General features: G+C 32.5%; 3 protein-coding genes across 6 annotated transcripts in view; 1 reads left to right on the forward strand and 2 right to left on the reverse strand.

Annotated features, from left to right (window-relative positions):
* Nucleotides 1–10,112: 10,112 nt before the first annotated feature.
* LOC133195745 (rab GDP dissociation inhibitor beta-like) lies at nucleotides 10,113–23,716 on the reverse strand. The gene is made up of 11 exons (XM_061331669.1): nucleotides 23,574–23,716; nucleotides 21,891–21,998; nucleotides 20,230–20,326; nucleotides 18,587–18,721; nucleotides 17,512–17,710; nucleotides 16,944–17,075; nucleotides 16,199–16,367; nucleotides 15,698–15,800; nucleotides 15,125–15,269; nucleotides 12,608–12,662; nucleotides 10,113–11,407 (listed from the first exon to the last, which is right to left on the reverse strand). Exons 1-11 carry the CDS (start codon nucleotides 23,616–23,618, stop codon nucleotides 11,267–11,269), a joined length of 1,329 nt encoding a protein of 442 aa, XP_061187653.1. The 5' UTR covers nucleotides 23,619–23,716; the 3' UTR covers nucleotides 10,113–11,266.
* A 172-nt stretch (nucleotides 23,717–23,888) lies between these two features.
* Nucleotides 23,889–48,452, forward strand: LOC133195746 (E3 ubiquitin-protein ligase RNF123-like). 3 transcript variants are annotated; one of them, XM_061331670.1, is made up of 33 exons: nucleotides 23,889–24,222; nucleotides 25,435–25,510; nucleotides 26,087–26,178; nucleotides 26,416–26,522; nucleotides 26,842–26,896; nucleotides 27,682–27,854; nucleotides 29,496–29,563; nucleotides 29,990–30,233; nucleotides 30,782–30,916; nucleotides 31,295–31,423; nucleotides 31,710–31,805; nucleotides 35,031–35,099; nucleotides 35,458–35,565; nucleotides 36,523–36,619; nucleotides 36,834–36,895; nucleotides 37,215–37,286; nucleotides 37,757–37,871; nucleotides 38,122–38,223; nucleotides 38,782–38,856; nucleotides 39,280–39,380; nucleotides 39,777–39,968; nucleotides 40,320–40,497; nucleotides 40,688–40,762; nucleotides 41,202–41,289; nucleotides 41,619–41,706; nucleotides 43,174–43,264; nucleotides 43,544–43,683; nucleotides 44,041–44,229; nucleotides 44,497–44,657; nucleotides 45,007–45,158; nucleotides 45,531–45,622; nucleotides 46,091–46,176; nucleotides 46,432–48,452. In XM_061331670.1, the coding sequence occupies exons 1-33, from the start codon at nucleotides 24,156–24,158 to the stop codon at nucleotides 46,556–46,558; spliced, it is 3,702 nt and encodes a 1,233-aa protein (XP_061187654.1). In that variant the 5' UTR covers nucleotides 23,889–24,155; the 3' UTR covers nucleotides 46,559–48,452. The 3 variants fall into 3 exon arrangements, with proteins under 3 accessions (XP_061187654.1, XP_061187655.1, XP_061187656.1); XM_061331671.1 differs by lacking the exon at nucleotides 40,688–40,762; XM_061331672.1 differs by lacking the exons at nucleotides 35,031–35,099; nucleotides 35,458–35,565.
* Nucleotides 48,453–71,925: 23,473 nt separating this feature from the next.
* The window catches only part of LOC133195747 (dynein axonemal heavy chain 3-like), a 60,205-nt gene continuing 60,041 nt past the window's right edge, over nucleotides 71,926–72,089 (reverse strand). For both annotated transcript variants that reach the window (XM_061331674.1, XM_061331673.1), the window contains one exon: nucleotides 71,926–72,089. This exon is cut by the window's right edge and continues 1,934 nt beyond it. The gene's annotated coding sequence lies outside the window, so the exon portion shown is untranslated.

Raw genomic sequence — 72,089 nt, forward strand, 5'->3', positions numbered from 1 at the left:
ACCGGAGAAGTTATATTTTCCAAATCCCTTGACGGTGCCACCCAGTGTAACATCAACGCGAAGAAATATCCATTCGACGTACAAAAATGCTCTATTGACATAGGAAGCGCATTTCGCAGATCAAATGTGATATTCTTCAACCTTACATCTTCATATTTTGGGCTAGACTTGTACACAGGGAGCGAGGAATGGAATGTACTGGATACATCCATATCAAAGTATTTTATTCAAGAAAATCGTGCTATGGTTTTTGAAGGGCTACAATTTGAGATTCTCTTTGAAAGACGGCCGATGAATGTTATTGTTTCTTATATTTTGCCTGTGTTGCTATTATCCACCGTAAATCTATGCTCTTTCGTATTACCGATCGAATGTGGTGAAAAGATGGGAACTTCGGTAGCTGTTTTTCTTACATTTGCAGTTTTCTTGACACTGCTTAGTGAATCCATGCCAGTATCGGAGGATACTCCTCTATTTGCTGTATATCTCACATTTCAACTTGCTCTCAGTGGGTTTGTTATCATCATGGAAACTATAGTGTTGAGATATCACATCGAAAGAATGACACATGTTGAGGCCAATGTGCTAGTGGACGGAACAATTGAAATTGAAAAATCAAAGAAAAAGACGGATAAAAAAATGAAAATCAAACGTCTCGATAACTTCATGATGTTAGTTTACGTACTCTTGAATTTGATTTCGTTCATAACATTTCTTGTGGGTACGCAAAAATAGTCCACCCCCACCCCACCACACCTCCGAAATCCAGAAATACATACTTCAAAGAGAGGGAGACATTCCTCGTTCAGATCTGATTTCATTGGATAAGAATATTTGGAATACCTTGTAGATGCCTCTAAGCTGACATCCTTTATAGCGTTAGTTATGAAATAATACCCAAACCTGATTCATTACTTTTTGTCAACAATCTGACTTTCACATGCTGTAGCAGGGAAAATTATATCCATTACGGTAGTATTGTTTTGAGGAAAAGAAAATGATGTTTTAAAACATGTTGAAATAAGTATAATTATGATCATTGTTTTGGGGGTAAAAAGCATTTAAAGGTTCATTGACCCTCTGCAAAGAGAGGTAACTCACACCTGGATAAATGACTTTTATTCTTCTGGAAAATTATAAGTAGAAAGTCATTTCTATCATTTTGCTCTATGAGGTATGCTGAAGTTTGCTTTTTTTAATTGTATATTAGATTTCGTTCAGAAAATCATTAGCGTTACAGCTAAGATTTGAATGATCAGAATGATAATGAACCTTTTATATTAGTAAGAATATTTTTCATGACTATATTAGTCATGTAGTGCATGTATGCATTATGTTGTTATCTGTATGAAAATACATGTATGTAGCAATGCAATCAATTTATTACATGCCTTTTTATTTAAAAAAAATCCATTGTGTGTTTAAGAAATTTATCAAATAATAAGGCTTGGAAGATTTAAAAAAAAAATAAACATAAGAAATTCAATTACTACTCATGTAAATAAAATTTTATTCCAAAATACTCATTTTCGCATAATTTTGCTTTCGACGCGAAAATAATTTTCTTGTGAATATTCATTAAATTTTCACTTAAAGAACTTACGATGCCCAAAAATCATGCATTGCTTAAAATACATCAACATTGAGCTTTCTGCTGTTTTATGTCAATAATCAATGTACAGAATATCTCTGTAAAATATGTAGACTGTGTACAAGTCTAGCCCAAAATATGAAACACGTTCAAACAAATGCAGAACTTATTAAGTGTCTTCACAACTTCTATCTTTTAAGTTATACATTTCCTGACCTGTGTTGTAATGTGTTGTACATGTATATAACATCGTTGTCGATAAATTTCTTGCAATGTAGAAAGAAATCATCTCTGATTTGTTACTGTATCAGTAACTTTAATTATAAGTTCATAGCTTGTAGAATGTCTTAATTTGTTTCGATTTCATAATACTTTTAATTAAGTACCTTTTAAAATACCGGATATTTTCAACTTCAAAATGATCAAACGACAGTGATGACCAGCAAACAATTACCGTTAAATACCCCCTAAATAATCGAATTTTTGAAAGCCTTTAATATTATACCATTATTTAAGCTATTCATGATCAACTCATGATCAGACTGTTTTAGAAACTACATTGTAATTTAATTGTAAGAAACTCTATTAACCAAATTTACAAATTTTATTTCTTTGACATTTGTATTGTTCGTATTGTTCAATAAAAAAGTATCTTGTACTTTTATGTACTATTACTTTGTCAAAGAATACAGAATTTTATCAACTCCGGCCCGTAGGAAGTAATTTCAGTTTGGGGGGGGGGGGGGGCACAGCTATACATTTTCAGTTGAGGGGGCACTATCAACTACCAAACTATATATCGGCAAAATTATTTTCTATAGTAAACTATATATCGGCAAAATTATTGGGGGGGGGGGGGGGGCACGTGCCCCCCCCCCCCCCAATAATTTTGCCGGCCATGCATCTATATGAAAAAGAAATGCTTATATAAAATCCTATGATGATGCAATTCATTTTTCCTATCCTTGAGTCAGTAGAAGAAATGTTTGCCATACTAGTATATGTATTGCTAAAAAAAAATATACTTTCAAATCAATCTGTTGTTCAAATGCAGATCTCTAACATACAAAAACATTTTAAACTGATTATAATAAACTACTTTTTCATCGTTGATGTTACTTTGAATAATTCATTTGTAGTTACAACTTATTTTAGTGTGATTATAAAAGCTATGCTGAAAAATGCATTTGAATTTGAATTTTAATAAGAAGAAATGTAGGAAAAAGCGTTTGAATTTAAATATGAAGCTCCGTGTAATACACTGCATATGCATCAGTGCTTCACAGAAAATTCAGTCAAAATCTATATATTAATCGATTACAGAATTATTCATCAACTAATGGAGTATACGAATACCCAGGAACTTCATTTTTTACGACTACAGATACCAATGCAAAATCATGTAATTGATTTTTTTTTTAAATCTTAATATGGAACTTTTATTATATTTGGTTATAATTAATTTCCTTTAACATTATTTATTTATTCATTTGCTATCACTCTTTCTTTTAAATCTTGGGAAATATTTTTCTGGGAAATTATAAAGGTGTGCCCTAATTAGTAAGTGATTTATTTTGTATTGAATAAATGTAGATCACTTGCTTAGAAGAGTTTAAATCAATCGACACTTCCCCATTGATTGTAAATTTCTTCAAGCCTTATGATGCAGATATTCGTCTGTATGATAAATGTTCTCGAACAGTTTTATTGTTGTCATAAAGTTTATCATGCAAATGTCGGGGGGAAATTCTCCATTCTAATGTATAACAGTTTATGCTTCATTTCATCCATCTCTAAGAGGGCAGTGGGACATGAGACTGATCGATATCAAATCGAAATAATTAGTGCAAAAAGTTAAAAATGAAGCGTAAGTACAGACAAAAAGCCAAGAGGAAAATTGAAATATGCTACGAAAAACAGGTATGCTTTGGATTGGTTGAAGACTTTTCTACACTAGATTGTTTACATAATTCTATAATAGATCTTAATTTTGTATACGATTAGAATAATTCTGATTATACAGATCATAAGCATTTCATACCTTATACAAAGGTTTCTCCAAACGTAATGCCAAGATTGCTATAGAATCTCAAATGATAAGACTTTTATTCCCGCACTCTCCAAACCAGTTGGGTAAATTTTGGTAATCCTGGTTTGTCCGTCCATTTGTCAGACCTTCTTCCTCAAACTCCTCTTACAATTTAAACAGTAACCAAATCATCTTTTGTAATATTATAGTTCGTGTCCTGTAGATGGGCAATAAGGTTTCAGAATTTTCATTTTGGGGCTCAAATGGGATTCGAAAAATGACGTTTTTACAGAAACCTGGTTCCTAGAACTCGTCATACATTTTACCCAGTAGCCAAATCATCTTTTGGAAGGTAATTGGTGGTATCCTGTAGATACATGAATGCAGTAAGGTTTCGGAACAGATTGGAGGTCGAAAAACACTCTTTTACAAAAACCTGGTTTCCGTAACTCCTCTTACATTTTACGCAGTAACCATATCATCTTTTGCTAGATGACTGGGATGTGTGTTGCAGATATGCAATAAGGTTTCAGAATTGTTATTTTCGCCCTGGAGGTTTGAAAAAAGACGCTTTCATTTGATAAAAAAAAATGGTTCTCAGAACTCCTCATACAGTTTATACAGTAGCCATCTCATCTTCTGCGAGATGATTGGGGTGTTCTGTATATGTGCAATACGGTTTTGATTTGTGTTGTTTTCTTCGTTTTTCTTTACAGAAAAAACATTTTTTAACTCTAATTTAAAGATTAGAAGTTATTTCATTACAATCTTTAATTTCAGACCGGTAATGAATTTATTATTTGAAATACTAACATAGAGGTCCATGGTTACTAGTATATGTTCACCTGTGTATTTTATGCTCAATTTGATACAATGTACATGTATAAATATTTTATATAAATTATAGAATAATTTTTGGCTTATTCTATACCCAGTACAAGGGAACTAGCATACATTTAGAGGAAAACACTTACATCATTGTAAAACTGCTTTTGACAGAATCTATAGTCATATACTGAGTATATATCATAAATATAAAAAAAATTATAAATGTTTTATATATACTTTAATTCTTGCCAAATTTAAAAAATATAATATTTTTTTCGAATATAAAATAAGAACACAGTAAAGTTACCGAAATATATGACTAACTTTTCTGACGTCATCTTCAGTTCTTCCACAAATCCACTTATCTCTATCAAGCGTTTTAAATCCCATGCTTTTTAATAATATTAACGTTTTGGGATCATTTTAACTGTCAAGTTTAAAACCAAAGATATTTTCTAGAAATAAATTTAAAAAAAGACTGAAAATAAAAAGATATTTGTCGTAATATTTAACAAAAGTTAAATAAGAGTTCACTTTAGATTGTATAGCTCATTTCCTCTTAAAGAAAGTAATTATGAAGAAAACAAAATTAATTTAAAAAGAACTTACGACTAAGATCAAAATGTCATTATGCAGTTACTTTCCTTTTTGCATTAGTTTGAAAATGGTTTTAATCTTTTTGAAAAGAATTAAGAAAAATATTTTTATGCAAACAATTTTTAACGGAAACAAAGTTTGTAAGATTTTACAATCAATTTAAGTTTTTAGTCTTGGTCGTTAGCTCTTTTGTAAAACAGGCCCTTGATTTCTTAGTTTTCTTGTAACTTGATGCTAAAAATGTCAAGAGTGCAACACTTTTGTGACATTTTGAAAATTTAGTATTTTTGAGGATCAGTGAAATAAATAATAATGCTTTACGTTGGAAATAAAGACTTTCCTGATAATATTCAATGTATTGAGGTTTAAATTTAGACTGTGGTAACTTTTGTTTGACTAAGTTATGGTTATGACTGATGCTGATGCTGAAAAAAAATGTTATTCCGTATCAGGAGTGCAACAGAAAAAAATTGTAGTGTTGTCAAAAAACATTGATTTTAAAAATCTGTATTACATTAAGTAAAAAAAAAAATGATTTTTCAAAGTGTAAAACAATAACTGACATACCATTTAAAAGTTTAAAATGTTATATGAATCACACGCAGCATGCATTTACGAGTGGCAAGTATCTGTGTATACCCAATTATGTCAGGAGTGCAATATTTGATTTTTTGCTCCCTAACATGGAAAAACTTTTATCAGTGTATGATTCTTTGCTTTCTATTTTGGAAAATAAAGACATAAAGAATAATACCAAATAGATTTATCATTTACAGAATATGTCAGTGATTCAGATCCATATTTCTACAATGTCTTCGGTCAGTAGTGCAACACATCTTTTTTCTTCTTTTTAAAGATCCAAGTTCAATGATGAAAAAACTGTTAATACTAATAAGTATTCTTTAATATTAATGACCAATTTGAATAATGTATTACTAAATTATTGACAGTTTTATTATTTAAATCCGTCTCTCTTTCAATTTTTGTCAATCAAAATGTGTTTTATCTTCTCTTTAATTTTTTATGAAATAAAAAAAAATCCTGGAAAATTTTTATAAAATTCAAGTACATGTACAATGTAATTCCATCACAACTTGACTGAAACAACGGAACATGCTCTGGTGTAATTTACTTCACAATACTCTACTCTAAAGACTCACATGCTCCTGGTCAGGAGTGCAACAAAAAATGTTGAAATTATTGATGATCAAATATAGATAAATATAAAGAAAAAATTGATGAGTAGAATGTTTCTGGTTGACATCAATTGCTTATAGTGTAAATTTGTCTCTTGAAGGAAAATATACTATAAAATATATTCGATCTTCTAAATATATTTTAGCTAGTTTTGTGACATCGATAGAGAATAATTCAAGATACAGAGCCAAGCTTAAATAATTTTATGTGTTTTAAGGAAGCTCTAAACGCTGTATACAAAAGAGTTCTATTTGTAGGGTAGTTTTATGCAGTTAGAGTGATCTGCCCTTAGAAGTAAGATGGAAAAAATTGTTATTTACAGTTAATTACACAGTTTCTAATAAATTAAAATATTCTTAACATTATATTAGACCAAGGATAAGTAATTGAATTATTATTTCCATTAATATTCCCAATTTAGGTAAACAGCAATTTCTGTTCACGAGTTGTCCATGCATTGTCTTTGAACATTTTTCCTGCTGAAATAAGGCAGGTACCCTATGTTGAAAATGAAGTAAATAGTCTCAATATGCACATCTTTATATGATATATTTTTCTCCAAGTCTAAAACGCACTTTCTGTTAGTGTTTAGATCTTCCTTAATCATGAACTATAAATATTGCACAATGTCGTTACTACTTGATTTTGCCAACAGTTTATGAATATCTGTGTTCCATGCTTTTACTGTGGTCAGGAGTGCAACAAAAACAGTCTTATAATTATCAATTAACTTTATTTATCTTTAAAAAAAAAATAAATTGCAGAAAATGTTTTATACAATTTGTAGTTGAAATCATTATGTCTTTCAACATAGTACAGATGTTTTTTAACATTTAACAGTCAATTCACAGAATAGTTTTCGTCGTTAAACATATAAATTACATACATATTACATGTACATAAGCAAAAAATAATATTTTGAAGTCAAGAAAATATGAAAAACTTGCCGTAAATGATAAAAAAAAAAAAATATCAAAACCACGAACTGCTTTACAGCTTTGAATGAGTTATTATGTGTTATAATTTTTAAAACAATGTTCAATAAAAAAAAACATATCAGATGTCAGGAGTGCAACAAAATACAGTATGTAAACTAGAATCACTTCAAAATCTAGTACTTTTTTTCTTAGGAAAACTTGTGTATCATAAAAAAAAAATCTTTTTTGGCTTAGATTTAAAAAAAAAATTAACTTAAATGGACAAAAAAATAATTTTGGGGGAATTTATTGTATCATATTTCTTTCATATTAAAACTTTTAAAACCAGAGTTGAAACAATTAATGTAAAATAACAATCAGAAAGGCAATTTCTTTCACATACACGTCAAGAAAAGAAACTCAATCAAGGTTTAGATTTAATCATTTATATATATAAATATATCCTTGACACAAATTTGAAGGATTAAAAACTATATTTTCTTCTGATTGTGTATTTTACAAAGTCTTTTAGGATGTAGTAATATTTTCATTTTTTTCAAATAAAGTTCTGCTAATAATAATTCTGAAACTTTTTTATGCATTTGTCTATTCTATCATGTCTATTGTCACTTCAGAAATTTTTATTAGAATGTATGCACAGTACGATGTAACAATTGAAAAAGACATTGCATGTTATGGTAAGTTAAATTTTTTCACAAAATTTCAATTTGCCGGTCATTATTTTTGAATTCTCCCCTATGCAACACAATTCCAATGCTTCATGTTACGTTGTATTACGAGTGTTCTGAAGATACAGAACAAAAATGCACAAATGAGTACTTTTTGTAATTACATGTATCTACACTTATTAGTAAAAGATGGCGCTACCTCGACTGAATACAGTCTTTTGCTCCCTACTTATTTTGTCTATTCCCCAGAAGAATAAATGTATGAATATATTTTGAACAATCTGTGGTTCAGTTGTAGTGCATGTACATGGTGTATATATATATATATATATATATATATATATATATATATATATATATATATATATATATATATATATATATATATATATATATATATATATATATATATATATATATATATATGGTATATTGGAGTTTGGTAACCTCAGTTTCTATACAATACATGTATTATGTGTAAATAAAACGAGCTATCATTTCATGCATGTATCAGATACAAAACTTGCTTCTTAATAATGTAAGGTCACTTTAATGGAAATTCAACTTCTCTTAATTATAAAATATCAATATTTTTTCCTTTATAAGGTGCAACTGTCAACTTTCGACAAATCTATCTGACCATTAAAAACTGTGTATGTACTTTTTTGTATTATGCATTAAAAATTCTTTTATTCAACATACAGAGATGAATAATCAAAGGGGAATAACTTCTCTCAAAATAGAGTAAATTTACCCTACATGATCAATAGATCCCTGCCCTAGCACCCCCGGACTCAGTAGTCATAAATTTCACATATCTGGTAAAATTACCCTTGCTAATTACAACTATGTACTTGGTTTGCCTACAAGACCTTTCCTATGAAAATTCAAAGTACCTCAAAGTAACTTAATATAACTTTTAATAACTTAATATTACGTAGCATTTTCAAGCTTCATTCTGAAACTTAATCACTGCAATAAATTATTATTCTAAGAGTTGCTATTTCTGGCTGAAGAACAGACATCCTTGTTCATAAACTTTTTTTTTTTCCCTCTATAAGTAAAGCTCTGATATCCAACCCTACCACGGGGGGGGGGGGGGGGGAGAGAGAGAGAGCAAAAATTAGACAATCTTGAATCTTCACTATCCGAGGGTATTAGATGCAGAACTGTAGCGTTATGATTTTATATTGTTATGGTCAAAGACTAAAATATAAAACCATAACCCATAACACTACGAGGGTATTTTCATATTAATATGACTAATCATGGCCTTGCTGTTCTTGCTTTCAAAAGATTTTTTCCCTATAGTATATATTCCCATCTAAAACTGAAATCCCCTTGGGGCCATTTGAACAAATTTTGAATCTTCAATTTATAAGAAAGCTTTCACAAAAAAAAAATTATCATTTCTGGCCCAGTGGTTCTTGAAACGATTCTTATATATGACCCACCCTATTTTTGCCTTCTCTTGATTATCTCCTATTGTAAGAGGGCAAGACCCTTCGTTTGAAAATAATAACTTTACTAGTAATTCCGCTCACCAATATATACTATGTGCCAAGTTTGGTTAAAATTCGCTAAGTGGTACAATGAAAACAGTTGACAGACAACTGTTATTGGTATACTTTGACCAGAAAAGCCCATGTAAGACTCTGGCTAAAGTGTGTTAAAATTCATTGTAAATGTTCTCCGAAAGAACAAAGCTACATATAGTGAAACTATTGAAGAAGCATCGATATTTCATGTAGATACAAGTCTCCTAAGGCCGGGCTGTAGGATGGAGGAAATGATATAGGTGAGTGTTGTGGCATATTGGTCTCTTAATCACAAATTATAACTTTCATACTATCTGTATACTATACCCCTGGGGATGTTACATACATTTCTCTTCAGTTGTCAAAGTTTTCCATGTGTTAAATAAAATTCACACTTTCTGAAGTAATAAAGACCTTATTTTCTTTTTGAAGACTGTTTTCTTACACAAAGGATAAATATGAAATTCAATTATACTTAGTATATGATAAACATGATCAAAATTTTAGACCATGATTTATATTCTTTATCAATTTTGTTCTTTCGTAGCAAATGGTCACATTTGAATGTGGTACAGTCTACAGCCTGATAACTGTTGGTAGAGCCAGATTTTAATGGCTTCCCATCTGAATTTTTTCAGTCACAGTGCATCAAAATTTCTCAACATACATGTACTTAGTACTAAGGGTAATCATAAAACATTATGACAGAATAAGAAAACCATTGGAAATGGTTATAGATTTATTCATATTTGATAATCGTGTCTCAGAAAACGTAAATGTCTTAATACACCTGTGACATATTCATGATAATGACTAGGTTACTTTACCATTGTATACTTTATCTATAACAAAATCTTTTTTTTTGTAAACCTACATATATATATTTTTTCTTTACTATTAACTGCAAGTAATGCTTCAAAAGAAGTTTCACAATCAATGAAATGAGGAAATGTCACAGATTTGTAAGCCATAAATAAATATCACATACATGTATTAATTACACTGAATAAATCTCATAGCTCATACACATGATTTCATTTCATAAGACAGAATTCTGATACCATTTTTTAATACTCCAAAAACATGATTTTCTAACAACTTTCTTATTTTTTGCATTAAGCACAGACTTATTAATCTCTCTGAAGTACAGAAAGCATTAGCAAGACTTGAGCAAGTCAAAGAATAGAAACAGCATTAAATTTCTAGTTCTCATGAGTGAAAAAGATGCACATTTTTCTTCCTATTACACATTAATAGCATTTACAAGATATATTATGAAAAAATGTCTTTATGCATTGAACATGCATGTGTGTGAAAATGGCATACTCCTGGATTTTACATATTTTTATTAAATATATGATGGAGCCTACAATATTTACACATCACAACTCTCACCAAACAGGGTAAACATACACTTTTCTTGGACATGAAAACTTGACTATTTATTTTAAAAGCATTGGAAAGTAAAAGTATGCATTCTACTTAAAACACCTCCCTTTTCCTTCAGTTTTATAGCCATTAATAAAAATAATTCACTTAATTAAGCAAGCGACTTATTAGTGTCGACGAGAAAGCATTTAGCTATCAATCAATTGCACAAATGCAAAGGACACCCAATTCCTTCTCTTCAATATTTATGAAGTTTTTAAGATTGGACATTTTGTGACCTCTGATACAAGCCAATAAATAAAATGGTCTTTCTTCTCATAAACATGGAATGGTAATGCGGGGTGTTTGTTACATTTTAGTGTATGCAAATATCAATGCCTTTGTCCATAATATTGTACCAAAGAAGACGAGGAAAAAAAAGTACACTGCCACATGTCCATTCAAAACGAACACATATACCAGTTTGGCACAGTGCCAAATTAATAAAAGCACTAATTATTCTCTTCTTCCTCCGGAATCTTGATCTTGGAGAAATCAAAATCTTCCCCGGTAGCTCTCTTGTATGTTTCCAATACATCCTTACAAGTTGTTTCAAAATGAGATGTTGCATCATAGGATTTTGTGATGAAAATCTATAAAAAAAAAAAATAATAATAATATTCAGCAACAGGAAATGTTACATGGTCAGTTCACTTATTTATCCCCTTTTAACTACACATGCAATCAGTGCTAGTTTAAGAATGGTGGGTTTTTTTCTGGAGATGAACAAAGGGTGGAATGCATCAGTTTGAGGGCATACATGTAAATGGAGAGGGTTTACTTAATTCATAAAATAGCCTCATCTGTCATTTAATAACCTTTCCTTTCAAAAAGTAAGATAAAGTAGAGACATCATCCTTTCATTTTATTTAAAATAAAGTTCCCTCTAAGAGATTCACTTACGGAAAGGATTATGTAAATGTACAAACGTTCTTGAATTTGGCAGAAAAATTGTATTCGAGTGCAAGCAACAAAGATTCTTAATATAAGAACAGCAGTCCACCCAAGAAATCAAATAATGAAAAAAACATTTTCATGGGGGTCACATTTTTGTTGTTTTGAGGAAAAAATTTTGGTTCATGGAGATTTGATTTCATGGTTGAAAAAGTGTCGTCATGAATATGAAATTTAACATGAGTCCTTTCATAGCACAAAACAATGAAAATTAAACTCATATGCAAATTAGTGATTTTACCCTATGAATAATAACTTTTTGCAACATTTCCATTGATTATTACTTAATATTAAATCTATAATTTATGGATCAGAGGTTGTGCTCTATTGAAGATATTTATATTGGTCATTTTAGAAGATGTTTTCTTGAACTGGGAATAATAATCCAATTTGTGACATCATCATACACAGACTTATATATAGTGAATTTTTTTTTTAAATGAATAGATACTTAGTCATCCTTAGTCCATTTGATAAATATTTAGCATGATGTTAACTAAAATAGAATAGTTTTTTCCCCTGTAATTTTATGGAGCTAAATATTACCCTAGGTGAGCTCTGCCCTTTACATCAAGTCTTTAAAATTCATATGCAATAGGGAAAGTGTAAAATGGCCCATGTTTAAATGCCTCTCAAAAAGAAAGTCAATTACAAAGGGTAGATGTTACTTGCAATTCTTCTGAGAGTCAGATGTATTTATGAACTTGCACTGTTCTAGCTATCAAATTTCAGATGAGTACACGTAGCATGATTTTAATTGTTGTTATTGTGAAAGAATGTATTACAATATTATAACTCTCAACAGAACTATGTAGATCTGCTATGAACAGAATTATTACCTCGGAGTCCTTTCCATCATCTACAGGTTCCATTATATCATGAACAGACACAAATCTGGAAAACAAAAGTATGTACCCTATTAAGTCAAAGCTATCTACATGTATAATGATATTTTGATATGCCTCTTCTGACCCTTGATTTTAACTGAGGGTAGGTTTTTTCCCCCCAATTAAAACAATTTATTATTTTCCCAAGAAAAATACTATGTTGAAATGTAATCAGTCAATATGTACAGCAATCTATAATCCATCATTTATCTCTTTTTTGAAATTAGATTTTATATAGTTTCTTTTTTTTTTAAGTCTTTTTTTTTTTGGAAACAGGAAAAAAACCTTTTTGAGAGATCAATGTTTTTCAGTTGGTCTAGTATGGGCAAACAAACTTTTTTTTCATTGTAGCTCAATGTAAATCTTAGACATTTCAGTTATTAGTCTTTTTTAAGCTCAGTAATCTATCAGTATAGATAGACTAATATGCTGAAAAACAAGACAGCAAAACTAATGGTCACCTTAAGGCCCCCAGTGTATTATTGTGCATCTAAAGCTAACAAGAGGCCCAAGGGCCTTAACGGTCACCAGAGTATAAAACAACAATCCAAAGAAGATCCATAGAGTATAAAATAAACTGATAAAAGAAGCTTTCATAAATCTTTGATCGCCCATTGTGGCCCCACCCTATCCCCAGAGTCCAAAGTCATGATTTGATCAAACTTGAATCTATACTACCTGAGGATGTTTCCATGTAAATTTAACCAATCATGGCTTTGCTGTTCTTGAGAAAAGATTTTTTTCAAGATTTTCCTCCATATTTCAATGTAAAACTTTCATTGTCCATTGTGGCCAACCCTTCCCCTTGGGATCATGGTTTTAACAAAGTTGAATCTACACTACCTGAGGATATTTCCAGATAAGTTTCATCTTTCTTGGCCCAGTGGTTCTGGAGAAGAAGATTTTTAAAGATTTTTTTCTATATATTTCTATGTAAAAATTTGATCATATCAAAATGACTAATCATGGCTTTGCAGTTCTTGAGAAGAAATTTTCCTATTATTCCTATGTAAGACTTTGATATCCCATTTGGGCCCCACCCTACCCCAGGGGGTCAGGATTTGAACAAACTTGAATCTAAACTACCTGAGGATGCTTCCATATAAATATCACCCATCATGGCTTTGCTGTTCTTGAGAAGAAGATTTTTAAAGATTTCTCCTATATATATCTATGTAAAACTTTGATCATCCATTGTGGCCCCACCCTACCTCAGGGGGTCAGGATTTGAACAAATTTGAATCTACACTACCTGAAGATGCTTCCATATAAATATGACTCATCATGGCTTTGCTGTTCTTGAGAAGAAGATTTTTAAAGATTTTTCCTATATATTTCTATGTAAACTTTGATCCTCCATTGTGGCCCCACCCTCCCCCCTGGGGTCAGGTTTTGAACAAACATGAATCTACACTACCTGATGATGCTTCCATATAAATATGACTCATCATGGCTTTGCTGTTCTTGAGAAGAAGATTTTTAAAGATTTTTTCTATATATTTCTATGTAAAACTTTGATCATCCATTGTGGCCCCACCCTACCTCAGGGGGTCAGGATTTGAACAAATTTGAATCTACACTACCTGAAGATGCTTCCATATAAATATGACTCATCATGGCTTTGCTGTTCTTGAGAAGAAGATTTTTAAAGATTTTTCCTATATATTTCTATGTAAACTTTGATCCTCCATTGTGGCCCCACCCTACCCCCCGGGGTCAGGATTTGAACAAATTTGAATCTACACTACCTGAGAATGCTTCCATATAAATATGACTCATCACGGCTTTGCTGTTCTTGAGAAGAAGACTTTTTTAGATTTTTCCTAAATATTTCTATTCAAAACTTTGATTGTCCATTGTGGCCCCGCCCTACCCCCTGGGGTCATGATTTGAACAAACTTGAATCTACACTACATCAGGATGCTTCCATATAAATATGACCAATCATGGCTTTGCTGTTCTTGAGAAGAAGATTTTTAAAGATTTTTCCTAATATATTTCTATGTAAAACTTTGATCATTCACTTTGGCCCCACCCTACCCCCAGGGGTCATGATTTGAACAAACTTGAATCAACACTACCTAAGGATGTTTCCATATAAGTTTCATCTTACCTGGTCCAGTGGTTCTTGAGAAGAAGATTTTTAAAAGATACCATTAATTTTTCACTAATTCTTAATTATCTCCCCTTGGAAGAAGGCATGGCCCTTCATTTGAACAAACTTGAATCATCTTCACCCAAGGATAGTTTGTGGCAAGTTTGGGGGAAATTGGCCCAGTGGTTCGTGAGAAGAAGTCGAAAATGTGAAAAGTTTACGCACGACGCACACCCGCACGACGACGGACGAAAACAGATAGCAATAGGTCACCTGAGTGACTCAGGTGACCTAAAAATACCTTACAGAAATTTAAATCAAGCTGACAACATAACTGATCTAAGCTCCTCCCATTATCTTAAGATAACACCTACTTTTGTTCAATTGGTCCCAGCAAATCTAGTCCTGGCTGGAGCTCCGCCTCTGGGTTTTCCGTTTCCACAGTAGTGCTGACACTGGCTATCCAGAAACCTTTGGCAGCCACCATGTGTTCATGTGATATCACACCAATGTAGATGTCTGAAATTTAAAGATAAATCTCAAATCCTCAAATTTTTAATTATTGCAATTAACTGTGCCAGAAAACAGATTTGAAGTTAATCGCCTAACAAGAACTACTTGAACAAAACACTGTCAAATTATCATAAAATCAAATCAACTCTGAAATCCAATACAAAGTACATTGTAAAAGTAAGAAGCACACATTTTGATCATGCTATATACACTGTATATATAAAAGACATAAAATTAACCTTCAAGATGGCATTTATTTTTCATACAAAAGTGAAAGAATATTGCAGCACATGTGCTGATTCCAAAGAAAAAATAGTTCAATTCATATCTTCCGTGCTTTGACAGCTCTGAACCACATTTTTTTTCAGATAGACACTCCAATGATGAATGTAACTGTTCAGAGATGACAGAGGTACTCAGATTAATTGACCTACCCCAATGTCTGTTGACCTGGTGCTGAGGGATAATGATCTGAGCGGATTTCATGTCATTTGTATTGGGTACAGGGTGATTCAGTATACATATTGCTCTCACTACCTGTAATAAGCAAGGTTAACTTTGTTTACATTACAATTTTCTGTCTCATGGCATTAAAAGAATGAGAAAAACATCGTCATTAAAAATGATTCCAAGTTTTTGATTTCTAAAATTTGAAATAAATGGTACAATCCCACATTAAAACCAACTTCTTCAGAAATGTCACTTTTTTTAAAATATAAAATGCTATCTAAATATCTACATAACCACCAACTATTTTCTGTTTTGGTATGATATTAAATAAACCTTACCATGCTTACTAAACAAACTATCCATTGAAAATATATCATACAAAACTACCTCTCTTGTTATCTTTACTAAACAGAAAATAATTTTTTCATGCATTCTTTAAATTTAAAGATGATTTTTAAAAAATGTTAATAAACAATGATTCATACCTGACCCGCATGTTTACATTTGTCTTTTGCATAAGATGGATCACAAATGACCTTTTTGCACTTGGCAGTCTCGCCGGCGGCCATCACACCGACAGCTTTACCGTCCTCGTAAACCACCGTGGCATCAGGGCGATCCAGCATGTAGGTTCCTCCATATATTGCACTTAACCTTGAGAAAAATAAAGTTATTCATGTATTTTGGAATAGATTTATTTGATTGAATGAGAAGCAATAAAGTTTTAAAGCCTTTTTCAACATGTTCATTAACATACATTACAGGCACATATGTAAGACTACCATATGCATGTACTAGTGATCACTACACTGTGATTTATAAATGGAATCCTTTTTTTTCACTATTTTCACTGTTTTTTGTTTGTTTGTTTTTTTTTTTTTAAACTTGTGCCATTGAGTTTTGAAAAATGAAACATTTTATGTGTTAAACATTTTATTTAATATGTACTCAAATACATATTATAATACTGCCAGAAATGTAAATGTAATAGGGTATCACATTTAAACATCTATTGGGATAAAGATACAGGTTGGTATGTGATCAAATTTATTAATATAATTAAGCCCTTCTGCCTTAATGGAAATGGATCATGTGACCAACCTGTAACTATATCCTGATACATGTTTAAAAGTGATACCTTATTTCTTATATATATACTTCATGAAAATTGCAACTGAAGCTTTATACTCCTAGCACATTTCTAAATTTAGCATTGGAAAAGTGTTCTACCTGGCAAACCCCTGGGGGAGCTCTCCTAGTCCATACAGTGGGTACAGGAAAGGAGACTTCCCATACCTCTGTATAGAGTCCTGATACAACTTTACTCTCTGTATAAAATCTAAACAGGGTTCTTTAAGATAACTGAAAACAAAAATATTTATAAATACAGAGTGAATAGAGCATTTAACAATAACTGGCCGAAAACAAGACACATTAAATGCAGAAAAAAAAACACCAACTGACCTTTCTTGGTACAAGGTTCTGTACCCTTTTATTTGGGAATTTTTCACAAAAAAAGTTACAAAACTTGAAATATTGGTGTCTTACATCAAATTTTACTGCTGAATTAAGAATTAGATTGAAGACTTATTCCCTATTCACATTTTTATGATTCATTAAAATCTCAAAATTTAAACTTTATAAATTTAAATAAATACTGAAAAATTCAATCTGCTCATCACTTGGGAATTTTTACCTTAATTTTGGGGGGAAAAAAGGAAATTTTTATTTGGGACAGGGTCCTTTTACTGGACCTGGATGCAAGAATTATTAAGCCCTGCATGAAGAAATCACTTACGCATCATTACGGTGAAGAGCCAGGGCATGTCCTGTTACATCAATAGTGTTTTTGTCCACACCAAACTTATTGTAGAGGTCCTCAGCTGTGCTTTGTTTGGGGTCGAGTCCATGCCATGTTTTAGGGTCTTCCAGATTAAATTCCATGATGAAGATCATCAGTTTTCTGAAGCGCCTCTTTTCAAAAATGCCCATCAAATCTGAAATGTATGATGGTGTCCAAGTCATTGTCTCTTAGTTATATGCAAAGAACTTGTATCAAACAACAAACTTCCTTACATAAATACTGGCCCAATTATTTTTTTCCCTTAATATCACAAAACTTGAATTTAATGACGATGCCTTATCCTTTGTAATAAATATATATCGTGCATTAGAGTGTACTGATATGGCTAAAGTGTATCGTGATGTATCATGATACACTGGGACTGTATCAAGATAAGTATCACGATATTTCACCTTTCATATTTTTTATATATAATTTGCTTTTTCTGTTCTTAAATGAGAAACTCTCTTTTACAATGTGAAAGGATAAACTTCATCAAGTTCACAAATACATGTACATTATGTTATTGTAACATTTAATAAGCTCTGAACACAAGAAAAACAGCCTAAGTGAATAAAGAAAGTCACTTTTACTGAGTAAAATTTAAAAGAAATAATATAATTTGCATAAAATATTATATACCGTGATACACAGTTTTACAGCTTTTGTACTGTGATAAGGCACAATTTTTTGTGTATCACACTACACCAGTATATCCCTAAATTCAGGCAGTACTCTAGATGAAAAGTAGATGTCTTAGATGAAATCATTTTTCTTTTAATAATGGCAGATTTATTACAAAATCCTGATCCAATTAAATTCTACATTTAGAAGAAATTTAAAATAATATATACTTCTTTCCATTGACATCTAACATTTGCCTCTGGTTACCTATCTTTATTAAAGGACAACCTGCCACATGTGACCCTTTACCAATCTGGGCTTCTAATGACCTATTCTACACTAGACTAATAGAATAAGATAACTAGTGTTCAGCCATCGGAATTGTCCATTTCATGCAAACACTTACTTGTTGTGAGAGCCTCCTTCTCATCAGCTGGCATTTTATACACTTTGCCTCCTTTGCAGACGTAACTGCCCTCCAAACACTTGAATTCTAGGTAACGAGTTACACCAGTGTAAATCAGCAACTTCACCAGCTGACCTGAAATAAAAGATGTAGATCCCATATAAGTTAATACCAGTAGTGTAGTTTTCTTGAATAAAACCTACAATAAAAATTTTCACCCATTTTCCCCTCTATTACATTTCAGGGAAATAAACCTCATACTTTCTACATGTTCTATGAATTCCAATGGAGAAAAAAAATGGAGAAAAAACTGTCATGTTTGCATGTTTGTTTGTGTTCTTTTTTTTTAAATAACAAATTTAAAATAACTTGATTACAAAAATTTAAAATTATATGAAGAAGAATAAGCAACAGAAACTGTATTTATAAAATTTCAAGATAATTCTTAAATATCAAACAACATGTAATAGTATTCTTGTATAAAATTTACATAAGGCAGTAAAAAACATCATATCTATAATAACTCAATTAAATGTATATTTAAAGAAGAAAGAAGCGTGTGTTTTCTAAAATGCCAGCCTTCAGTGAATGCAATTATCACCCAGGCTTGACCTTAACTTCAAAACAAACATCAGTTGCAGACAAAGGTGTTAATTAATCTTAAAGTGACAGATAAAGATAACCCTCTAAAAATTTCTGCAAAGCAAGATAATCAATCCCAGGGGATTAATTGCACTGCTCTCTCATCCTTTTCTTCTAAGTTTACAATAAGAACTTTTTCAGCAATAATAGAATGAGGTTATTATCTGACTATTTGTTAAAATTAATAGTATTCTTGAATTTGCATAAAGCAGAGAAAAAAGAAAGAAAAAAGAAAGAAAAAAGAAAAAAAAAGAAAAAAAAAGAAAATAAAAGAATAAAAAAGATATCTTTATCTATATCTTGGTTTTAGAATTCAATAAAATCAAAACTCAATGTGTATTTTACCGAAAATAAAGTATGAACATTATTTAAATCCACATTTCAGAGAATGTAAACATTCAGAATTGACCTTAACTTCAAAACAAACTTCATTTGCAGACAGAGGTGTTAATTAATCCTTGCAGGGCCTAATAATCCTTCTTATTTTTTCCTTAACACTAAAATGTATGACAAGCCAGGGTTCGAAATTCACTATATACAACTCGCAAAACGCGAGTTAGAATTCCAAAATTGCGAGTTAAAAATTAGGTAACTCGCAAAAACTTGCGGGTTGATTTTTTTGCATTGAAACTGTATCAAAATTATATAATATGACAGAACACAATGCTTTTGATTTAAATCAGTAATTTAAATAAAAGTTACACTGTAGCTGTATTTTGTGTATTGTACAGTAGTTACTTTTTCCTTAAGTTACATGTATTTAATTTATATAAATTTAACTTTATATGAAAATTGCGAGTAGTCTTATAAAATTGCGAGTTCACTTTCTTGGTACTCGCAATTATTTGCGAGTTGTAATTTTAGGGAGTTTCTAACCCTGCAAGCAATTCCTACAATTTTAGCATGTTCAGCGTGATAATTTGTGACAGTTATCATGGTTATAGATTTATTAAAACACTGGCTTAAAGAATTCAAAACTTAAGAAAATGTAAATTACTAACCATTAGCCATGAGGAACTTTGGAATCAAGTCCACATTCCAGTCTCTGCCCCTTCCAAACCTGTCTTCAGGCATTTTCATTCCATTCATTTGGAACATCTAAGATACAACAAACATGAAAAGGAAATGAAAAAGAGACCAACAATTTCAAAGTAGAAGCAAGACAGACTTCTTCCAAGACCAAAACTTCTTACCCTCTGTACTTTCCTTAAAATATTGGATTCTTTTAATTTTTTTTTTTAAATTAAGAGTCAAATACTGCATGATAAGGGACACAATTTTGTTCATTTTTCCACTAAACTGGAGGAAATGGCATGGGACATCACAGATTATGGTATGACATTAGGGCTTTTAAAATAAACATAGATTCAATTTTGAAAATTCAAAGCATTAAAATTGCAACACCCAGGTGTAAGAACAAGGTTCACTTAGGGCCTTTTTTGGCCCTGTGAATTTCAGAAAAACTGAAACTGCTTGGTTTTAGTTAACAATGCATTAACTATCATTTAGACCTTTGGTGACTGCGTATTTATCAAAAATGACGTAATTTTCTGGCTAGTCAATGCATTATGACGTCATGAAATGCGTCATTTTCCTCATATCCTGAAAAATTCAACAAAAACAGTAAATTTTTAAAGCTATTTTTCGATATTTAGTATAGAGCGCAACCTCTGATCTAAAATATGCAACTATTAAATGATAGAACTATTTCTGAGGATTACAAAACATGTTTTATTTTTTAGATCAGAGGGTGAGCTCATATTATTTCTCTTCTGTGAAAGTATTCAAATATACTTGTTTTCTTTAAAATTCAAGAGCATTGCAATTCCATGAAGCCTGTTTTCCAAGACCTTGGCTTTAAGAAGAAAATTTTTCATAGGAAATGAAAACACTAAGTCTCTACTTTATCTTGATGTTTAAAAAGGGACATAAAGTGTTAATCAAAAAATTGGTATATCTACAGGGCTATTTTATATATAAAGTGAACCTTGCTCTTTTTGAAGTATTTCCTATTTTATTATAAAATATAGACCCTGGTTTAAACTCAAAAAATCTTTTTTTTATGATATGAATGTCAAACATCATCCATTCCTAAATTTTGGCAGTTTTGTCCCAAAAGTCCCTGATGGTCAATCCTGACTTGTATACTCTAAAACAAGACTGACAACCTGCAGGTCTCATAAAATATTACAACCATACTACCATTAATAAATTGTGCATTGATGCCTTCCATGAGCCATCAGAAAAAGAACAAAATTCCTCATCAGGGCTTACAATAAGGGGTGATTCATTTTAATGGTCGGATTTTCTGCTTCAAATTTCATTACTGGCAGAGTAAACTATATTGGAAATAAATGGATAAATTCACCTCTTTACTTCAAAATTATTGATAGCCCTGCTTTGTTTATATTCATGTTATTTAGTTATTTCAAATGCTTGATTTTGTCTTCAGTATTACAGGAGGAAAACTAGAAAGTTCAAAATTTTAATTTCTGCTTACAATTCAATTGATTGCTAATTCATTATCAATGTCAGCCAAAATTTGAAGACAGAAATTTCTTATTTTGTGGTTATGAAAATGATGAACCTGGAATTGATCAACTGAATTTAATTCACAAATTTACTTGCCAAGCTTTCTCTTTTCAAGAGTTTATATACTTACATCTTCCAAAGGGGTGATAGATGCAATATCTCCTCCGTAATACTTGTTCCTGTCTATATGCAATACTTTTTTGCCACTCACTGACATCATACCACTCAAGATACATTCCTGTGAATAAATCAAATACTTAAATTAAAACAAAAGGTCAACGACTTGTCTATCAGACAATGTTGTTGATTATACTAGAAGTGCAAGGTACATTGTGCACTGCCTATGAATTAATTGTTACAGGAAAACTCTGTATATGTTCAGGAACTTATTTGCTTAATCTCACTTACAGCAAACAAACTTTGTATAGAAGAAGGGAACAAACACAACAGAGACACTCTAGCATGCAGTCAACTCCTTCCTTTTTTCCCTTACCTTTTTTTAGATAAATATTACTTAAGCATAATATACAGGATCACAATGAATTACGATGAACATTTGAGAAGAAATTCTTTTCAAGATACCACTATCTTGATTAGTTGAAACCTATCCACAATGTACCACATTTAACATGTTTAAAAGAAGACTTAACAACTTAATATCTAGGAAGTAGATTACTATATCTTCCTCTTCAGATTTTTATTTCAAACATGAATTGAACAATAATGAATGGATGTGCACTCAGGCATAAAAGACTACAGAATACAATTGTAGTGCATTGATCATGTTGATTGGATAAAAAGAGGCTGCTGCTTATCTGCTTATGTTCATGTAGAAAAAATATAACACACACAATACCATAACTATTGATCAGTGTTCAGTTTATGTGTCAAAAACATTAACAGGAGTCTAGAATTCTGCCTAACTTTTACATGAGGAGTTAGAAAAAGAAGTAAATACGTATGTTAATCAAGTTTTATATTCTATTGCTAGCTTGCTCCCAATATATAATCTTAAATAGAAATGATTCAATAAAATTAGTAATTATAAACATTTGAATCAAAATACTAAACAGGAAACTTTGAGCACTTCAAATACAAACATTCTGGGTTATTTTCCAAAAATTTCCTAGTACGAGTTCTTTTTGTAAAATGAACATGATGAAGCTTTTAGCATGTTTAACATAAGGATTTTTTTTTTAAAGAATACAAGGCCTGATGCCTGGGCAATATTTTCCTTGACTTAAATGTTAAATTTGCATACAAATCATTGTTATTAAAAACTAATGATTTATAATAATTGTAACCTAACAAAATTACGAGTTTCACAAAAATCTCATTTAATTTTCATGAAATCTATATGAACAGAATGTTTTATTTCAATTTAATTGTATTAATTTTTTTCATATTGTGTGCATTATTGTTTTTATTCAACTGATTGTGTATGAGGTATTTTACAGAATTCTTTTAAGGTCCAAGTCAAGTTTTGCATCAAAATGTATCATTTACACATGACTTAGACATCTTAGAAATCAATACATAAACAGATAAAGGGGCGTTTTGTTAGATTCATCGCTCCCAGCTGCTTTTGTCTAATGTGTTAATGTTTGACATTTTGTTAAGATCTATACATTTATTTAACAACTTCCTTATCAGGTGATGAATTATACTTCAAAAATCGTTTCCTCTAAAGTGGCTAATCTGTCTCGTGAATTTACTAAAAAAAAAAATATGTCATAACACACTAATTATTCACTTCAGTTTGCTCTGAGGTCTGGTAACTAACAGTCTCTACTTTTGTAATATTGAAATTCACCTTTAGTCCAGTTCCAAGAACAATCACATCATATTCTTCATCCATGGTTACTTAGTGAGCTGGCAACAACTTAGATTAATCTGAGGTGGTGTGGTCCTTCTGCCGGTGGATGATAATGGTCGCATGCGCGTATGAATTTGAGCACATTACAAGCCGCATATGGCCAATTTCTTTCGACAGACTCATCAACAAGATTATTTATACTACTGAATTCTATATAAAGAATCAATTACAATAAACAAATTTTATCAACTAATCCAATACAACAATCGACTTTATTATTTATGCAGCGGAATAATATCCTGTAGTCCATCGCATTTGTTGTTTGGTTACTTCCGGGACTTTATCACCGTCAGAATCGAAATATCGATTGTTCGCAGTTAGCTACCTTCCACAACAAACTTTGCAACTTGTGAGGCGAATGCATTGCAACACGGATGAGACCATTCATAAAAAATTATTGGACTTCAGTCCATATTTTCGACATGGTTGATCAAATATTAAGTTAAAATTTCTCAACTGGGGCTAAAGCAACATTTCTAATATTTATTTAAATAACGTTAGGCATTAACGCATAAAAACATGGCTGAAAAACGAAGATCTACAGCAAGTTCACCCATGACAAGTAGTACATCTATTAAAACTGAAGGTTTGTGGTTTGCAAGGGCTATCTTTATCAATATAACTGTTCAACTAAAATCACTCTGATGGCAAGTGCAAATGGATATACAATATATCAAACAATATCACTGTCCCCGGAAATTCAGAAAGGCAATGGTACATTCTCTGTGTTAGACAGGCCCAAATGATTCAGCAAGGAAATTTGCCCTAAATCGTAAATGCAAAACTCTCGCTGCAAGTACAGTTTGTTATTCAGTTGAAGTTGAAACTTGAACAATATTTAGTAGTTTGGGCTATATGGACAGTGAATATCCACCTGGGTAGCTCAGTCGTTAGAGCACCTGACTAGTGATAAAGGCTCCTAGGTTCAATTTCCAGTCCCACCATATATTTTCTTTCTTCAGTCTTCCTTTTTCTAATACATTTGATGGCCAGTGGTGGGAGGCCTTGTTCAGGTTATATGTAAATTCCTGACAAGGTGAATTTGTGTTCTTGTGTGTTTTTGAGGTCGAAGAATTTAAGGTCAGGGAGGAATGTAGTAGTTTGGACTATATAGAAAAGGAATACCGATATCGGCCTGGGTACTTGGTGGATAGATAGAACATTCTATCATTAAAATGATATTGTCCTGTGGACCTGGTTTAACGATAGAATTTATTCCATGTTGGCAATGTAGCAAAATAAACAGAAACTCTAATCTACAGGTTTACTACAAATAATCCAGATAGTTCCAAATGTCAACATTGCAATATGTAAATTCTAAGTGAAAAAAATGTTGAGAAAATGAGTTGAATTTTCATCTTTATATGCCATTGGATTATTTTTTAGAGTAAGAAGCATCTACAAGCTCAAAAAGGTCTGCTGTGATTAAATTGATAGTTATTTTCAGTGCAACTCCTTAAATGTGTTCTTCAAAATTGTTTTGGAGCGGATCTGCTCCAGTTTGCTACGTTTCAACTATATCAGCTGTGTATGGGACGATATATATATATATAGAGATTATTCTAACTACATCATGTACATGTAGCACAGTGGCTAGAGCACCTGACTAAAAACAGGGGTTCCTATTTTGATTCCCGGTCCAGTGATTTATTTTTTTTATGTATTCCGCCTTTCCTACCAATGTACAGTTTTCCAGACAAATTGATGAGGATCATGAGTAATTTGTAATAATTGTGGTAAATATATTGTGTGTAATGTATTACTAGTCTTGTATCAGAATTGTTTATATTCTTTTCAGATTCACAGACTTATGACTTGCTTCAGCATGTTTTCTCCGAGATGACTTTATCAGAAGAAGCGAGTGCTAAGCCAAGGTAATTTTAACTACCTGGTAGCTTGCAGGAAAATGTTTATTTCTATACAGTAAAACTCAGTTAGTACGAACACGGATATAGGAAAGTTTTTTGCAATCCCCAGTGAAATTCTTAGTAAAATTTTACAAATATAATGAGCTCAGATATAGCGAATTTATGGTTATAGCAAACTGATTTTGTTTCCCCTATAAGTTAATACATGTAATAACAAAAGTTACATCTTTTTTAGTGAATTTTCAAAGATCTTAATTTTTGAAATATTGAACTGACATTAATTTTGTAAATATTTATATCTGAAACTCAATTCATCACAAAACTTTTGAACTCCAAGGTAAATTTTGTATTTTATATTCCCCTATATATATATATATATTTTTTTGGTTTCTTAACTTTCTGATGAAATATACATTGTTTATTTTGTTTGCATGTATACCAACATGACCAAAGGGCCATGAAAATTGGAATAGCTTTAAAAATTTTCAGTTGTGTTTTCCTTGTGTAATATGAAATGTTTGATTTTGTAACTTTAAGCAAAAAAAAAATTTAGTACAATTTTTATCTTTAAATTACTTTCAGAAAAAGCCTGGAACTTGAAAACTTGCAAACAAATATGGATGAAATGATAACTGATGTTGTGGAAAAATCCTCTTTATCATCAAAGAAGAAAAGTTTGTATATTAATTTTAAACTGAAAGTATCTAGTTTAATTTTGCACCCTAGATTTAAGAAGTTAGGCACCTTATTTTCTAGATTAAAAAATCAGAAACTACAACAAGAACAATTTTCTCCCAAATAAAAATACATTGTATCTATATAAAAATCTTTAGAAGAGGGATATTTATCAGAAAAAAAAAAAATTTTATAATTTCATTTGTATGTAGGCCTACATGTATTATATCCCTTAGATATACTGACCCCTATAGATGGTAGAATTGGGCCATCAGAAGTTGTATTTGATCAGAAGTCAATTGTGGGCATGATGGGTCTACGCTTGGAATCTGATCAACTTGCTGTAAGTTTTATATATTCTTGATTTTGAGATTCTTTCAAAAGAATTATCTAGTATATAATCATCAAAGAAAACTCGTTCAAAAAGTTTCTTGCCTTGAAATTTAATTTTTTTTTTCCAAAATTAAAACGGAAACTATTAAATCTTCATAAACGAATTGTTTGCCCTGGTGAAAACATAACAACATTAGTTTTGCATTTGTGGGTGGTTAGGAATTTCATTCTCAACAATCTATTTGAAAACTAAGTTATCTGATCTTGCAGGTAAAAATTAATACTTTTCCTTAACATTTATTAAAAATTTGAATTCATGCTACTTACAGGTTACAAGTCACAGTAACTTTAGCACAGTGAGGGCAAACTGCTGTGTATATAGAGGTAAGACTGTAGACATTACCATCCAATGACAGTCTTAAAATGGATTAACCTTTATGCACTGAAAAATCTTAAAAAGCATTTTGTCTTATTCTTTTCCAGATGGTTAAAAAAAATTTTTCTAGATCCTTAAAAATTCACATACATGTATTTAATCTTTATGACTTTTGAACTCATAATCTGAGCTTTGAATTCTGTTTGAAATTAGCATGACAGGGTTGCAAATAACATTTAAAACCTTAGGGGCCATGTGGGCCACAAGTTTACTAGTTTTACTAGCCCACATTGATGTTTTGGGGTCCACAATTTTCTCTCTACTTTGTAAAAAAAATTCTCAATCTTTTTGTACATGTATTTTGATTTCTGAGAAATTTACTTCGCTGTCCACAGTCTTTCATTTCCCTGATGTTTGAGACACCATGAATGAATGAAATTGCATGAAACTTAATGTTTTCCTTTATTTACAGACCTATGAAAGTTATTACATTAAGGCAATTCATGGTCTAGAGAACATTTTGTTGGTGGGAAACAGTGAAATGAATATGCATTTAATTGTAGAATGAAAGCATGGCTAGGTTCTGGAAAAGTTGCACTAAAATTCTTACTCACTATGTGGGCATTACATCCTCAAAAGTTGGTCATCCACAGACAAAATTACTAGCAACAAGTGAACAAGTGGTTATTTGCAACCCTGCATGCTTATGAGTAATCAAGAGATTAAAAACTGGTTTTGAACATTATGCAAACAAACATGTGCATGTGTGATTCATGATTTATTATTTTTGTAGGGAAATGGATGTACGAGGTCATGCTGTGGTCTAAGGGAGTGATGCAGCTGGGATGGTGTACGATCAAATGTAAATTCTCATATGAGGAGGGCGTGGGAGACACACAGGATTCATACTCATATGACGGGAGTAGGCTCAGGAAATGGAACATCAGGACTCAGAAATATGGAGAGGTAGTAACTGTTAAATATATCTGCCAGTATATTTAAAGATATTTTTTTATATGGCTTTTGGCACTTGAAATTATTTAGTAAATTTTCTTCACTTATGGTAGTTGTTTTCTTAATGTCCTTAGCATGCATTAACAGGCCTCTAAGTGACCTCTAAAATTTAGGCACCAGCTGGCTCTTAATAAAAAAATATTTAGTCGCCAGGTATATTTTACTTAGGCGCCAATTTTAAAAGCTAATATTAGTCAATATACAGACCCATTTGGAGGGGGGGGGGGTTCTATCGGGGAGGGGAGGTTCTGTCGTTCAGTCACCTTTCAGTAAACTTTCAATCACCTTTCAGTGAACTGAATGGCAGAGTTTCATCCTGTGGATTTTCTCAACTTTAAAAATTCCTTTTTGCCTATTCATAAAAAAAAATAGTTGAAAATGTTTTTAGTTTTTAGAATTTGACAATCGCCTAGTCAATTTAAAATGGTCGCCTATTTGGCAACTTATAGAGAAATTTTAGGCACCAATCAAAATTTTTAGGTGCCATGGCGACTAAATTAGTTGCCAATTAGAGCCTGATTAATGACATTTAATCAAGCCTTATGAAGACTGTCACAGATTGTCGAGCGGATTATCTTTTAGCTAATTAAAATACAATTCAAATGCTTTTTTTTTACAATTTACATCTTTAATGAATGATGATACTATATACAAATGTCATTGTTGTTGTTTGTTGTAATTTCCCGTCTCGCCGCTGGCTTTTCCACCTCACAGGCTGGAGGATGGACTCTAGGTTCCAAGGCTGGCTGGCCTATCTACTACACACCATGGGCGGACTTTAGGCACTGGGTGGCCTCACTGTTGTACAAAAACTCTGACATATGGATGGAACCTGCTCCAACATATACATACAAGTTTTACTTAGAAGCTCTAGTGGCTTTACACAAATACACATTACACTCATTATCAGATTTATAGATAATGGACACGTCTTAGATAAAACTCAATTACACCATGTTACACACACATGAGTTGTTTAAATTGTACATACAACTCTTACACAAATGCAATTTTGCGAATTGCTACTTTACGGACGAACTATTATGACAGAAATTGTACACCATACTTTGAAATCTTCAAATACGTGTTACTATAGATAGAAATCAAATTAAAGGAAACACACATGCTAAAAATGATGAGAAATGCGGTGACTGGATGTTTTAGGACAAATTAATAATATATAGGAAATAACTAAAGTAGAATTATAAATATAAGCCTTACCTCAGAAAAGCTGGACCATTACACTGCTAAAAATAATATCACACCAGAGCAAGCACTTCGATAAATTGCAAGGGTACATACATGTAAAAAAACAAAGATATAAGAGGAGATAAAGGCGTCCTCCTCTCTGGACTGCCGCGTCCAAACTAAATTGCATGGACTAGCGGGTTTTAAGGTCCAGTGAATTGAGGCTCAGTGAAGGATATGTACAGTAATAACACATTTAAAACGAAAGGGGTTCCCCATGGGATATTTACATGAAAATTTAAAAATAAATTAACAAAACTATGCTAGGATGATTTTGATGTGACAAAGAGCTTAACTGAGTTATAAAGTGATTCTGGATTCACATTAGGGAAATTTTTATTGCAGGCATGGTTGGCTGGAGATGTTATCACATGTGCGCTGGACTGTGACAATAGAACCATGACATTTTACAGGTTTGTTGACTTAGTTACAGATAATCAACATAACATGTGGAAAACTGTGGAGTATTTGAAAGGTTTTTCACAGTGATATAATGAAAATATGTCAATTCTTCATTAGTATAGTATATGCAGTCAAAAAGTAATTTTTTTTCATAATGTTGCATGTTCATGTATCACAAGTTGGGGAATTCTTTTAACTCTTGCATCAGAACAGTTGTAAAGACAGGTGAATAATTTTTTAAATAGAGTCAAACCTCATTATGACTATATCAAAGGGGCCAGGAAAAAAAAAAACTGAAGATTCAAGATATTATGGTTAAAATACATAAAAGAAAGTAATTGGGACTTTCAACTCGCTTCAGCCTAAACATGTTGTTCAAGATATTGATGTTCTAGATGCCGAAATTCAACTGCATTGTGATGGTATGATTTTTATAGGAATGGAAAGTCAATGGGAGAGGCTTTTACAAATATAAAGACAGGAAGTGGATATGCCTATTTTCCAGCAGTCAGCCTGTCCAGAAACGAACACCTAAGAGCTAACTTTGGAGCCACACCCCTTCGCTATCCGATCGAGGGTTACGAGCCACTACAAGCTGTGCCCCAGGAGGATGTTGTCAAAGCTCAGCTCCTAATTGGCTGGCAAGAGAAACTCATTTATACCTTAGTGGAAGAGGATAAGGTATTGTTAATGAATCAAAAAATATAGTTCTTTGGTTTGTAAAAAAAAATTAAAGAATTGAAAATATTTAAATTTAAAAAAGAAAAACCATGAGAAAACTTCGGAAAACAAAATATTCTGCTATTTTGTTAGGATTTTTCTCTCTCTAAGCTTAGAGTACTTGTTATTTCATTTAGAGTGTATACTATGTATATAGTATCTCTAACATCAATATGTTGAACACCAGGAAATGTTCAAGTGAGTTGCCATTTTCATTTGATTTTTACTTCAATTACTCAAACACTTGAAAATTTTTCAACAGTCCTATCATATTGTATATAATTGTGGGGATTGATTGCTGCATTGAATACTTGTGAGATTGGATTCTAAAAGCAAAAAAAAAAATTGTCAAATTTTATTTACAAATACCATTTTTTATATGTACGTTGTATGTGAGATTTTACAGGGCTGATGCATTTTGATTACACAGTGAAAAACACAAGTTCCTGCCCTGAATAAGTACAATCATGTAGATTATCAAAATGGTAAATTACATGTATCTGTTTCAGCATTTGATAGATGTCTGTGGAATTGTACAAGATGGATCCAACATCCCCCCTCTACCCCTCGGAGAAAACAGAAGCAAGAAATCTACAGCCCTTCTTATATCAGCCCACATCTTTGAGAAACTGGCACCATTGTTGGTAGTTATCATTTGATCAGGTCTTTCAGATCTTTTTCAATCTTTAACTTAACACAGTTTAAAGGGATATAACATAAATAATCATGCAGTAAAAATTATGGTGCATGCATACACAAATGTACTTTTAAAAAACAGTTTAAAGGGATTTACTATAAATTATTATGTTCATATAGTAAAATCTATGGTACATGCTTATGTAAACGTGCATATTTTGGACTTTGATTTTTCTTGTGTGTTGGCCTGAAATTTGTATCTGATTTGCTATTTTTAATAAAGGGACAGGAAAATTCTATATTAACTTGATAAAAAAAATTATAATTTTAAGAAACAAAGATAGCATATAGCATTCGGAATTACATGTATATGATATTCTTTTCAGAAAGGCCCATACGTGGTGGAATGTTGTCTACTGCCTCTGATGTTGAAGTTTAGTGCCACGACTTCAGATAGGACGAGAATGAACCCTCAAATCATCAAACTACTAGATCTCATGTGGTCTCTGATGCAGGTTTTAGTTTTATCCACTACATGTTTGAATGAAATCCATTGCCATTTTTGAAAAGCCCTCAAGAATTTTATTCTGCTTTTATGCCACAACTTTGTTTAAACTTCAGAAGTTTTGTAAATTTAATATTAAAATAATTTGAATCTTTCTTAAATGAAAGCAAGTTATATATAATGGATTTGAAATTTTAAACATTTGTGCAAAATACTCCAATTGGGGCAAGAAAAAAATACCCACTGGACTGTATATATATGACCTGGTTTAATATGTATTCTATTTCCTTCCTTAGGACCATGAGATAAAGCCCTGTATAGACAATATGATGACCTCCTTACTGTACAACTTTTACAAGACATCTCCTTGTACCTCAGATTTCTCATCACAGGTAGGACTATGTTAATTAAAAGTTTGCAGAATGGATTTATCAGGAAGAAAAAGTGTAACTTGACAAGGTTATGGTAGTATGACAGCACTTTGTTTACTTGGGTTTTTATCTCCATGCACCTTTGATTAGGGGCTATTTTGCTTTTGGTATGTTTTTGTGTCTCTTATGTGTATTTAGAATTTAAATTTTGAACTCTTTAAATTATGTAAATGTCAGAGGTGTCAATTTTAACTAATAGACTGAAAGACCTATAGCAGTCTGTCTGAGGGAATTTTTCATACAGTTCCTGAAACGTTCTACTTTCCCACTTGAACGGTGAGCGAACGCTGAACGAACGGTGAACAAACGCTGAACGAATACAGAGCGAACGGTGAGTGAACGATGTGTGAACGCTGAACACAACTTGGTGAACGATGTGTGAACGGTGAGCGAACGCAGAACGCGAACGGAGCGCAAAGTTAACGGTGAACGAACGGTGAACGCAAGATGAATGATTTATTCGGAATGCCTCTGATCTTTTCCTTGCATTGAAACTATTCTATTGTATTCTAATGCCTGGTGCTAAAAAATAAATAAATAATAAATAAATAAACCAATCAATGAAAATTACCCTAAGAAAGACGATAAATGCACATTAAGTAAAATCATTAATTTAAGTTTCTTACAATATTTTCTGCACATATGTACGATGTTTAAATTCAACTTTTTAATAATACGGTTTTTATTGCTGTAAACTTAATCTAGTTGTAAAATAAATATGTTTATTCTTTTTTGATTTATAAAACCATTGCAAATAATGTGGATTTTAGAAGAGAAAACTACGGACTTACAGAATGAATTACAACGGTTGTAACAACCATACATATATTTCTGTGCCAAGGCAATTCCGTGTAAAATAATGAGAAAAAAATTAGAATATTTTACAAAGTAATGTGGACATATTGCATAAATACACTCGTATTTTAAAATTTTAATGCAATAATATATTTATGTGTCAGTTTTATTTTTTATGATGATTTATTGAGCAGACTTCTACATGTATCTGTAGACATTTCCCGACCGTGATCATACTCGGACAAGATGATACAAAGAGGCATTCATATTATTTGTTAAAGATTAAATTTTCAGAACTTGATATTTAAGTAATTTGCTGTCATGGTTTTTATTAAACAGACAAATGAGAGAGAGAGAGAGAGAGAGAGAGAGAGTTTTAGCCCCCCTTCCTCAAATGTTAGTACCTATATCAAACAAAAATTCTTAATTTTTTTCTAAATATATCAGGCAGTGAAAGTAACCATTTTTGATCAACAAATCCATTGTTTTACAGTCATAATCGGTTTTTATTTTCCTGCTTCAAGTTCACACGAAGTCCACATGTTTGACCTGTCAATCAAAATCATTCGACACTGTGCAGGTGTGAAAGTCTCGTCACCCCAAAGGCAAAGTGTTAGTATTTCCAAGAAGTTTTAACATTTTTTCTTATCATTTCTAGATCTGACATTTCTGAAAAAAAAAAAAAATAATAAATGAATAAAATAAATTGGGAATAAACACTTGGAATGATTAAGCCGCTTGAATTTGAAACATACTATCTGCCAATGTAAAATATCACCGCTGGCACATGTATATTTTGAACTACTGTTGTTTAATGACTTTGTTTAGATGCATGTTTGTTTTGAGACTGAAAATTTTGTGCTACAAAACGCATTAACTTCTTTTTAAATGTTAATTAAAATATACTGGAAATACTAACTAAGTAACCGATTTAGGGGAGGGGGGGGGGGCTCTTAATCATATCGAATGGCGAACATATAAAGTTACGGTGAAAAATATCATTACTGGAGAATCACCTTGGTTATATTAATGATAATCATGTTACAAAGGCATTTCTCTCTCTCTCTAATTAAAGACTTTATATATGTAAAGTAGAAAATTCTATAATGTATTACATTTTAAACAAATATATATTTTTTAAAACCACACTATCAATTTAATTCGCTCTAAAGATATTTAATTAACTGGATATCTGCAGTACTGTTTATAATTCTCAGAACTACTTCTAACATGTATTTCTGTATTATTTGAAAAAAATGTGTTAGAACTAAATATTTTCGTATTTTTGATGCATGTGGTAAATTAATTGACTGCGATTATTATCTATCCACTAACGATTTGTCGTCTTTAACTTAACAACAAAATATTGCAGTGCTTGAATTATCTTTATATTGCCCGTATTTAAATTTTCAGTATCGTTCTACAAAGGTACATACATGTACTTATAACAGCATTTATTTTCTAGATAAACTTAATAAATAACCTAACAGCTAAGTTAGAACAATAAAAATAAATATTGTAGATACTTCTTTCCCCATGAAATAATGATTCTCTAAACACGATATGTTAATTATTAAATTCAAAACCTGTTATTCCTTACTTACAAAAAGATACTTAAGGACATACGCAACGTACCTTACCTACTGATAATTTTTAAGATATTCTTAATTTAAGATTATAGTGCCTTCAGAAGTTCGTAGACAAAAAATCAACATGCATTACCAGGGGTTTTGAAAAGATACCAATTGATGAAAATTCTTGTATAATTCAAAGAAAAATATACAAAAATTACTAAACATATATTCTAGATGTTTTATGTATCCAAACTTGTTTTAGAAGAAGTGTACAACAGCATATATAGACATTAAAATGTAGCACACAGATCCTTTAAGTATTGGAACTCTTCAACTCCATTGAAAAAGACAATAAAGTTCAAACTACGTTGCGTATGTCCTTAAGTCCTTTCACTTCGGAGTTCCGAATGACAATAAAGACTGAACGGTAAGTGAACGCTGAACACAAGGTGAACGCAGAGTGAACGAACGAAGAGCGAATGCTGAACGCTTTGTGAACGGTGAACGCGAGCGCACGGTGAACGCTGAACGCAAAACTGTGAACGGAGAGCGAACGGTGAAGGCACGGTGAACGAACGGTGAGCGCACGCTGAACGACCTGTGAGCAAACGGAAAAATGGGAAAGTAGAACGTTTCAGGGACTGTAACCAAGGGCATTGTATTTCACAAATGTTTTAATATAAAATCTTACAGATGAGTATGAATTAACTATAAAAAATGTAAAGGGTTCAAATTAATTCATGTTTTATTAACAGTTTGATTACTGAATTCATTGAAATACCTGTACATGTATATATGACATTGTGTTTTCTTTCAGAAAACCTACCTAGATTTGACGTTGAGGGTTTTGCAGCACTCACAAACCAGAAGATATCTTCTTCTCAATGTTCTATATCCTTTCTATACAGATTGACATCATATTACTTTTATATCTTCCCAAGAAAACATGTCTACCCGGATAATTACACATGTATTTTACATACATGTACTAGGTGAGGGGTGTATAAATGTAATATTATTAACAGTCAATCGTCGTTATAATAAACTCGGCAGGACCAAGATTGAACTTAGAGATATCCAAGGATTTGAGAAACAAGTTTATAAATGTAATAGAAAAATATGTTGAACTGCCAAATCACTTCGACATACATGTACTCCTGGTATACGAGATACTGGTGGTTGAAATTATGAAGCTCAACTGTAATATATTCTGATGTCACATTATCCGAGATTCCTTAACTGAGGTCACATTTGAGAGGATCAAGTTCCCGGTGTTAATGCATGTGAAGCCCCCAGATGATGCAGGACTAGAGGAACTGGTCCCCACTGTCTGGTGGGCCACCCTAGAAAATGTAAGTGAGCATTGTTTGTTTGTAAATGTATTTTGTAAAGTGAATAAACTGGTTCTCTGGATCTGATAGACTAGTAAGAGTTTATAAATATAGGCAGGGAGTCTGGCATTCCAGCTTAGAAAAGATGAATTCAAAATTGAAATCATGTAGCATGGTCGATTTGTTAATTGTGGAAAGCTGTAGAAAATGTAGTTGAGGACTCTATTTATACATGTATAGTTGTAAATCATTTCTAGGAAAACTTGTATTTATTAAAGTATAATTATTTGGGTGTAATTCAATACATTTAACTGAAGAAAAATGCAGAATATGTGGTATATTACTGTGAAACTAGTCAAATCTGGATGCTGTGTATTCCAAAATCTTGCTTAAGGTTGCACAACAGTATTAAATTTTGCTATATATTCTTACCAAAAATGCACAACTTTGAGTAGGTGGTATTAATTGAAAACAAACTTTTGAGAAGTTTCCTTTTCAGATCTTGTAAAACAATTCTTTATAAAGATTTTAGTACCAAAAAATACATAGCCATCCAGCAAGGCACGCAAGTTTGTTTCGGTCAAAGTCGAGCAGGTGCTTGAAAATCAAGCCCAGGACCTAATCACTCCCCACTCAAATACAGTATATAGAAAAATCAGCACGCCCTAAATTATAATGAATCTAGTCGATACAGGAAGTTTACATATTGTTTTTCATCTCATAAAAAAATTCAGCTCCAGTCTCATGATAAAATGCACGAATCTGAAGGGAAGATTCAGGAATTATTTTGTGTCAGCCATGATTTGACGTGAACCTCAAGTGAAACACTGTTACGACACCTGCAACAATGAAAGCTTTAAGTCCCTTTCAGTAAATTCAATTGTTTAAAATGGTGTCTAATCTGGCAAATTTCTGTGAAACCAGTAGAGTAAGAATTAGACAAGTTTTACTGTATACACTTCTTTTGATAAATTGAAGGATGAAGAAAACCCCCTACCTCCCTCCAACGACACAGAGAGAGACCTCCAGCGTCGATATAACCAATATTGTCAAGATCTCAGGACAAAAGTAGAAGGTACAAGTATATTCCTTTTATAAACTCACAATTGTGTCAGTGTTGTTGACAAGTTTTAAATAATTCATAAGTATTGTCAAATTTACATGTAACTTTGTATGAAGTAGGGATGAATTAATTTGCTACATGTACAAAAAAGTATTGCCACATGATACGATATCAAGGATAAATTATGGATATTTTTTTTTTAAATTAGCCTGCTTTTGTTTTGTAGAATTGGAAGATGTTCAGATAGATATTCTTAAGGTGCTACTCACTCATTCAGACCCAGTGGATGTAAGTATGAATCTCCAGATGATCAGCAAAACTTCATAAAATTAAACATTTTTTCAATCCTTGATCATGAGCTGAAAGGATGGATATACTGTAAAGGTACTATACTTGACAGTGCATTCTATTTAGTGCTTTAGGCGGAAAACAGATTCCCCTAAATCAAGAACATTGCAAATATTTAAAGCCCCTAAGAGCCTGTAATCTTACAAAATAATGGTTAAAACTAAGATAAACAGAGAGTTTGTCCATTGCTGCAATGGATTTTCAAAATTACAGAGTATTGTATTTGATATTATAGTAATTACTGACAATATTTTTACAGAAAAAGACGTCTCGGATGATCTTTGTGGAGAAACTGAGAACTTACCTGAAAAGTAACAATAGACTTGGAAAGGTAGGTGACAAATTGATAATTAATTTTATTACATTTTTCTTGATAATTTGACATTGCAAAAGCATAAATCATGCAATTATTTTGAACATTGCTCATAAAACATTATATAAGCTTTCATTCTAAATAGGCTTAATAGGAGGATAAAAAAATTAAGTCTTAGAGAAAATACAATGAAGAAAAAATAAAACTGTAAAAAAAAATTTCGAGGTACATACACTTAGTGTATGCATTCAGTCAAGATCTGTGCTTTTTTAAAAGATTTCTGCTACAAAAGAATAAGTAAAGAAATATAGGGATAAGAAAAAGGGCAGAACCTATTACAAGTGGCATCTTTATGACAAAAGTACATTAATACCCAAAGTGAATTGTAAATTGTGTGTACACAGTTGAGTGCTTAAGTATACATATACCTACATGTAGCTATAAATATGAAGATAAAGGAATCAGATTCCCTGTCCCCTGTTTTACAGCTTCAACAAGTGACCACGTGTCCTCTGAGTTTCTTCCATCGTCTCGTCCAAGCCCTCCGCTTCTACTGGGATGACTTCCAGAAAGAGGATCCGTCCAGATTTGTTTTAAGCCAAGGTGGGTAACTTGTAATTATAATGTAACCAGTGTTATATAAATATAATAATCTGCATAAAATTCTTCCTGAACAATTTTAAAAAGTCTTCACTTTCTTGCTTTGATGTGTTTCATTTGCAAACTCACTGCAGATAGGTTAACATGCCCCTAAATGCAGAAAGCTACTTCAGAGTTATGAAATTTTATTAATTTCACTGTACTGTATAAAGTAGTTTGTTTGGATTGACTGTGTATTTTCTGTGGATTCCAGATGCCTTTATGCCTGTCCATGAGTTTTGGTTAGATTCCAGAGAACTGAGTGATTTACAGAGATGTGGGGGACTGGTGTCACATCTCAACAGGGTTCTGGGAGGTAGGCTGTCAATAAGAGTTAGATAGGAACATACATGTACATAGTCTGAAAGTTGGACAGAAATATGTATTGAATGAAATATTTCTGGTGTGGTATAAGCCAAAGTGTTTAGAAAAAAAGGCAATATTTTTGTACATTGTAATACAGCAAAGAAACTGAAAAATGGAGTGACTTTTTTCAGTCATAATAAAGTATTTGTTAGAGATTTTGAATTACCAAGATACATATGTTTATAGTTACTATGCAATTTAGGAATAATTTAAAATTTTTGTATAAGGCCACCTTTAAAAAGTTGTTTGGTTGCCCTCTCCCAACCGACTGGCTAAAAATGGCCCGACTCAAGAATTTTTTTTAACCCCCAGGAAGCAATTATTTTTTTTATGTATTCTGGAAAATAGATTTTTAAAATTTAGCAAATTTAGCATTGAAATTGAAATTTTCTGAGGGAAAAAAATTTTCTCACCTACCTATCAACCCAATTTTTTTCATCCTGAGTCAGGAGAGGGCAAACAAACATTATTTTAAACTTTGCCTAATCATGAAACTTATTTTTTTAAGGTGAAGTGAACAAATGCCAGGGTTTACAGATTGACAAAGATGGAAAACCTGTCAGAAGTACTGATGTCAGTACAGGTGAGAGATAAGGGCCCCCTGGTCTCTAAATTATAACAGGAAGGCTTAGGAGGAATGTAATTTTAAGATGAAATTTTTCTCAAGTGATTGTCATTGAACTAATTTCTGTACAAACATTTAATATGTGTACAAATAAAGTTACTAAGTAGGATGATCCAGTTGGTTGTTGGTGTCAAGGACATTTATACACTTACCCCCCCCCCCCCCCCCCCCCCACAAATCTCCATATCATGTAAGAAAAAGTAACGTCCATGTTAAAATTTAATTTGGTTCGTCTCTCCCGAAATGAAAGGAAAATCATTGATCCATGCAGATCATGTGATGTTCATGTATCCTGTGTAAAAAAAAAAATCATGAATTCCCTTTCTAAAATAAAAAAAGGCGATCCACCCCTTGTTATTCACCGTGAATGGTGTTTTGTAGATTACCCCCCTTTGGAGATGCCCAGTGGGAACTCTCTGATGGACCTGCTGGATGTCATTGTCTTATTGTATCACCTGTCCTCTCATGCTCAGATCTCCAAGGTAAAACGTTTAATAGATCTTCAGTGTTCTAAGATATAGGCAACATAAGAATTGATTTTATCTGTTATAATCATGAAGCTAGAACAGCTCTCTCTTTCTCTCTCTCTCTCTCTGGTCAAATTTTGATTTGGTTGATCAAAGTAATGTTTCTATAAATTTGTAATATTATATAAAAGTTATTCAATTTTTTGGTGCTATGGTTATCCAAAGTTGGTAGACATAATTTCAGTCATTTATTAGTCTAAGAATATATATAAATGCACAGTAGATAATTATTTTCATCCTATTAACATTCTCAAATCTCCCCCCCCCCCCCCCCCCCATCTTCCAATCACCACCACCACCAAAAAGAAACACATAGAATTTCTACTTTGATTATTTTATTCTACATTACAGATGTGTTCTCTCAGGGATAATCTTAAGGAGTTTGTGACCTCTTTACGGGATACAGAGATGAAGATTGACCTTTGTCCAGTGGACAGAACGGACATGAAGGTGGAGCTAGAGCGGGCATTAAACGTGTTCCAGGAGAAGTACGAGGAGCTGGCCAGACAGATGGCCTGGCTCATCTCAGTAGTGTATTCTCCTGTAAGTTTATAAACATCCAGTGTTACTTATTTTTGTGAGATCAAATTTCGTGATTTAAAAAAGAAATTGGTTGGTGGGGATTTTATAGCATGGTTATTGCTGTAGGTTGAAAGTTTTAAATTGATGACAGACTAGAATTCATTGGGATATTTCATGCCACAAAAACAATGACAATTACATGTATGTACCCCCCCCCCCAATTTGTTATTTATAGTTTCAGAGTATATTCTCTCATGACTTTATTCAATTTACATGCATGTAAGTTTAAGTACTTTGTCTTGTAAGTATTAGTGTATCTTTTAAATTAAGTTTTGAAAACTTCTTGTTGGTAATAATAAATGCTTTTTGTAGAGAAAACAGCAGGATGTAGCCTGGTTGTTAGGTGTAACGTTGAGAACGTTGGAGAAGGCTTCCAATTATGGACAACTCTTCCAATATACCCCCGAGTTTTATGTTGAGTCTGTGACCAGAGCCAACTATGCCCTACATAGCTACTTCCATCCTATTGTAAACATCGAGAACCTAAAGGGTAATCTATAACATAAATCTGAAGTATAGTGTTTGCTCATGATTTGAAAAGATATGTGTATTTTCTTCTTTAATTTGTAAAAAAAAAAAGTTACATGAAAATAAGTAGATGTTTTGTTTCTTTCAAAACTTTTTTCATGAATTCAAAAGTATTCAGAAATTATTCAAGAGTGGTGTATTTTTTTTTCAAGGTTATGACAAATTGAGGGAAAAGTTTGCCATGTTTTTGGTTCAGCATTTTGCTGATGCCAGGATTGTCAATACAGGTGTGTATCTGTGAAGCTTTAGCTTATCATTATGAATTTGTAAGTTAGAAAAAAAGGTGAATTTGTTAGCTATTTAATTGGGGGGAGGGGGAAGGGAGACAGATATAGAGTATAATGGTTCTTTGACTTCCTCTGTAATTTGTTTTTATACACCTATCTTTTGATGTCCCATATACTAGTATGGGCTTTCCTGTCTATATGTACATCTATCTGCTAGCTGTTCTTGTGTTTGGATCACATCTTCAAAACTGTGAGGCCTAAGACTATCAGCCTGTGTCATTTCCTTCATCTTGGTAGGAACCTACATTGCAGTTCAAAAGTAGGTCATGGTGACCTCTTTGTGGAATTTATATCAGATCATATCCTGCATGGCGTGGGCCCTAGATCACTCATCTCCATCAAGGACTCTAAGTAGTTCATGATGACTCTTTTTTTACAGACTTAAGAGACAACATTGTACAAGCTTTAGCCTGTTTCATCTGTTACCCAAAGTCCCTGAAAGCTTTAGAAAGTCTTCCACAGGAGTTGTAAGTGTAATTCTTTTAAAATTTTTGTCTAGTTTACTCTGGTCTTTATTGACTTGATCATAGACAAATTTATTGTCATAGAATTACATTTTTCTTTGGAATATATAATAATTACATGTACATGGATTACACTTTTGTATCAACTGCAATGGAAAACAATGAAACAGACCACCTTTGTCCATGTGTCTGTCCCAAATGATTACAAATGCCAAAAAGGTATATCAAGGACTTGGAATTTTATTTTATGTTTTCATTTAGAAAAATAATTTATGACATGGATTTGGTAGAAGATGAGGTTTATCTTTGAGTGATTTATCTGTTTTTAACAGTAAAGAAAACATGATGAAGTCTTTGATTGCCCCCTATGAGAGTCGGTCTTGGGCCCAAACAAACTGGATTCTTGTCCGGATTTGGAAGGTAAGTAAATTTTTCTTCTGTTTGAATTGGGTACTGTCTAATGTCAGTGGTTGTATGTACTGTAAATGTATTATACATGTATTTAGCATCTACAATATTTAGAAAATTGATTTTTAAACAAATCAGCAATGTACTTAAGGGTCCTCCACACCCCGTGACTTGTGACGTATATCGAGAAAAAATACTTTTACTTCCGGTTTTATATAGTTTGTGCACTGACGATTTGACTTGCACCGCCTGTAAGAGAGTCTTATAAACGCTTTAGATATTAAGGTTTTGTCAAAGGAAGAGTATGCAGTCAACCGAGAGCGACACCCTGATCATAAACAATGAACACATGGCATGATCACGCCGTGACCGAAAGAAGAAAAAGTGTTGATCTTTTTCAATAAAAAAAACAGCAGACATTTGAGATTTTGTTGCATAATATATAATTCGTAAATAACATTTATATCTACTCAAAAACGTTTAAGTTTATTATACTTTCAGGCTAATAAATCCATTGCGATATCGTCAACAAGACTCTTGTGAAAAGTTGATATTATTGTACACTGATTTGTGCGTTTCAATAATACCTATCTCACTGTGTTTTTATAAATATTGATAAAGTGTGCATTTCTAGTTTTGCTTATTTATATCTGTCCTGTTCAGTTGTGAATAACGAATTACTGAGTACATGTATGATGACGTATGCGGAGACTTACCAAAGTTTTTGAGTCCTGGGTAACAGGAAAGTTAACTCTCAAAACGGAACTTTGATCCCACAGATTTTGAAAATAATTTTTCCTATTCAATAAATTTGATTTTGATTCAATTTTTTGTTGTGATTTAATTCATTAATGTTTCTTCTATACTATCAGGAATCTTCCATAATTTTTTTCTCCATGAATTTTAGAGTAAATGAGTTATATTTAATTTTTATAACTTTGATTAATTTTTAAAAAAAATATCCTCAGTGATAAAATTAAGTTTTTGTGGTTGTTTTCTAGGCTTAATAATATATTCCAGGAGAACACAAAATTTATTGTGCTTCTTATAAAAACTCGGTGGGGAAAAAATCTTAAAACTTATGAAATTAAATTTTAAAAAATCAGTGTAAATTATATTTCAATTCTTGGCCACTTTTTATAGGTTGATATGCTTGTTAAAAGTAATGTTCAGTAATATGAGAACATAAGATGGGGGTGTGTGGAGGACCCTTAATTTAGTGGAAGCTGCTTTTCTGCCAAAGGTGTTAAAAAAAAAGAATACACAGCCAAATATAATACAGTTACAGTATCAGATTGGAATAGAAAACAGATTTGTGAATTTCCATTATTTCTTCTCTATAACATGATATAAGTTTGAAATTTGAGTCAAGCCTTATATTTAAATTATCTTCAATATGCTATTTAATCAAACTCTCCATAGTAAAAATATGGAATTTTCGGATGAAAATATCTTTTTCAAATATGTATCTATAAATAGGGTTGTGGATTCGGATTTCGTTATACACATCTCTCTCATCTTGTTCCGTCCAAAATCCAGCCAACTGAGTTTGGCTCAGCAAGTCTTCAAAGTAAGTACCTTTATTTAGCATATGCATGTAAGTAAAATGAAAAAAAAAATGCAGTTTAAGTGTATTTTCCAAATCCCAAATATTGAAATTCCTTTAAAGATTACAGTATCTTCCACATTTTGAAGGCAATGCAGAAACTTGTTGCTTTGGCATTTGCATTTCAGCTTATTACCGTAATAGTTTTTCAGACATAATCTGATAAAATGAACGTTACTGTTCATCTCATAAACTTATTCAGATGAGCATTTTTGTCCATGAGCCTTTCATTTTCAATTTCAGAACCTTGTCCTTCTATGGTGCTACAACAAATCTTCAAAGAGATATTACTTACTGATTCAGAAATGGCCACTCGGTTCTTAGATACATTGATCAATCAGTTGAACTGGTCTTTTTCTGAATTTATTGGACTAATGCAAGAGGTACACACTAATAAGAAAAAGGTCACTCTTCTCACAAAATTCAAATGAAAATCAGAAATCTGTTTATTTCATCAACATATATAACAATTGTAGATGTTTTTCATAGATTGAAATGTTTCATTTATTGTAAAACCACTTATTTTGGAGGGGTGAAATGTTCATTTTTTAAAGGAAAAATTACTAGTTTCAAGTGGATTTGAATTCGTGGTTGAATGACAACTCCTGTACTCTAGTATGAAATTTTAACATTTCGTGGGTCTCTTAATTCACGAAAACAATGAAAAATAAAACCCCTGTGAAAATGAGTGATTAAGCCTATTGTCCAAGAAAGACATACAAATTAACTTCTGATTTTAGATTCAGCAGCGGGTTTCGAGGACTGAGTTGCGTATTTTGGAGGCTCGTAATCTGAAGATCTGTGCCACGTGCTTTGAGATTGCTGTCTGCCTGATGAGGGTCCTGGAAATGGTGGTCTGTGTCACCCCAGAGACCGTGTTAGATTTCTCCAGAGACTCTGCTGAGCTTCTTTTAGGAAGACTAGTACAGGTCAGAGAAGATAGAATCATAGTTTGTAAATGGACCAATTTTGCTTCAGAAAACTGTTTGATCATATCAGACAAAATTGTTCAATCTGCAGTTAAGCAATACTTCATGCTACTGAAATTGGAATAGAAACTAATTGAATTTAGTGAATCAAAGATAATATTTTCAAAGAAAATGCGTCATACTAGAAATAGTTTTGAAAATTTCATTTTCGTTTGAGGATGGTTTATACAGTAAGACTTCACTGAGGAAATCTTTATTAAATTACAGCTTCTTTGTCATGTGTTGAACCGAGTGACGAGTAAGAGTGGGGTATTTTGTACCGTGATTAGTCACTCTATCCAGGGTTTGGAGGGAGTGTCACACTACCCCATACTGGCTGTAACAGTGGGTGTCCTCAATCAGCTTGTGATGAAATCTAGTGATAAAAGGTCAGTTTATTGATAAACCTAGTGATATACATGAAGTAAAATATATTTACAACAAACACATATAAAGTTCATACATACTGTATTACATGTATATTAAATGAATTTATATTTTTCATTCAGTGCTAAAAGTAAAGAAATAAATGATTTTACCACAAATTAAGGATATGAACTATAAATGTTGGCTGTCTCTGTCCATTTGCTGGGTCCATGGTTTGAATACTGAAGTTTAAATTATAAAGAAATATGTAATTGGTAGGTACATCTTGTTCTGAAGAGAAAGGTCAGGGTAAAACATATTTGTCTCTTGTTTTCTTGTCTACAACTTTGACCTTGTTTTATCCACTTTCAGTCAGAAGAAGGTGATATCCTGTTTGCTCTCTGATCCTGCCTTCCAGATCTCCACCCTGGAGTTTACCCTGGGGGTCCCCCTCCCTCAAGCTTCCTCCAGCACTGTGCCAAAAGGGAAAAAAGACAAGGAAAAGATCTTCAATTTTGAAACATGTATGTTTTCTGCAATACTTGTGCAAATCTTTTTGAAATACAAAAATGTATAGAACGTTTATAATGCTCGGTGAATTTTACGTACCTGCAGAGAGGAAATAATGTTGAAGTGGTTAAATTTTAATAGAAATCATGTCAGCTATTTCATATTATTTTTAAAAGGAACTTTACACTGTACATGCAGATGATGAAAACAAACTCTCAGTAGAAATAAAAGGTTTAAAGTAGATTTCTACCACATTGTTGACAAAATTATGTTGCAAAGTAATAATAAGCATGGTCAAGTGATATAAGATAAGTTAGTATTATCATAGAGTTAACAAACACTGAGGTAAACTTGATATAATGGCAAGTATTTTATGATAATTCTAGGTGAAGAAATGAGTGAAAGTGAAACCAAAGCTGTGAGAGATTTAATCACCTTCATCAAAAAGAAACAGGAGAGCTTTGAGGAATCATGCGAGGTAATGGACATAGGGAACATACGGAAATAAAATGTAATTTGATAAACAATGGAAATTGAAAATATAGTGTAAAGTTGAAAATAGTTGGATTGAAAAAAGAAACATTGCAGTAGTACAAATTTTAAAAATACAAAACTTGTGTACAGGAGATTCCTTATTTTAGTGTGTACTTAATATCGTGAAATGACTCTTAGATGTCAAATTGCGAGAACATTAAATCATAAGAGGGCGGTTGATCAGTAGGTTATACATGAATTTCAGCACCATAAAGATAAAACCGAGTAATTTTATTTTTGCGAGTAGAGCTTCTCAAGAAATTACAGGATAACTAATTCCTCATGTACATGTATATCCAGGGATCTGCGATATTAGAATGTAAACAGCAAAAGTTAAAATGAAATTTTAGTGCAGTCAGATGAAGATCATAAATATACATGTATTTGAGAAGCTTTTTATTTCATTTCAAAGAATATTAAAGAGGAAGATCTGTGTACAATATGCTATGCCAACTCCATCTCCGCAGTGTTTAAACCATGTGGACACAAGTCGTGCAGGTAAGAATGAGGCCATATTGGAAAGGTCAAGGTTTTAAAAATTGTATATGTAAAGTGCATTTTCTTCAATTTATCCTTAAGTTATAAATTATCACAATGACATTGAAGATGTGTGTTATGTACAACTTTCGAGGGGTTTCTGTATTTCTTGAGCCAATTTTATGTATGGACACATTCATTTAAAAGATCAGAGCATGACATAATATTTAATTTGTCAGGCAAATATATATAACTTTTATCTGACCTTTATTATAGAACATGCATCAGTCATCAGATGATGGGAAAGAAGGAATGCTTTTTCTGCAAAATAATCATAACTGCTGTGGATGACCTTCAGGGTCACCAGATTCTGACCAATCAAACTGCAGGGACTGAAACATAAGTCTGGAGCCATATTTGGCTGATGTGGAAAAGGGAGGTTACTCTGCTGTGTTCTACAAAAGCTACTGCCACTTCTCATTGTGTGTTTTTTTTTACATATTTATTATTTGTTAAAGTTGCATGTGTTTTAGACTTCAACTTATTCATGTTGTCTTTATTTTTTCAATTAATAAATATCTTTTAACTAAAAAACAACAAATATTACAGAAACGGATTATATTTTTGACTCTGTACAGTATATGCACACAGAACTAATTTTTATCATTCAGAAATTTTGTAAGAGATTAAAAGCAAAGAAAATATTATATGTGTGAATCCTATGTTATAAACTTAATGAATAAACATGTATTTAAAAAAAATGAAATGTTTTATTTAAATATCCATGTCAGTTACAGAAATTACATGTTGTATTGAGACACTCACTTAGTGCCTGTTTATAAGTAAACTTAATGCTGTGATATATTTTAAAACCTGGTGCATATGACATTTGGCCAATTGTTATTTTTATGCTAGTTATTTGTTATGTAGTATTTATAAATTTAGTATGTTAAAAATTTTGATTTTTAAAGGATTTAGTAATATGTTGAGTATAAAAAGTCCCATGTTTTTATGTATTCATACAGTGTAGTTTGAAAATGTAATAAGAAAATTTACTAAAACACATTAACTGATATGATAGAAAATGGATTGTCTTTATGGGCAAGCAATGAATGTTTGGCTGTACCTATATTTTCTCCCAGCCCAAATAGGAGTATAATTTTAATTTCATATAATTAAACAACTTTTTTTTTGTCTGGGTCAAGGTTAAAAATGTGAGATTTAGTAAATTTAGCAATGGGATAAGTTAAGGGCTATTGCAATATGCATGAAAAATGTACATTTCCTTCATATTTCACATTTCATTCTGCTTGTCTGCTCAGTACGTACCGTGCATTAATTAATTTACATGTATGCCTGATGTATAAATATAAGCTTGAATTACCGTTATTGTATGCCCATGCATTATGTTTAACATTAATGCAGCTATTTATTCAATGATTATCTCGTGTTGTCCAGTTCCTCAGGAACATTGTATTACAACGAATTTCATTTATTGAAATAAATACTGGTACACTGTACACCTCATGTAAAGATTCCCCAGTATGGAATTCTTTTGGTATCATGTTTGATCTGTTTAAATTTCTGTTGATTATGCACATGCAAAGAACAGCCATGTGTTTTATGGAAGTCCCCATGTCTGTCTGTCTGTGATTTCCTTCTAACATATATTACTCAAAACAATGCGATGGAAAAAACAATTACAAACTCAATCAAAAAAAATTTGCATACCAGTAATTAATCAAAGTTTCATTTTGAGCAAATTTTAAAAGGCTCATTAGTAAAAGGTCAAAAGTCTAAGAAGAATCAGTGCTCTATAAATCTAGTCTGTTACTTTGACATCAGATGTAAGCACTGAAAACGTTTACTAGTGTCAACAATGGTACATGTATCTAATGCAGATGGGAAATTTTTGATACGTGGAATGAAAAGTTGTCTGCAAGATTTGGGCATGTTGCAATCCTTAACCAAAGTCATTTGGAAATTTATTGATAACTTGAATTTATAATTTTTGACAAGGCTAACATCGTAATAATTGTTTAAGTTGATATTGAACAAAAAGTTGCAAAGGTCATATAGAGAGAAAAGAAATTCATTCTTTTTTTTCTTTTTTTAAGCAATGCATGTATGTGAAACCCATGGGTGTATTAGTTCTTACAAGAATTTTACTCAGCTTTGATGGGGGATTATTCATGTTATTTGCATTTTTGCAAATGTATTTAATTGAATTTACATTTATAATTAACTCAGAGGAATGTTTAAAAGTGTTATAATTAAAAAGCTTTATGTGCAAAATATTTTACTCTTTGTTCTTTAATACCAGTTATATAAAAATGCCGAAAAAAAGATCCCTAAAAATGTATACCAGGTATCTGATTTAACTTTTCAAGTAACGCTTGACAATTTAGCTCATTAAAAATCGAATTCATGTCTTTGCAAGGGGTACATGTATGTTAAGTAATAGTAATATTTATTCCCCTCCCACCCCCCAAAATTGGTATTTATTATTTATTTATTTTTAGGTCACCTGAGTCACTCAGGTGACCTATTGCTATCTGTTTTCGTCCGTCGTCGTGCGTTGTCTGTCGTATGTTAACATTTGAACATTTTCAGCTTCTTCTCTGAAACCGCTGAACCAATTTCAGCCAATTTTGGCATATGGCATCTATGTGTGAAGGGGAACAAAATTTTTGATTTTCATGGTACCTGCCCCCCTGGGGCCTGAGGGGTGGGGCTAAAACCACCAAAATTAATGCAATCTTTAAAAATCTTCTTTACTCCTGGACATCAAACAGTCAACCTGTTGGCATGATTGTAATAAGCATTGAGCCATCTACCAAAATTGTGAAATTCATGGCCCCAGGGTCAGGGGTTCTGGTGCTAGGGTGGGGCTATATAGATCATATAGTGAAAGTGCATTATTTCTTTGGAAATCTTCTTCTCTACTCCTGGTTAATTTTTAAATAAATTGAATACATAGTTATGATAAGCGAAGGTGACTCCACCAAAATTGTGAAATTCATGGCCCCAGTGTCAGGGGTTCTGGTGCAAGGGCGGGGGTATATAGATCATATAGTAAAAGTGCATTATTTCTTTGAAAATCTTCTTCTCTACTCCTGGGTATTATTGAAATAAATTGAATACATAGTTATGATAAGCAACGGTGACTCCACCAAAATTATGAAATTCATGGCCCCAGGGTCAGGGTATCTGGTATTAGGGCGGGGCTAAATAGATCATATAGTGAAAGTGCATTATTTCTTTGAAAATCTTCTTCTCTACTCCTGGGTATTATTGAAACAAATTAAATACATAGTTATGATAAGCAAGAGTTACTCTACCAAAATTGTGAAATTCATGGTCCCAGGGTCAGGGGTTCTGGGTGCTGGGGGGGGGGGGGGGGGGCTATATAGATCATATAGTGAAAGTGCATTCTTTCTTTGAAAATCTTCCCCTCTACTCCTGGGTATTATTGAAACAAACTAAGTACATTGTTATGATACACAAGGATGCCTCTTCCAAAATTGTGAATTTCATGGCTCCAGGGTCAGGGGTTCTGATGGAAAGGGGGGGGGGCTCTATTGATTATATAGTGATAAAGCAAAATTTCTTTGAAAATATTCTTTTCTTCTTCTGGCTTAAAAGCAAAGAAGCTAAGTATATAGTTATGATGAGCTCTATTGATAATATAGTGAATTTGTAGTAAAAATGCATAAAATGCATTATTTCTTTAAAAATCTTCTCTGCACCTGGGCATATCAGAGGCAAAAAGAGTAAAAGTTTTAATAAGGAAGGGTATTTTTACCAGATTTTTGAACATCTGGACCATTTGGTCAAGGGCTCTGGTCCTGGCCATGGCTCTATTAAATTGTATTCTACTGAGAGGAGTTATTCCCCTTTGCCATTTACTTTTGATAAATAATCAATGTAAATAATGTACTTGAAAGGTTAATAGAATAAGAGAATTATGCAAGAATTTTTATTGTATAATACAAAAATTACTTTCATAGTTTTAATGATCAGGTAGACTTGTAAGTAATAGATAAATAAAAGTGAGACAAAAATAACAAGGAATTAAAATAGAAGAGAAATACTGATAGTTTGTTAATGTACTGTATAGTTAGAGTGATAAATGGGAAACTGATAAGAACCTAATTTAGGAACTGTTAATGCATGCTAGACTAATTATTTTGTTGATCCTGATCACCCTATTTTTCTTCTTTTGGGCAACAAAGCTTCACCTTTCAGTTCATTTTATACTCTATGGATCCTCTGAATTGTTGTGTTATACTCAGGTGACCGTTTTTTTTCATTTTTTTTTTTTTTTTTTTTTTTTTTTAATGCAAGCAAGCTCAGATAGAAGTTAATTACTAGTATTAGAACTAGGAATTTAATTTATATATTGATGTGATAAGTTTTAAACAACTACAGTATGAAAGTATAGTCATCTCGTTATGTGGTATTTGATATCATCTGTACATTGATAGTAGTTCAGCAAGGAATCAACTCTCGAAACTCTTGTCAATCTTTCATTTAGGCTACGGATAAAAATTATAAACAAAATCACATCAAATATTGGAAAATCTGCATATTCGAAGCTGGGATTGATCCAGGATATGCAGCTAACGTAATTTGAGCAAACAAAAATTACCTGTTCACCTACTAGATGTCCTTTAACAGGTCAAGGAATCTACCTTTTATGGCACATGACAAAGCTTTCTGTGAACAGTTGTCCAATCCAATAAATGAATAGAAGAACATGATGGTCTACTACATGTTTACATTTTACTACATGTACAAACACGTAGTTCGGGTAAATCTACGAGGTAATATTTATTGAAATGAGGAAAGGAAATTTGAAACTCAATTTTATTGTTGTTTTTTTTTTTCTTAATGTAAAAATTGGGTACTAGTACAGATATTCCAAGCTACGATTTTTTTTTAATAATAGATTGAAATCCACTCGCAAAACCGCCACAATTCAAGCATTTAAAATTAGAAACATTCAATGCATAGTAATACGCGTGGCTATCTAAATGACTACAATCTTGGACCAGGGAATCCATGTGAAATTTATATTCACTGATACTATGACAAAGGAATACAGACAATTGCACAAGACGCTTTTGACAATTGAATAGAGAAAACTAGAATTCTACATTTATAACCTTTTTTTTTTTTTTTTTTTTTTTTTTTTTTTTTTTTTTTTTTGTAAATCTGTGAAATGCATGAAATAATCATAATAGACTTCCCAAAACTAGTACAAAAACTAGCATACAATCTCAAAAAAAATTTTAGTGACCCATAATGCAATTCAACTCATTTAGCCTATTGGTCAGTGTGTAAGTCAGGTTGGTACCTCATTTAATTACTATGTAATATGTAAATTTATTCTGACGTCAGAATATTCCAGTTTCCTTGACCTGTTTAATGAACAATATTTTCAAAGGTGTAATGTAGTTTTAATGACCAACTTACCCCCACCCTCGAACCTGTATGCTGGAGACTAGCCATGAGTTTTACAATTTTTTTTAAAGCTTAAAACGAACGATCGAGAACTCCTGAGAAAAATTCGCACGATCATTGAAATGGATTCTTAACATTTTAAACCTTTTTTAGGCCTTGGAAATCGAGGGCGCATAAAGATTTAGTTAAATAATGACTACCTATTGTTTATTTAGTAATATGATGAGGTCTGTCTGCTTTCGAATGGAATGTAAATCTCGAGTTTCATAATATAACATTAACAATGCTCTTCTGTCAATACGGTTTTATTCAGTTTTGTATGTTTTAAAACAAGAAACAAGACATTATTTCTCTTGTTTTCTGAAACGTTGACTGTATATAAAATGGATTAAGACCCTGTTTGATACAAGAGGATCGACCTGAAGACTACATCTTGAAATGTAATAAAAAGTCTCAAAACATCTGAAATATTTTGTTTCTGTGACATGATATCTTGAAAATCAAATTAATGTACTGGTGAATTGAGAAATGTTTACGCTGTAATTTGAAGGGGGTGGGGGCGAATACATGTTGGATATCTAATTTTAATTATCAAAATTGTCGTCAAAATATTGATTAGAAAAATATTTATTTGGTATTGAACAGAGAAGGACCGACAGACACACACAGGCAGAGAGAGAGAGAGAGCCGGGAGGGGGGTTAGAGAAAGACAGTCTCTTGAAGATAGACAACTAGTGAAGAAAACAAAAAATATTATAGAGAGAAATCTTCTTAATCAGAAAATCGTGTCTAGGATGGGTCGGTGTACATTAGTATCCATGATATGCCAAGATACCGGAATTCTGGATTTATATGTATTCTTTTTTATCGCTATCTATATTTGGAGATTGAAAGTTAAAATATCTGTTCCATAGTAATAATTCTCAGGATTACATGTATATTTTTGTATTATTCTTATACATGAAATATATGAGGATAACGAACAATATTCAAGCTCAAAAGTCCATAAAATATTACAAAATAGGTGCAGAGCAAACACGGACCTCCAAAACATTAGAGGTGGGATCAGGTGCCATGGAGGAGTGAGCATCCCCTGCCGACCGGTCACACCCACCGTCTGCTCCTTGTCATGATCGGGATATAACGGAAAAATCCGTCGACAATTCAGTGTGTAAATAATGGCCTAACAATAAGTATTAAAAACGTCAGTCAGCATTTGACTCAATGATACATGTGTAATAGGAATGGGGAAAAAATACAACCCTCTAAGACAAACCCTTATTTGTCTCTGACAGGACTTTCACCTGCAAGTCCAGGAGTAGTCAACGGCACGGAATCTGTGACAGAAAATTAAAGGAGAAAATGTATTGCAGGGCCGGGAATTGGACCCGGGACCCCTGCATCACTAGTCACGTGCTCTACCGACTGATCTGCCAAGGTTGATATCCAAGGCCAAAACCATTATATTTCTCCCTCCTTAATCGAACCCGAGCCTCCTGAATCTCCAGTGCTCTACCAACTGAGCTATCTGACCACCGGCAATCGAACCCGTCTGACCGCCACATTTCCCTCCTTAAAGATCTTCGGCGCCGAAGACACCAACCCAGGTTCTTCACTGGCAGGTCTTTCACCTGTAAATTTCATACTGGTCACAGTGCCAAATCTAATGGGAGAGGAGAAAAATTCTGCCCCCGAGTCACGCCTCCATGCAGATGTTTCTTGGACGTCCCCTCTTTCTCATGCCCTGCGGATTCCAAGTCAGGGCCTGGCTTGTGATGCTGGATGGTGACTTCCTTAGGGTGTGAGTAATCCATCCCTACTTCCTCCGTTTGATGTGCACGTCCAATGGTTTCTGCCTTGCTCTCTTCCATAGTCCTTTCAGGCCATGGGATGTTGCAGATGTGCCTGAGATAGATGTTGTAAGGTGTCTGGATCTTCTGCAGGGTTGTTTTGGTTATTCTCCACGTTTCTGCTCCATACAATAGGAAAGACTTAACATATGGATTGAGGATCCGCAGTTTGGTAGTAATCGGATGTAGCTCCAACCTGGGGCAATCAAAATACAAGATGTTACCATACATTATACTAAAGTCAATTATATTATTAGTTTTTAAGAATACGAGAAGAAGATTTTTAAAGTAATTTTCCGTTTATATTTCTATGGAAAGCTTTAACTGATCCCCATATAGTAGCCCCATCCTGAACTCGGGGATCCCGATTTGAACAAAACTCAATCTACTCTACCTTAGACAGCTTTCATATCAATATGACTAATAATGGCTCTGTCTTTTTTGAGAAGATTTTATGTGATTTTTTCCTATAATTATATTCCCATGAAAAACATCACCCCACTTACAGTGGGGTGACAATATTTGTAATGAAAATAGGCAAATAATGTCGCCAGCGACGATATGTACATATTTTTTCAGCCGGCTATAATATGCATGATATGTGTCGTTGGACAACATGTGCCGCTAGAATAGGTGCATATTGCCACCAACAACAATATGTACAAAACGACAATATAGGTGTATCGTCACACTTTCGTTTGCCAAGATATAGAAATTTCCTCTTTATTAATACACCATACTCTTTGGGGGTTTCCAAAAACTTTTGGGGTCTTTTAAATATATTGAATTGAATTCAAGGGATTTATTTTTAGTGTTTATCTTATGTATGCGCTGTATTTATATTTAAAAGCCCTAAAAGTTTTGGAAACCCCCGAAGAGTATGATATATTAATAGACAAGAGGAAATTTTTATATCTTGGCAAACGAAAGTGTGTCAAACGAAAGGGCATTGATTTTTAGTGTTTATCTTTAAAACAGGAATATGTATGCGCTGTATTTATATTTAAAAGACTAAAAAGTTTTGGAAACCCCCGAAGAGTATGATATATATTAATAGACAAGAGGAAATTTTTATATCTTGGCAAACGAAAGTGTGTCAAACGAAAGGGCATTGATTTTTTGTGTTTATCTTTAAAACAGGAATACGTGTGCGCTGTATTTATATTTAAAGACCCAAAAGTTTTGGAACCCCCCGAAGAGTATGGTATATTAATAGACAAGAGGAGAACGACCAACCATAGACAATCGATACACATGACTTGGGGTAAACAGCTGAGTGGAGTGAAGTGGAGTAGAGTTATGTGGAGTCATGGAGTGGAGTCTGTATTGTAAAAGTACATAAAGTTATAAAAATAATCTGATTCCTCTTACATACAATCATTCCCTTGAAACGTTGTTCTGGGTTAGTGTGAGGAGAATGAAAAAAATTAATAATGACCTGTAAATGTCACACAGGGACAAAGACTCTGCGATTCATTAACAATGCACATAGACAAAGCTATATGTCTTGTTGACAGCTTTAATATAAATCACATAAACAGCAATTACTTGTTGTTCATGTTGTTTTTTAATGAAGATTTACTACTAAAGTGCAAAGTGATCTCTTTGTTGATATTTGAGATGATTATTTTTCCTGTTTATCTTTTTCATTGTTTTTATCTCCCTTTTCCTGTTTAAATTAGGGGGAATGCTACAGAAGATTCTATCCCAACTGGATCTATCGGTTATTGGAGTACAGGCTACAATTATAATCGAAAATACATAAAGGAAAATATTTATTGAAATATACTCAACACTGTCTACCAACCACTGAAAACGATGATGCAGATTCTCTGATGGAATTTATTTGATTGGAGAATGGGAACTTTAAAATAATGTCAATCCATAGGGCTGGGTAATAATACCGATATTCCGGTATATTGCTGTATGTTGACAAAAAATATCGTATTTCATTACGTTTTTGTAATACCGATATACCGGCAATATGCTTGGACTCAGGAATTCTATCATAAATTATAAAGAAAAATTGTCAGAAAGGTTTGCGATCATGCCATATAGTCAGCAATAGCTGTTATATGGTTGTATTTAGCTGTATAACTGTAAATCAATCAACAAGATATCTTTTATTGGTTATTTATCATAGTTATGTATTTAATTAAAAGGAAGTTAATATAATATGAAAATACCATTTATTTTTTGTCGAAAATATTGCAATACATATCGCAATACAGTTAAAAATATCGCAATATACCCCAACACGAAATTTCTAGCCAATACCCAGCCCTATCAATCCCCATAATTATGTGCTGAAAGGTACACTGGTTACTCATTGTTTTAATAAGGGTACTAAAGCAGGATGCTGTCACCTTGATTCTAGTATTACAATCTGTAATAACATGGTTTTCTGCATTGGACAAATCTTTCAGTGCCTTTTTATTATTACATTAAAATTTATTTAAGTTTGTCTTTGATGTTGCTGAGGCAGCGAATATTCCCTTTACTCGGTATAATATATAAGTGCCTTAATAAACTAAAGTTTTATTTAAAAAAAAACAAACCTTACAACATATAATAGCAGTCTTCATATGGTAATTTTTGTCGTATTTGTGAAAAAAAAATGTCGAAGAAGTTTTTCCTGCAAAAATCCTGTGCTGATGTTGTGCGAGTAAGGGCAAGCATATAAATTTGTTTTTTATTTAATATGTTTTGGTTATCAATTCATTTAATTAATTAATTTATTTATTTATTTATTTATTCATTTTTTATTTATTTATTTATTTATTTTAAGATGACTTATTTCATTTGATATGATAAGTTATACTCTGTAACGGAAACTATTGAACTTTTATACATAATTTTTTTTTATTTCAGGTTCACACATATCAGAGGGAAATGCTTTGGAAAGTGATGGATTACCAGGGGAAAGTGTATTGAAACCAAAATACATGTGCTTTTCATACATAAATCAGTTCAGGGTCGTCAGAAGAATTGCCAGCCCTGATCAAGAGCAAACAATCATTAAAAAGAAAAGGGAAAATCATGGAAGTCCTCCAAAGAAGATCTTTTTCGAGATGAAATAATTGAAATTTCAGATTCTTCTCCAGAAAAGTCGCCAAGAAAAGTTTCTTTTCATCTTTAAAAACAGGAAAAAGGAGGCTTACTCATCCAGACAAAGTCACAGGGAGTAGCCACAATGATGTTCACAATTGGTTTTCTTCTTCAGCGAATGAAAAGTCTCCAGAGAAATCTGTTTCAAGCATTTCAATAGCATCAGTAAAGAGGAAGTAGTGTTGATTCAGATTCCAACTCTCTTCCTGATATCGAGGATTATAGGTCTCAAGTTCCATTATCTGGTTCAGTTGGCGATTTTTATCAAAGTGATCTATTAATGCCTATTTACAAAAGACTTTCAAAAGGTATTGAAACAAGAGAAGTGAATGTAAATCATATACGGTACAAATTTGATACATCAGATGTGCATTTCGATAAATTATGTCTCTTCAGTGATGCTCAGGCCGAAATATTGGAAATCCAAAATATTTAAATAAAAAAAAGACTTTGAAGAGCTGAAAAAGGTGCCAAGGACTGGAGCCAAATACGTCGAAGGATCAGAGCTAATCATGAGGGAGATAATCTTTAATTTTGAAATATTTTTTAAAATTTTACCACAGCAATTAAATACATATCCGTATTTTCAAGCTAGAACCGAAGTGCTTAGCTACTGGGCTGTAGAGTCCCTCGTGGACTAACAGTCCACCTGCAGAGGCCTCGATCCAGGGGTCATATGTAAATCATATATGGTACAAATTGGATGCACCAGATGCGCATTTTCGACAAATTATCTCTTCGGAATAAAGTGTTACTACAGCATTGTGATGAAAATTCTATAGCTAAGAACATTCAATGACGAATGAAATGTCTCCTTTTTATACAGTGTCAAATTCACTGGTCACTGGAAAAATACTCTATGTGATGGAATGGGCTCTTGGAAACAAATGGGAAAACAAGTTTCACTTATAAACATCTCTGATATTGACTTTGAAATTTCAAATGACGTGAAAGAAGTTTTGAAAGGGAATATGGTGCTTAAATCTATTCGACATAAATATGTGAATAATACATCCTCTGACCTACACAGAGTAATTTTACACATGGAAAAGGAAGATGGGACTGTGCTTGACCTAGTTTTTGCGCAATACTACTTTGAAAATGAACCACATTTATACCAAATCTGCATAAAACAGTTAACAGCTGGAAAAATATCAACGAACTAGCGAGAGCACTAAAATGAGGATTCAAACTATAGTTGATGAAAATAAACGACTAAAAGACATTTTTATACCATAATAGAAGAGCAAGGAGGCATAGATCACATACCCGGTGGATTATTTCTTCCTCGAGACAGACAGAATTTTTTTTTAAAAAGTTAAAATAAAAAGATCAAGTACAAGCAATTTCGATTCACTTGCAGAACTTATGGACTTTGCAAAATCACAGGAACAAATGAAAGATGGATTTGTACGTGAAGTAAGATGTACTCCTGAATTTACTGTGTTTTTAGGATCAAATTGCCAGCTTAAGGAAATTGAGAAATAATGTAGGAATGCAAAGAACTTTTGAATACTAGACATTGACACTACCTTTAATATAGGTACTTTTTATGTCACTGTAACAACTTATCGAAATCCAATGTTTGTGAGTAAAAATGGAAATGAACCAGTCATGATTGGACCAATTTTATACACCAGAGGAAAAACATCGATAGTTATTTAAAACTTTTATCCTCAATTCTGCAAATATGCCTCGAAATAAAAAAGTGTATGTCTGCAGAATTGCGAAGTCTTTCGGGACTTGGTTTTCCACCAAAACCCTATAACCAAAATGCCAATGAATGCATGAACTCAGTCATCAAAGTGACCTAAAAAAGGAAGGTCATCACTCAAAAATCAATGAAAAGGAAGTTGTTTTAGCCTTAGAGAAAATAGTAAGAAGGCAAGAAGCAGAAGTCAAATTGTCTTTAATCGGAAAGAGGGAGTATCGTTTAAAGAAAAAATACCCAGCATCTTCAAGTACCAGACCACATATACTGGAGGAAAACACCACTACAAAGAGAGCTAGGCAGTTTTTACAAAGTTAGTGTAATATTTATGTATTTTGTCTCGAGAATCTGTCATATTTAACCATCCTCTTTCTTAAAAATCATTATTGCTTAATATTCAACAGGGTGCTAAAAGAACCATTACTAGCTTTGGGAGAGGACTTCACAGGTCATACAGATGAAACAGAAGATCTTCGAGAACATCCACCATTTCTCGTTTCACCAGAGAACAGCATAATCACAAATACCCGGGTATTCCATTTCAAGTTTTGAAAAATATATTTGAGGAGGCTCAAACTATAATCAATTCTGTGAACAGAATTGTTGAAATGCCAGAATACAAAGACAGATCATCGTTCTTTATATTGAATATTGCACATCCGAAGGATTCATTTAAAGTGTGCAAACTGAAAACTACAAGCTTTTTTACTTGTGAAAATAGATGACAACGGTTTTCCAGTTTTAATTTGTGCAGTCATACGATTGCTGCTGCAAACTACTTTGACATTCTTAAAGACTTTATCAAAATTTACAAAGAAAAGCATAAAACTTTAGGTATTTGTCTAACTGTCTAACTAAAATGGTGCTAGCAAATACATGTATGCCAAAAAGTAGAGGTCAAAAGCCAAAAGGAACTCAGTAAGAAAGGGTCAAAATGATAAATGTAGTACTGAAATTATTGAATTTGAAACACCACATAGACCTTTCCTTGATCTCACATTTTTGGCTGGAATTGTGAAGAAATGTTATGGATGTGGACAGAGTTTTTTTTTCTGATAGGCAAAGGTCACCACCAAATGATTTTATTTTAAAACGCTTTGATCATAGAAAATATTCAAGTCCAAACTCTAAAACCTATAAAACAACACCAACATTGCAAAATACATATTATCATTTAAATTCAGACTGTTGTAGAAGAAAATATCCCTTGTTTGAAATTTCTCGAGATGTCATTGTTCATAGAAAAATCAGTCTCAGTTAACTGCAGATCATAAAGATGTGTTACAAAAGTTAAATATATCCTTTTAGTATAATGCGCAGGTAACGTGTGTATAGATCTCTGGATAAAAAAATGAATAAATTGTTTTGCTTTATCTAAAATACGGTTTTTATCCTTTAAATTTTACAATATATAATGTTAAATTAATGCAATTTTAGAACAAGTAAAATGCAAATAATGATACAGATCTTGTGAAAAGCCTATATTAATACTATATTTTTAGATTCGGATCTATTGAAATCATATTGTTGACAAGTTCTTCTTTAATTACTCATTTCTGCTTACAAATGCAAAACCAGTTACGTTTCATAGCAGGTTTTTTTAATGAGTAAGCATTTCCAATGCAGTAATTAAATCTGACAAGTCTTCTCACCTATTAGGATAAAAGTGTATGCAGTTCACTCAGTCTCTAAAACAAAAAGCTAAACACTCAAGCCATTCCCATTATTGATATTTGAAGGTCATTAGTTTTTCCTTCACTTATAATTCTGTTGTCAATATGGGTCATACAAATTAAAAGTGCATTTTAAAGTCTGAGTGATCACTGAAATCAACTATAGCTCATACATACAGAAATAAGAGAGGGAAGGAGGGAGAATATTGTGGGCAGTGAATCCGAGTCAATTCTTTTCAGGTCTATCTTTTATTACAATTCCACGAATCCACGCCACTCTATATCTAGCTTTTGTAGCATTTCCCCAAATTTATCCAGACAAAAGGGTGATATAAAAATATTTACACAAAATGAGGAATAAAAACTAATGACAATCAAATCATCAAATATCAACAAAGAGGGTGGTTTGTAATTTAACAGTAAAATGTACAGATTCTGGATTTATTTCCAAGTCTAACAAAATGTCAAATCTGAAAATTAGTTTTCTTCAGATAAACGTCTACATGTCTTTACCATTTAAGAGGGCCTCAGATGACCGGGGTAGGTTTGAGTTTGGTTCAAGAACATTTTTTAAAATAGAAATTCAATAGCTGCATGAAAATCCTGCTCCCTCTATATCCGAATATGTGGTAGATAAAAATAACCATGCATCTGAATAATTCAATTCTCAGTGCAATTAATAATCCAATTATTGCTATTTATCTATCTGATATTAAAGCTGTTAACATCTCTAAATAGGTTTGATGGTTTGGGATAGGAATGCAGTCATATATCTGAGCCTAGTTTAGATTTCGTATTTGTATCACCTAGTCTTTATTATTTTTTAGGTGATCCTCTGCTGACATTTAAAGGTCACTAGCTTTTTGTTTATTGTTGCTTTTTTTCCTAATGAATCTCTTTCTTTTGTTTCTTGTTTCACTCTTTTTACACAAATCCAAAGTCATATTGCAAGTAAATGATTGTATGGAAGAGGAATCAAATTGTTTTTATAACTTTCTGTACTTTTACAATACAGACTCCACATAACTCCACTCCACTTCACTCCACTCAGCTTTTTATCCCAAGCCCGATATACACATATATTGTCGTTTTGTACATATTGTTGTTGGTGTCAATAGGACATTTTCGGTTGGGTGAACATGCATTTACAAAATAGCGACTACGGATCTTCAGTATGGAGCGCATTATGCACTAAAAATATTGCGTAGCATTTTAAACTGCTTTTTACACCCGGAATGGGATGTAGTCAAACATCGCTAAGGGCTTTTTAACTTTTGAAACATTTTATAAATAAAGTTAAATAACAAATTATTGTACATTAAATTAAATTTCCATGATCAATCGAAACACCGATATTATGAGCTGCTGGGCAGACAGCTGCGTTAGTTTGAGTGTAGTTGGAGACCTAAATTAATGCGGTTTGATGTAATTTTTATAAGAGACGCTCGGACAGAACATGTACTAAAAAAAATCAAGCAAAAAGCTTGATATTCATCTTCAAAACTTCAATCATTACAAAAATTAAATTATTCTCTAGCTTCTTTCATTTTCTGGTAAATGCCAGTTTCTACATTCAATTCCCGAGAAGGGTCCTAGCTCATTCTAGAAATATTCTTCTTTAATTCAAAGTGAATACGTTTAGTCAAATATTGATTTGACAAAATTACTTCACAACATGAACTACACATCATTTGTAGATGAAGTACATATCATACAATCTTGCGTTCTTTAAAGATATAAAATTCATAAAAATATATAATTTATTTAGTTGGGTTAATAAAATAAAATTGGCCCTTGGGAACCTTTCAGTTTGAGGGCACAACCAAGCATTTGCGGTGGACAGCACCAAGAAAAATTTACTCAGGGACATAGCATCGTTTTTTTTTAAAGTAGGGGGGGGGGGGGGGCAGTTAAAAATATCAACTAACTCGAAAAACCTTGACAAGCAAAATAGGTTCCAATTTCTTTCATTACTAAATTTTATTCATTAACTACAACATTATCCGTATTTGACTATATACTGCAATAAAAATTGGGGGGGGGGGGGGGGGGGCAACCGGGCAATGTTCAATGAACATTTTCAATAGTAAGAAGTTTTGTTTGGAAAAAGTTGGGGGCAGCCCCCCCCCCCCCCGGCCCCCTGATGCTACGTGCCTGTTCCTTCCAAGCCAAAAAAGGTCATCAGATGTTTTTAATTAGGGGGCAGAGGGTCACAGATCCATGAAGTAGCTTTATTTTCTTTTCTGTAGTTTATTATATATTGTAAGATTTTTTAAGGAGGGGGGGCTCCACTGTCCCCTTTTAGGTTCATCCAACCATGAATTTCGTAAGTCATTCCTTAATTACATCCCTTACCCGACGTTAGCTCGAGCTAGAATTTGAGCTGGAGCCCGAGCCAATGTTGATAACCTACTTGCCAGATTATTTATATTATTTTCAAGGGGTAAGAAATACTGTGGTTCATATATAAAGAACATATTTATATCATTTAGTAGTATTACGGTTTTGGCCTTTGGTATTTTGCGCAAATGTAACATGATAATTTAAGGAATACTTTTATGTTTTGAACCATTAAAAAATGCAGTATCGAAGGCATCCAATAACCATTTTGGTTGATTAGATTATATCTGACAGCTGTTTGTATTAGTAATTTCATTTTTGCACAACATGGTTTCCACACTTCTTTATCCGTAGTTGCTGACAGCTGCAGAAGTTCACCCAACCGAAAATGTCTATATGCACCTATTCTCGCGGCACATATTGTCCATCGACACATATTATACATATTGTAGCCGGCTGAAAAATTATACATGTATATATCGTCGCTGGCGACATTTGTGCCTAACTTCATTACAAATATTGTCACCCCACTGTTAGTGGGGGTGATGTTTTTCATGGGAATATATAGGGAAAAAATACATAAAATCTTCTCAAAAACCACAGAGCCATTATTAGTCATATTGATATGAAAGCTTTCTAAGGTAGAGTAGATTGAGTTTTGTTCAAATCGTGATCCCCGGGTTCAGGATGGGGCTACTATATGGGTGATCAGTTAAAGCTTTACTTATTTACATTTGCAAATGTTTTCTTTTATATAACACTATTGAAAGCAATGCGTATCTATATCCGTATAAACACGGGTTCCTCGCGTCATAAACGTTCGACGTAATTTTTCAGTGACGTCATAAAGGGTCGACGCGCAATCAGAGGATCAAACACGTGCCGTTGGGTTTGAAAAATAAAACGTTTCACGCGTTAAAGATTATAATCAGGCAAATATAAAATATGAATAAGTCACAAATGTAAATATAAGTAATAAGGTATCATTTTTAAACATCTATCGGGCTATAAATACGGGTTGGTACGAGATCAAATTTACCATAAAGCCCTTCGGGCTTTATGGAATTTGATCTCGTGACCAACCCGTATTTATATCCCGATAGATGTTTAAAAATGATACTTTATTTCTTAAATATATAGAAATATAAACGGAAAATTACTAAAAAAAATCTTCTTCTCTTATTTTTAAAAACTAATAATATAATTGACTTTCGAACAATGTATGGTAACATCTTGTATTTTGATTTCCCCAGGTTGGAGCTACATCCGCATTACTACCAAACTGCGGATCCTCAACTCATATGTTCAAGACCCAAGTAAATATTTTTCTAAACAATATTTTGACGACAATTTTGATAATTAAAATTAAATACCTTACATGTATTTGTCTCCCTTCCTTCAAATTACAGCGTAAACATATCTCAATTCATCAGTACATTAATTTGCAGGGGCGTATATAGCTTGACTTTAAATTCTAGTGAGGCAAAACCATAGCAGCAAGAGGTCTGGGGCAGCCTTAGCCCCACCCCCCCACCCCCCCACCCCACCCCCAGCAGGTCCATGGTGGAGTCGGGGGGGGGGGGGGGGGCACTCCGACAGAAAATGGAGTTGGGGGTTTTAAAATGCAATGAAAATTTTCATTTGCTACACATACTGGTTTCTTTATGTAAGACTTAAGCTATATATGATGATACTACATATTGTAAAAGAATTTAAAAGAGTAAATTCAACATTATAGAACTACTTAAAATGTTCAAAGAAATGCCATTAATTTTACGTATTTTCTGCTATGTGAGGAGGTGGTGGTGGTGAAAAATCTTGTGAGGCAGTTGCCTCATTGCCTAAATGGAAGCTACGCCCCTGATTTGATTTTCAAGATATCATGTCACAGAAACAAAATATTTCAGATGTTTTGATACTTGTCATTATATTTCAAGATGTAGTCTTCAGGTCGATCCTCTTGTTTCAAACAGGGTCTTAATCCATTTGAATGACATGTATTTACAGTCAACGTTTCAGAAAACAAGAGAATAATGTCTTGTTTCTTGTTTAAAATCATACAAAACTGAATAAAACTGTTTTAATAGAAGAGCATCGTTACATGTACATTATAAACTCGAGATTTAATTACATTCCATTCGAAAGCAGACAGACCTCATCATATTACTAAATGATAATTAACCAAATCTTTATGAGCCCTCGTCTTCCAAGACACAACATGGCTTAAAATGATAAGAATTAATTCAATAATCGAGCGAGTTTTTTCCCCCTCGACAGCAGTTTCATTTGATTTGTGATCAGGAGTCCTCGATCGTTCGTTTCCCAAAACAGCAAAAAAACAATTTTCCCATTCTCTCTCTCTCTCTCAAAAAAAAAAAAAAGAAGAGAAAAAAGACAAAAATGAAGAGCTTTTAATGATGAAATCAAAACTCAAAAACAATATTTTTCAGATACATTAAATTAACCTTTAGTGTGCCACGCCTCCTGACAAGAATAATACTTTGAAACCACTAATTTTCGGGGGGGGGGGGGGGGGTACTGGGGTGTAAATGTTCGTTTTTGCGTATATGAAGAGACCCACGAATTCATGTTCTTTACGAAGTGTTAGAAAAGAAATTAACGAAAACAATTGATTTCACAGTAAATGTCAAATAACAATAAAAAAAATAATAATCCCGATAAATAAATGTGGCTTTGTACAAAAAAAAAATGTTAGTAAAGAAAATGGGGTTGTTGCAACCCTGATAATAATACCTCAGCATAAACTCTTAGTTGATAATCAAAGTTGCCACACACCCCTTTTTTAACGGGTTAATTTGGGTTTAAATATCTAGATCTGTTCCTAACAAAAGAATGGAGGTAAAGGTTAAATGGTTTGATTATAAAATATAATATTAGAACTAACCAATGAAAAGTTTTGTTCTGAAATAATTTTGAAAAAAAAAATCATATGCTAAAAAAATTTAATTAAGAACACAGTTCCTGCGCAACTAATTGTCAAAATTGACCTTCAAAACATGGGATAATCCATGTGTCCTCCAGTGTTTTTTTTATCCCATTTTGTGAACTGGTGGATCATGCCTTCCTCTTCAACAAGTGGACAAAGAAATTAGATTTCTGGTTTAATTGCGCTCTTCTGTGTGCTTCCATCTTTTCTCTCTGTAAAATTTTAGTTCGTTCTTCCTTTTTTATTATACCTCACGATATGGAAGACAGTTGCCTGGATTTACATAAAAGCGATTTGGAACGTCCAAAACTTCAAGGATGCTACCTTTTTTATGACTTCTTATATGACGTTTTCCCTTAGAATGAATGGTAAATCGTTTATCACATAATGTGCATTTGTATAAGGTTATAGATTCCTTATGAAACCTATCCCAATGCTCCATATATGTTTGGAAATTGTAGAATTTTCCTAACGATTTACAGCTTGGAATCTGACATTCCAAACCGGAATCACGCCACTGCTTCTCCGTCTTTGAATTTTCATTCTCTGACTGAAAGTATTTCTCGTAGTATAAAGATTCATGGTCATGGAACTGTTGAAGTTCCAGACTGTCTGCCTCAATTTCCAGTACGTCCATCTGAAAATTAAGTATATAAAAACTAAATAAGTTTTTAGAACTAAAAACCGCCAACAATCTTATTTGACAACACATAAGATAAAAAAAAAAGGATGTTTATATATATATATATATATATATATATATATATATATATATATATATATATATATATATATATATATATATATATATATATGCTTCACTATTCTGTAAAAAGTGTCATACAATGCTAAATTCAATTTTTTAGGTACGGCAAAACTAACAATTAATGAATCTGCTTACTATATTTTGTAAATGCTGGTCAAAGATCATGAACTTTCTTGTAACTTAGGCTCTCTATGTGCCCTACACCTTTACAATACACTGTATAATTGCAAAAGATTTCAGTTATACAGTTTTTTTTTTTTTTGCTCTTTGGAGGGGGAGGGGAGCCTAAGTAGCTTTGGATAAAACTTTAATTTTGATTTAGAATCTCTTTTTTTATCATTTTTAAGGCCCTCGTATTCCATATCCCAAATATACAAGTACGCAATTCATGGGTGATAATATTAAACATTAAGCATATCCTAAATCTTGAATAAAATGGTCCATGATCCATGCTTCTAAAGCAGAGAAGGTGAGATGAAGATATGCCTTCATTGATAAAAGGCCCGTATAGGAAGCAATTTCAGTTGGGGGGGGGGGGGGGGGGGGGCATAGCCATACATTTTCACTTGAGGGGGGCACTAACTAGCAAAAATTCCTTGACAAGCAAAAAAATAATAAAAAAGGTCATCAGATGTTTTTATTGAAGGGGCACACGCATATAGTGTGTATGTTTTCTATAGTACTCTATATATCGGCATAATTATTAGCCCCCCCCCCCCCCCCGTTCCTACGGCCGTAGATAATCTGCGCAAGGCATAACCGATCGCGATTTCTGCTTCAGATTCCTTTCTCAGGTTTTATATTTTTTTAATCCACATATAAACGCTACTTTTCTCTCCACATGATTAATTATAAATTGCTTGCCTAAAATTGTTGTAAGCCTATTATAATTGGAGCCAATTAACGTATATGTAGCTTATTGTATGATAGCTATGATATGCAACAAAAGATCACAACTCTTGAAAAAAAATGCGAAGTCTTTGCCAAAAAAAAAAAAAAAGAAAAAAAAAAGAAAGAGAAACCTTAATTATATTGGATGTGCATTTCTGAAATAATTATCACAAATTATAATAAATACAAATTTGGCTTATTTTTTCTTACCTCTACTGGCTTACTTGTTGGCGACTCGAGATCTACGAGTGTGATGTATAGCTAGTGTAGGTTCTCTCGTCCTCGGTATTTAAATCAAGTATATAACGTCATTTTTTTGTCTAAAAATATCAACTCAGGTCAGATGCATTGACGTTTTAACCATTCTTTTCATTGATAAAAATATCATCATAACGTCATTTCTTTCTAAAAATATTAACTCAGCAAAAGGCACTTGACGTTTTAATTTAAACCTTTCTCTATACATTGATAAAAATACATGTTTCACCATAACGTCATTTTTTTCTTCTAAAAATATTAATTCGGGGCAGAGGGACTTGGCGTTTTAAACCTTTTTCTTCACTGATAAAAATATCACCATAAACGTCATTATTAAAGTATGGCGATATTTTAATCAATGAAGAGAGAGGTTTAAAACGTCAAGCGCCTGTGACTTAGGGTTCATTATCGTTAGTCACAGACAAATGCATTTTCATTCGGACTAATAAAATTGAGGGCTAGTTTAATCCGAATTACCCCCCCCCCCAAAAAAAAAAAAAAAAATCTGGTAAACAAATGTCCATTTCATGTGATTCTCGCTTTACTGGAAAACCCCTAATATATACTTAGCTTCTTTGTCCTGAAGTGTGTATACGGTGTCTTCCCACTTAACCAACATTTTGAAAAAATACAGGTAAATTTATGTAGGCTAAATGGGAATGGGGTGCAACAGAATTTAATTACAGGTAGGCTATAGGGTTCATTCACGAAGGTCTACTCGCTAAATCAACACTATAATTATCACACTTAGTTAAGAGGCCCTCTAAGGGACACAGGTAGCGTTTACCTGTGTTACCTTGATTCAGTCTAAATTTTAAAAATGCATTTATTTTCATATATATATATATATATATATATATATATATATATATATATATATATATATATATATATATATATATATATATATATATATACTAAAACAGTGTTGTTTTTTTATAACTGTAATTCAAGACACTGAACAAGTACTGAACAAGTATTTTTCACATGTTTCATATAATAAATATTTTTATTTTTTAAAAGATTTTTGAATATGTAAAATATTTTAAGTGTTAAACCAACTTAGTCCTTCTCTGATGCCAGACGCTTCTACCAAGGTGTATGGATTTCAGAACTTTTGTTGAAGGCTAATTGGTCATTATACCTATGCAAATACTTTCCCTGTTTTTTACCAAGAGGAGAGAAAAATATTTTCAAATTTGACATGAATTTTTAATACGTGGCTAGCAAAGCCCAAAGCTGGTTCTGCCTATATCCTGGATTTTCAAAAGTAGAGTGATGACTTCTCTTAATATGCATGCAAAATGCAAACAACTGTCTGCGAGATGTGCAGGAATATAGATAATACTATAATTTATAATATAATTTATAATATAAAAACTATAATCTAAATATTGCATAAATAAAGATGGCTTTGGTTCAATCTTTCATATATTTACTATTTTAAAATAACGCCTTTCCATTTTTGGATACAACTCCTTTTCAAGCAGGCCGGTAGTACGAATGTGAGTGGGGGGGGGGGGGGGGTCCCCACCCCTCATTTTGGGAGAATAGTCTTGCTATAGTTTAAATATAAAAAATCATTGATTGCTTGGTCCCTTAACATTTTGTTGCAGTATGGTTAAACTCGGGCAAGTCATTGCATTTAAAAAAAGTTTTACCGAAAAATTAGAAAAAGTTTCCCTTCAAGTTTAGGCAGTTTATTTTTTTCGGGGGGGGGGGGGGGGGTTCTTGTTTTTTTGTTTGCTTGTCAATTTTATGGGACCCCCCCCCCACCTTAAAAGCACGGGCTTGTCAAAGACATAATAATGGCCCTTCAAAAGGCATAATAACGCCTTTTTGAAAGGCGTATTAAGAACCCTCTATACACTGCACACTTGAGAGTTCTGATTTTGTGGTATTTTTATGCAGATAGAGTGATCTGCCCTTTGATTAAGAATAAAATGAATTGAAATGTACATTTATTACTTAATTTGCGATCAAATCAAGCATTCATAACACTTTAATAGGCCAAGATGAATAGATAGAACACTTCATGTGCAGGTATTTTGCCCACTTAAATAAAAAACAGTGATTTATGCTCATCAGTACTTCATTGTCTTTGAACATTTTTCCTGGGGGTAAATGCAAGGCACCCTATGCTGAAAATGTAATAGATAAGCTCAATGCTTACATCTTTACACACTGTAATTTTCTCAATGTCCAAAAAATATTTTCCTCTAGTGTATAGAGGGTCCTTAATGCCTTTTAAAAAGGCGTAATAACGCCTTTTGAAAGGCGTTATTACGCCTTTTTAAAAAGGCGTAATAACGCCTTTTAGAAAGGCGTAATAACGCCTTTTGGAAAGGCGTAATAACGCCTTTTGGAAAGGCGTAATAACGCCTTTTTTCGCGTTATAACGCCTTTTGGAAAGGCGTAATTACGCCTTTTTCCGCGTTATAACGCCTTTTCAAAAGGCGTTATTACGCCTTTTTTCGCGTTATAACGCCTTTCGAAAAGGCGTTATAACGCCTTTTATTTTTTTTTTTTACCGTAGTTTGATCCTAATAGGCTTTCGTAATATTAAACATGGAGAACTTAGTTTTTCACGACTGAAATACACATTAGCATTGTTATTTTTTTACATTTTCTGCACTTTATGTCCCATGTCATCAGCACGATTTTTTTTCACTATCACTATCCCACTTGCAACCGCTCTGATGAGGAGTCTGTGTAGGACATGAGGTATATGGTCCCATTTTGGACGCTTGGACGAATTCAGAACATAAGGATTTCTTTTAAAATTCATTTCATTTTCAAAGTGAGCTGATCTAATCAGCGCCATTGCCATTATGCGGTTCGTTGAATTCATATTCAAAATTCATAGTTAAGAGATTTATTTTTAAATTATTGAATATTAAACTTCTTGGTAATTTTTTTTTTTTACCAAAATTTAAATTTCTTTGATATTTGAGTTTTACCATGCAGAATAAATTTGATTTTAAAATATGAGTTATTGTTATATTTAATGTACTTAGAGTAAATACTTTGAAACCTTTAGTTAAAAATGGAAAATAAATAAAAAACACCATAAAAAATTTAATTCTTTTAATAGGATTTATTGAAAAAAGATTTAATAGGATATATTGAGATGAAAAATGACATAAAGGAGTTTTTTTGTTTTTGTTTTTTTTTGTTTTGTTTTTTGGTCTAAATGCAGGTGGTTTATTATGATAATATTTACAGTTGATGCTTTGAAACACTGATTAAAAATGAATAGAAATAAAAATTATTTAATACCATAAAAAATTAATGTATTTAATAGGATTTATTGAGAAAAATTTAATAAGATATATTGAAAAGAAGACCGAGATGATTTTTTCTTTTCATTGAAATTAACGAAGTTTATTATAATATTTAGGATAAATGCTTTGAAAACGTAAGTAAAAAATAAATTAAATAGAAAATAAATATTTAACACCTTGATATATCTAATTCATTTCATAGGATATATTGATATATTTTTCCATATAAACACAGTCATACTGTATAAATGCAGGTAGTTTATTCATACAGGTAAATTCTATCTGTACCCCTTAATTGAGTGTGATAATTATACTGTTGTTTTAGCGAGTAGGCATTCGGGGAACACACCGGCTATAGTCTGTTTTAAATATACGTTGAATGCAACATTTGTAGAATAATATATGTTTTTAATAATTCCTATAATAATTTGTAAAAATATTTTTTTTAACAATAATGAATATTTTCTTATTATAAAAATTAAATAATTAAAAAAAGATATTGTCGACATTATGTTAATATTTTCTTCTATTCCTAAAACTTTGTTGTGCTGGTTATCTATCCAGATTCCAAATAAGCATACCAAGCATTTTATTGATTAGAGAAACACTGCTGCAGACATGAATCGCACTTAGTATACAAGGTTTATTACACCTGGGAATTAATGTTACAGCTGTTGCAGAAAAAATGTATAACCTGCATAGGTGGATAAGTGCATTTTCACTATACATCTCCAATCAATAGAGCCCTACCCTAAAACCAAAACCCCTAACCGAGGGGCCATGAATTTCACTATTCTGGAAAAGACCATTGCTCATCATGACCATGTGCTAAATATGTTTGCCAATTACTCAGGGGCAGAGAGGAAGATTTTCAAAGAAATAATATATTTTTACTATACATGTATATTCAATAGAGCCCCACCCTAACACCCTCTGACCCAAGGGCAATGAATTTCCAAATTTTGGAAGAGGCACCTTTGCTCATCAAAGCTTCTCAATTATACTATGGGAGTGAAGATTTTTAAAGAGTGTATGCAATTTCACTATATAATCAATAGTTTCACTCCGACTCCAGAAGCCCTGACCCTGGGGCCATGAATTTCACAATTTTGGCAAAGAACGCATTTTATGTTATAATCTTGCCAACAATTTGACTGCTTGATGTCCATTAGATAAGATGTATGAACATTGCATTGATTTTGATGGTTTTGGTCCCATCCCTCTAGCCCCAGAGAGGCAGGGACCACGAAATTTATAATTTATGTCCCCCTTTGCCCATAGATGCTCTATCAGAATTGGTTGAAATTGGTTCAGGGGTTTATGAGAAGAACCTGAAAATGTTCAAATTAAAGTTTACAACCCACAAATGATGGACCTAAAACACAAAGGTAATCGTCCTTGCAATAAAGATGAAATGGAGTTAGAGCTTTCCAATTCATAGTCAAATATATAGGAGATAAAAAAGGAACAACAGTCTAAAGAAAGGCAAGTTTATTCTTGTTCATGACTACAGACAATTAAATTAAAAGATGGTTACCGGTACCAAAAACCTAAGACAGAATATGATTTAATACTGATTTAAGCAAATTACAAAAATTACTTCAAAAGTATTCTTGATTTAAACAAAAATTAAGTGTAAA

This window comes from Saccostrea echinata, unplaced genomic scaffold, assembly GCF_033153115.1.
Source record: "Saccostrea echinata isolate AGI-Se365-2 ecotype Australia unplaced genomic scaffold, CSIRO_AGI_Sech_v1 ptg000029l, whole genome shotgun sequence".
NCBI lineage: Eukaryota > Metazoa > Mollusca > Bivalvia > Ostreida > Ostreidae > Saccostrea > Saccostrea echinata.

What these genes read in the sequence shown, in the direction of transcription:
- LOC133195746 (XM_061331670.1), top strand. Translation starts at nt 24,156, where the DNA reads ATGGCTGAAAAACGAAGATCTACAGCAAGTTCACCCATGACAAGTAGT. An exon ending in TACATCTATTAAAACTGAAG is followed by an intron (nt 24,223 to 25,434) that starts GTTTGTGGTTTG and finishes TATTCTTTTCAG; the next exon opens with ATTCACAGACTTATGACTTG. An exon ending in CTCATTCAGACCCAGTGGAT is followed by an intron (nt 36,896 to 37,214) that starts GTAAGTATGAAT and finishes ATATTTTTACAG; the next exon opens with AAAAAGACGTCTCGGATGAT.
- LOC133195745 (XM_061331669.1), bottom strand. Translation starts at nt 23,618, where the DNA reads ATGGATGAAGAATATGATGTGATTGTTCTTGGAACTGGACTAAAG. An exon ending in CTATCACCCCTTTGGAAGAT is followed by an intron (nt 20,327 to 21,890) that starts GTAAGTATATAA and finishes GTTGTATCTTAG; the next exon opens with ATGTTCCAAATGAATGGAAT. An exon ending in AAAGTTCCTCATGGCTAATG is followed by an intron (nt 18,722 to 20,229) that starts GTTAGTAATTTA and finishes CTTTTATTTCAG; the next exon opens with GTCAGCTGGTGAAGTTGCTG.